A 72,089-nucleotide genomic window follows, 5' to 3' on the forward strand; every position below is an offset into this window, starting at 1 on the left:
CCAAGTTTCGTAATTCTAGGATAAAGCATGGCTTGGGGCTGTTCATTTAAAATACTCTAGGGGTCGCTATAGAGAAATTAGGCCACGCCCACCAAATTTTGTTATGAATTCCTGTCGGTGGGTGGATAAGGATCCATCCTAGTGAGTTTGGAGCAGCTGGGCCCGAAATTGTGGAATTCAGAGCCAAACGTATGGCAACGGCGTTACAGGTCACTTCGCCACGCCGCCACGCCCACCTGCTATGTCAAAGCCGGTCGGGGTTGGAATCCTCAACACACCAACATGTCTTCTGTCTCTGGACACAGTTTCATGTTGATGAGGTCAAAGGGCTAAGATAGCGACCGTTCACAGTAAAACATGACACTTCCTGTTCTCAGGGGGCGTGGCCTAAGTGATGTCATCATTTCACCACAGGGTATTTTAGGACACCCGATGACGATCAATCAGTGAAAGTTTGGTCCCTCTATGTGTTTTTATATAGGAAATATAAGAGTTTCGTGTTTCATGGCGAGTAGGTGAACTTTGACCCCTGCTAACCCCCCTTCAGCATGCTCCAAAACTCACCAATTTGATAACTTTAAATCAAACATGCCTTATGATCAGACTGACCGAGTTTGAAGTCGATCAATCGAAATCCCTAGGAGGAGTTCGATCAAATACGAAGGCTGTAAACGTCAAACTCGAGGTAAAAAATGGACGTTCAATACAAAATGGCCGACTTTCTGTGATAGTTGGCTTATAACATTCAATGTAAGTTCTGAGTCTTTTGGTGAGCTCTACAAGTGTACCAAATTTCATGTCTCTACGATGAAGTACGTTCATACCATTGTGTCAACAGAAAATTGCTAGTTGCCGCCGTTCAGCAATTTTTTTTGCGATTTTTGCGACAACCTTAAAATTCAAAATTTTTAAATTTTCTAGTCGCCACCGCCAAGTTTGGTGAGTTTTTGAATATGATAAAGCCCCCAAAAAGGCACACGAAGAGGTGGGAAGAATCGTAATAATAATAATAAACAGTACAGATACAATAGGCCTTCGCAGCGCTTTGCTGCTCGGGCCTAATTAAAGCTGCAAGCAGCCTCGGGCGGCCCTCGCAGCAAGCGCCGCTCCGGCCTATTGGCCACCGCGGGGGTTCCGGCCACCGCAGAAGCTCTCGCGCGGTTTCCAGAGCCGCAGCCCGCTCCCCACCGCGGAAGCTCCGCCGCAGTTTCCAGCACCGCCGCCCGCTAGCCGCCGCAGGAGCTGTCGCGCATTTTCCCCGCCCGTCCACCGGTCGACACGCGTGAATGCGTTCGGCGGCGCACCCCGACGACTGTCGAAAAATCTGGTGCAGATCGGTCGATGCGTCGAGGACATACGGCCGATGTATTAACTTAGGGGGCGCAGTGGAGCCAAATTACATCTCAACCTCGTTGGGCTCTTTAGAGGTGAACAAAGGTCATACATATCCAGTTTGGCGTCAATCGGATGATCTATGCGTGAGTAAGAGCCAAACGTATGCATATGGCGAGGGACTGATATTGGCCATGTGGCCACGCCCACACGGTTCAGCCAGCAGCGAGCATTGACAGAGCTTATCATCCGAATCATCTTGATTAGGTCAAGAGAGCCATAAACGGAGCTTTCCAAGGAAAAAAACGGCACTTCCGGTTCCGAGGGGGCGGGGCTTAGATGACGTCATAATATGATGACGTAGGATCGACGGGCATCCCACCAGAATCACTCAGGTCAAGTTTGATGCGGCTCGGTCAAAATATGTGGAATGTAGAGGCAAACGTATACGAACGGCGTTGCCGCCATTGAAAACTCTTGGCACTTTAAAGCAAGCGAGATCAACTTCCTATCTGTCATCCAACACAGAATCAACTTGATTAGGTCAAGAGAGCCATAAACAGAGCTTTCCAAGGAAAAAAACGGCACTTCCGGTTCCGAGGGGGCGGGGCTTAGATGACGTCATAATGTGATGACGTAGGATTGATGGGCAAGCCTCCAGGATCACTCAGGCCAAGTTTGGTGCAGCTCGGTCGAAACATGTGGAATCTAGAAGCAAACGTATGGCATCGGCGTTACAGGTCACTTCGCCACGCCGCCACGCCCAGCTGCTATCTCAAAGCCGGTCGGGGTTGGAATCCTCAACACACCAACATGTCTTCTGTGTCTGGACACAGTTTCATGTTGATTAGGTCAAAGGGCTAAGAGAGCGACCGTTCACAGTAAAACATGACACTTCCTGTTCTCAGGGGGCGTGGCCTAAGTGATGTCATCATTTGACCATATGGTATTGTAGGCCACCTGATGATGATCAATCACTGAAAGTTTGGTCCCTCTATTTGTTTTTATATAGGAAATATAAGAGTTTCGTGTTTCATGGCGAGTAGGTGAACTTTGACCCCTGGTAACCCCCCTTCAGCAATCTCAGACAGTCACCAATTTGATAACTTTAAATCAGACACGCCTTATGATCAGACTGACCGAGTTTGAAGCCGATCAATCGAAATCCCTAGGAGGAGTTCGATCAAATGCAAAGGCTGTAAACGTCAAAATCGAGGTCAAATGAACTTCAATCTAAAATGGCCGACTTCCTGTTGGGTTTCGACCATGGCTGTAATAGACTTTTTTGTACGTCCTGACAAGATACACATGTGTACCAAGTTTCGTAATTCTAGGTTAAAGCATGGCTTAGGGCTGTTCATTTAAAATACTCTAGGGGTCGCTATAGAGAAATTAGGCCACGCCCACCACATTTTGTTATGAATTCCTGTCGGTGGGTGGATAATGATCCATCCTAGTGAGTTTGGAGCAGCTGGGCCCGAAATTGTGGAATTCAGAGCCAAACGTATGGCAACGGCGTTACAGGTCACTTCGCCACACCGCCACGCCCACCTGCTATGTCAAAGCCGGTCGGGGTTGGAATCCACAACACACCAACATGTCTTCTGTCTCTGGACACAGTTTCATGTTGATTAGGTCAAAGGGCTAAGATAGCGACCGTTCACAGTAAAACATGACACTTCCTGTTCTCAGGGGGCGTGGCCTAAGTGATGTCATCATTTCACCATAGGGTATTGTAGGGCACCTGATGCCGATCAATCACTGAAAGTTTGGTCCCTCTATGTGTTTTTATATAGGAAATATAAGAGTTTCGTGTTTCATGGCGAGTAGGTGAACTTTGACCCCTGCTAACCCCCCTTCAACATGCTCCAAAACTCACCAATTTGATAACTTTAAATCAAACATGCCTTATGATCAGACTGACCGAGTTTGAAGTCGATCAATCGAAATCCCTAGGAGGAGTTCGATCAAATACGAAGGCTGTAAACGTCAAAATCGAGGTAAAAAATGGACGTTCAATACAAAATGGCCGACTTTCTGTGATAGTTGGCTTATAACATTAAATGTAAGTTCTGAGTCTTTTGGTGAGCTCTACAAGTGTACCAAATTTCATGTCTCTACGATGAAGTACGTTCATACCATTGTGTCAACAGAAAATTGCTAGTTGCCGCCGTTCAGCAATTTTTTTTGCGATTTTTGCGACAACCTTAAAATTCAAAATTTTTAAATTTTCTAGTCGCCACCGCCAAGTTTGGTGAGTTTTTGAATATGATAAAGCCCCCAAAAAGGCGCCTCTTTGGGGGGGCAGAATCGTAATAATAATAATAAGAAACAGTACAGAAACAATAGGCCTTCGCAGCGCTTTGCTGCTCGGGCCTAATTAAAGCTGCAAGCAGCCTCGGGCGGCCCTCGCAGCAAGCGCCGCTCCGGCCTATTGGCCACCGCGGGGGTTCCGGCCACCGCAGAAGGTCTCGCACGATTTCCAGAGCCGCAGCCAACTCCCGACCGCAGAAGCTCCGCCGCAGTTTTCAGCACCGCCGCCCGCTAGCCGCCGCAGTAGCTGTCGCGCATTTTCCCTGCCTATCCACCGGGCGACACGCGTGAATGCGTTCGGCGACGCTCCCCGACGACTGTCAAAAAATCTGGTGCAGATCGGTCGATGCGTCGAGGAGATACGGCCGATGTATTACCTTAGGGGGCGCAGTGGAGTCAAATTACATCTCAAACCCGTCGGGCTCTTTAGAGGTGAACAAAGATCATACATATCCAGTTTGGTGCCAATCGGATGATCCATGCGTGAATTAGAGCCAAACGTATGCATATGGCGAGGGACTGATATTCGCCATTTGGCCACGCCCACACGGTTCAGCCAGCAGCGAGCATTGACAGAGTTTATCATCCGAATCATCTTGATTAGGTCAAGAGAGCCATAAACGGAGCTTTCCAAGGAAAAAAACGGCACTTCCTGTTCCGAGGGGGCGGGGCTTAGATGACGTCATAATATGATGACGTAGGATCGTCCGGCATCCCACCAGGAACACTCAGGCAAATTTTGGTGCAGCTCAGTCAAAAAATGTGGAATCCAGAGGCAAACGTATACGAACGGCGTTGCCGCCATTGAAAACTCTTGGCACTTTAAAGCAAGCGAGACCAACTTCCTATCTGTCATCCAACACAGAATCACCTTGATTAGGTCAAGAGAGCCATAAACAGAGCTTTCCAAGGAAAAAAACGGCACTTCCGGTTCTGAGGGGGCGGGGCTTAGATGACGTCATAATATGATGACATAGGGTCGTCAGGGTCCCGCCAGGGTCACTCGTGCAAAGTTTGGTGCAGAAGCTATCGACCGTTCACAGTAGAATTACACATTTTTAATTTTTTCCTACATTACAAAATTGAACTCTGTCTTTCCGTAGGGCAATGCTGCCCTCTGGTGTCGAATTACTGAAATAATGAAACTATTTCAGTAATTTCAGTAATTCGACACCAGAGGGCAGCATTGCCCTACGGAATGATGAAGGATCCCCTTTGTAATTACATATTACACAGTCGATCACAGGGGAACTTTGAGCCCTGCTAACCCCCCTTCAGCAAGCTCATACAGTCACCAATTTGATAACTTTAAATCAGACATGCCTTATGATCAGACTGACCGAGTTTGAAGCCGATCAATCGAAAACCCTAGGAGGAGTTCGATCAAATGCAAAGGCTGTAAACGTCAAAATCGAGGTCAAATGAACTTCAATCTAAAATGGCCGACTTCCTGTTGGGTTTAGAGCATGGCTCTAAGAGACTTTTTTGTACGTCCCGACAAGATACACATGTGTACCAAGTTTCGTAATTCTAGGTTTAAGCATGGCTTGGGGCTGTTCATTTAAAATACTCTAGGGGTCGCTATAGAAAAATTAGGCCACGCCCACCAAATTTCGCTATGGATTCCTGTTGGCGGGTGGATAAGGATCCATCCTAGTGAGTTTGGAGCAGCTCACCCCGAAACTGTGGAATTCAGAGCCAAACGAAATTCGATGGCGTTCGCAACGCCGCCACGCCCACCTGCTTCATCGCAGCCGGTCGGGGTTGGAATCCACAACACACCAACATGTCTTCTGTCTCTGGACACAGTTTCATGTTGATTAGGTCAAAGGGCTAAGATAGCGACCGTTCACAGTAAAACATTACACTTCCTGCTCTCAGGGGGCGTGGCCTACGTAAAAAAAAAATTTCACTGCAGGGTATTATAGGACACCCGATGCCGATCAATCACTGAAAGTTTGGTCCCTCTATGTGTTTTTGTATAGGAAATATAAGAGGTTTTTGTTTCCTGGCGTGTAGGTGAACTTTGACCCCTGCTAACCCCCCTTCAACATGCTCCAAAACTCACCAATTTGATAACTTTAAATCAGACATGCCTTATGATCAGACTGACCGAGTTTGAAGCCGATCAATCGAAATCCCTAGGAGGAGTTCGATCAAATACGAAGGCTGTAAACGGCCAAAATAGGGTCCGAAATGGACCTTCAATCCAACATGGCCGACTTTCTGTGATAGTTGCACTATGACATTACTTGTAAATTCTGAGCGTCTTAGTGAGCTCTACAACTGTACCGAATTTCAAGTCTCTACGATGAAGTAAGTGAATAGCAATGGGTCTTTTGAAAATTGCTAGTTGCTGCCGTTGAGCAATTTTTTTTGCGATTTTTGCGGCAACCTTAAAATTCAAAATTTTTAAACCGCCTAGTCGCTTCCGCCAAGTTTGGTGAGTTTTTGAATATGATAAAGCCCCCAAAAAGGCGCACGAAGAGGGGGTAAGAATAATAATAATAATAAACAGTACAGATACAATAGGCCTTCGCAGCGCTTTGCTGCTCGGGCCTAATAAACAGTACAGATACAATAGGCCTTCGCAGCGCTTTGCTGCTCGGGCCTAATAATCACCAGTCAAAGAAATGTAAAGTGCGAGATCATGAGCAAGTGAGCTGTGAACAGTTTTGTGCTCATACCGCCAAACCAGCAAACGAAGCTGAACATCGACATCTGCTGGTCAAATCATGTACTGAAATATTCTTGGGTCGGACCCAGCTGATTGTCCCTGTTTACGTCGTTCAGTGATCTCTGTGCACAGGGTGGCAGTTTGAGAAAAACCAAAACTGACATAATTAAGAATACAAGCAGAAATTACTAAATGTCCCAATAAACAAACTGATACGCTTAAAATGCACCAATTAATTTAAAACGGGAGAACTATACATCATGTTTTATAATTTGATTAACATTGTTTTTTTAACTTAATTCCAACAAGTTATATTTTTAAGCACATAATTAAAATTTTACAGAAAGATATATTTCTTTGTTGTTACTTTTACTTTTAGATGGATTTGTGTCTCTTTAATTTTTTATTTATTTAACTTTTATTTACGTCCGTCAGTTTCGGTCATCCTTGTAATAGGAAGAAGCTCTCTTATTAATATGTATTTTTTTTATTTGCTGCTGAAGCTTTGAGAGTTTCAGACATCAACCTTTTTTCCCATCCTGTCAATGATGGAAATAAGTAGAATATTTTAAATTTAATAAAAAGAGACCGCCAGTTAATATTTTTCAGCAAATGTATACTGAGCTCAAACAGGTTTTGTGCCTGAGGTCGTGCTTCGACCACACAAAGTTTGATTCTCGTCAAAGATGTACATTTATTTGTGATGTCTTAAAAACGTATCTTGAAAAAAATAATGCAGTTGATTACAGTTAAAATATTTTCAATCATTGTTTTAATTTGGGCAGCGTGGTGGCAAAGGTTGGTACTGCTGTCATGTAGCAAGAAGGCCATCGGCTTCAATCTCGGCTGGAACTATTTTGTTTGGTAATATTTTCTCCAGGAAATCGTGATTCCTCCCACAGTTCAAAAAATATGCACGCTAGATTAAGTGATCTCTCCAAACTAGAATTGCTGTTTGTCACGTTTGTGCGTCTGTTGCCAGAAAAAAAAAAAAAAAAAAACTATTCTGAGAATTTTACCAGCATACCTAGTGGAAGATGATGGACGGGTTGATTATATGTCCAATTCTGGATGCTTCGTTAATATTCGTATTATTCTTAACAATGAAAGTAGCGCAGATCTCGTCGGGTTCATCCAAGCTGACCTCGCCTGTCAGCCTTAGTTTGGGGCCCACATTCGCCCTCTTTCTCTGTCGTCAGCTGTGCCTGTCAGACTTAACTCAGGGCAAAATCCGTGTTCCTTTTTGTCGTCAGCGCTGACGTCATCTTCTTACTAGTGACTGCTGTTATCAAGATGGCGCTGCGGCCAGGATCTGGGGGAGGCAGCAGGTATTTTAGCCTTTTTGAAGCAGAACTTATCGCACGGAATAGTAACTTTATGAAATACGCACTTCTATATGTCGCCCAGCTTTACATTTAGAGGGCTTCAAAGTGCTTACGACGAAGGCCGGGTTTTTATTGTCGACACAGAGTGATGAGACGAGACGGCTGGCTGTCAGCTGTCACAGCTAACGTTAGCCCTCTGCCTCTGTCTGGTTGTGGTCAAAGATAAAACAGAATGACATCACGAAGCTAACATTTTTACACATTTGATGTTGTCCGTATTGGCTGTTCGCCTTGTTGTGATAGTATCCAGACGTTTGACGCCATATTTCTTAGAGATAAGCTCATTAATCCCCTGTAGCCTCCAGCTACCTGCAGGTATGTTGACAGGCCTGTTTGCATTCATTGTCACATTTCACAAAGCCCTCCATTGAAACAGAGTGTTTTTGCTAATGTAGCATGTAGCATTTGAATTTCGACTGTTTCTCCTCACATTGAACTGGATAAATTGTTATGTGTCAAGGCTTCTCTTTAAGAGTCAAATATATCTGCTTTAAAGTTGACGGATAGCTAGCATGTTCCTCCAAGTAGCTGGAAATATTAAAGTGTATTAGAATGGGTGGTAATTATGATGTTCTGTGGAGGAGATGAAAAAGGGCACTCTCATGATTTATTCATAAGAAGCAGCCTGAATAATAAATACTCTCTGGCTACAAGCATCTCAACTAGCCAGGTGACACTGATCCAACCTGTGAAACCGAAGACTTCAACACTGGGACCAAGGCGGGTCACGAATGACGGAAAAACACGACTACCCTGTGGGTTAAGGCCTTTAAATCTATAAATAATCATTCAATAAGCGCTTATTTGTTTATCTCAGAGAATAGAGAAATTGTATCTTCCCTTTGCATCACCTTACAACAAAAACACCACTGGAAAGCACATGAAAAGCCCCTCAGTGGGGCGCTGGGTGGTAGAGCACGCGCACCGTGGGTAGAGACCACAGTCTTCCACGCGCTTGTCCTGGGATCGATTCCCACTTGCTGCATGTCTTCCCCGCAGCATCTCAGTTGGGAATACGCAATACATCACACATATAAATTGCTTGGTCTTTAATAAAGACTGACGTAAAATATTCTGGTGAAATTCACCAGGATGTTTTAATCTTATTTTTGTTTACAGACTTTTGTTTACACTCTATTTTATTTCACTTATGGTTTCACAAAATTAAAGTTTCTGTCTTTGGGAGGGCGAATTGCACTATTATGCCCTGGAAACGGGCTAAAAACAAACCGTGTTGTTTATCGTGATAATTAAACTTCAGTGTATTCGTTCACACACAATCCAACGAATTCCTTGGTGAACGTACAACACACTGCTCCTCCAGATAACACAGATCGCAACTACAAAGTACAAAATCTTGGTGTGTGAATCAGGTCTCAAGGAAGCTGTTTAAAAGCTTACTGGGGAAGTCTGGAAGCACAAGTTAAATATATTTTTTAATATGCTAATATTAAAATAAAAATGGTAATCGGGGAACCCCTATTAGTTGCACACCTCTCTTTTTGTAGACGCTAATCAATGGAAAATAATCTATTGACTATAATTGGCTGTCATTCTTTATAAAACATTTCTGTTTAAAAAAAAAAAAATATTAACTAAAGCGGAACAAACGTTTTGATTGTTTCAGCCTTAGCTACATCTAAGCCCATTTGCAAAGACTTCCTTATAAATATGTAGTAAAAACTCTGCGTGTTGCATCCTGTCATGTAAGGAGTGATGACAGATTCATGCATAGCGCCTCGCTGTTAACTGTCATCCACCACCTACTCTTCTAAATGCAGCCTCCATTTTCCCTTTATAGATCATAATGTACATCTTGAAAACAATAGAAAGCGTTTGCATACCAAATGCGTTTTATTAAAGCCTTTCTTTAACCACACTTTTTTTTTTTTTTTCTGTGATCCATGAGTCTGCTCAGTGCCACAGCTGCTGTAGCTGCTTATCCTTCACCATGTTAATCTGCTCAGCCGTGGCCTGTTATTTGCTGTTGTGCTCTTAGAAAAAGCCTCCTCAAGCTGCAGCTCTTCCAGGGAACAGGTTGACCCTGAAAACCCGTCAGAGTGAGGCATCCTCTCACTGACATTTTCACCTCCTGCTCTTAGTTTACCTCTAAATGTTTCAGGGCTGAAACGAATAATCGTTGAGTAATTTAGTAATCAATTATTAACTACAGCATACAAACTCATTAAAAAGTGTCACATTTCTGGAAGAACAACATAGTCAGAAGAGCAATTAAGCCAAAAAATATATAAAATTAGCATTTCAGATAATCTTTGCAATCCAATTACTTATCGATTAATGTAAAAAAAAAAAGTCAACAGTGTACTGATGTTAAGTCAAGCTCACGTTGTTAGTGTCGTTTTAGCTGCAGTTGTTGTAATTTGATACAAATGATAAAACGTACACTAAAACAATGCTATATCATATGCATTTTATGTTGCAATAAAATGTTTTGTTTCTTATTTAAAAAAAGAATTGAATTATTTGTTTGCATCTTTTAAAGTATTTCTAATATTTCATAAAAAAGGCTTGCATGGTAAAAAGAAAAATAGGCAGAATGTGCCATTTTTGTAATCCGATTAATTGATTAATCATCAGGATAACTGCTTGAATGGTCTATGACTAAAGTAACATTGGATGGCCTGCATCGTTTCTCATTCTTCGTCAGCTCTAGTTTATGTAAGTGGGGCTGCTTAGCCAGGAAGCCTCCCAGCCTTACTGAATGTAACCTAATTTTTTTGGCCCTTTTGGTAATAAAGTTATGAACACAATCACAGCGAATATCAGTTTCTGATGCAAATTGTTTCTTATTGCTTCGCCTATCAGATGCACATATATATATATATATATATATATATATATATATATATATATATATATATATATATATATATATATATTAAAATGTAGACCCTTTTAATACTCATTTAATGTGATTTGATTCTACTTGATATTGTTTAGCTCTGCTGATCTAAAGTAAATGTTGGTTGGCTCAGGTGGAGCGCCTCCTGGCTGTCTTTTTGTGTTCCTGCCTGGTTGCTTTCAGCCTGAAGAAGAAAAGAGTGGCAAGAAGTTGTTTGACAAATAGCTGAAGGCTTGTTTAGTTTGGCTCTGGTAAAGTGGGAGGCTTAGCCGACTTGGAGAGATTTTCTCCTATTATTTTTTTAAAGGCTTGTTTGTCGGTCCAAAAGCCCAGTGACGGACTCCAAAACGCCCGGGGACGCTAAGCTGACTCCAGGCTGCTGCGTTCCCTCATTGCTTTTGTTACTCTGCTGTATGTTCTGGTGCAGCTATTTACAGTTTCAAAGGCTTCATAATGGAAAACTTAACCCTGAGGTCCGGTGTTAAAAGGATCACTTTGTCATTTTTGTTTTTAGCTGTTTTGGGTTTGTATAACAAGCTAGCAGTTGGTCTTGGAGCACATGGTGGTTCCAGTTCATCCTGTCTGGACCCTTGATGACAAAGATTCTTCTCTAGCTTCATAAACTCAGCATTTCACTTTGAACGACATCTGATTTATTGACCTGTCTCTCAGCGGCTCTCGTCACACCGTTCCCCCTGCAGGGATGCCTGTCTTTGTGACTAAGTTGCGATTAAGTTGACCACATAATTGCGAAAGTTGGAATAATGAAAAAAATTCATTTAAAAACTGCAATAAAAAAACCCAAAACAACAACCCATGTTTTTCAATATAAAGTTTTAGCAACAGGATGAGGGTTTTTTCCGGCAGTATTTAAACGAGTGTGTTTTGCCTAACTGCAATAAAAACACTTTTTTTGTTTTAACAATAACAACTGGATGTTACTACTGGCGGAAATGACGAACAAGACGACAGGAAGTGGTAGGAGGGGGATAGCGGTGATGTTTTTTTTTATTACTTATTGCGAGAGCAACTTATTCACATGTGATTTTAATTGCGTTTTCTATTGAACGGAAACACCTCCAATTACAAAATTGTGTTTTTTCGGCATTAAAAGCATGTCGACAAAGTTTTGCTCACGTTTGTAATGGAGACGCAGCTTGTGATGTTGAGGAAGAGCAGCAGCCAGTCTTTCTTTTACTGTGACAATCCTGGTGGTGTGTGAGAAATACTTAGATTTTAAAAATATTTTTTTGTAGTTTTTTCCAGATCGGATCTGATTTCCAATTTTAATCTATTTTTTTCTCACTTTCTAAACAATAAATCACAAATGTCCGTATTTTTTTATTTTTTTAAAGTGGATTTTATTTTATTCATTCCTTCTGCGAGTTGCATGTCGGAGTATTAAGTTCAGGCTGTGAGAAGTTTTATTTAATTACGAATCATTAGCCATAGTATTAGCAGAATTAAAATCAAAATTTTACCAGAAGAACATTTTAAAATCATGAGAAAAAAGTCTTGATTTGTCAGGATGTGACGTGTTCATCTCAGTTTGTGTGGCTCCTTCTTTGAAATAGACAAAATATAAAATCAGAAACTTGCTACCAGCTTGCTTAAAAATGACCTATGATGCTAACAAATGTATTGGGGAAATAAATGTAGAAATGGACGCCGATTCCAATAATAATAATGTCAACACAAATTTGTAGGAAGCCCATTTCTGTGCTGCTGCAGTCTCTGTGTGCAACATTATTTTTATCTAAGAGATGCTTAAAATCTCCTAATCTCTGTTTTTCTTCTTTGTTTCTCAAGCTTTATGTATCCTGTCGGTGGGGGCCTGGGACCACCGCAAGGTATGTTATTCTAAAGGCATCAATATATGAATGCTTATAACATAATAACTTTCTAAAAGATACACAAGTCTTGCATCCTTTGTTACAAATGACGAAGCATTCACTAAAAGAATACTGTTTTTGCATTTGAGGTGATAAAATGTTTCTTTTCTTATTTAAAAAAGGAATTGAATCATTTCTTTTTAATGTGTATTTATTTGCATCTTTTAAAATTCTTTCTAATATTGCATAAAAAAATCTGCCGGATGCGCCGACGTTTGATCTGATTAATCGTCAGAATAATCGATGGCTGAATTAATGGTCTGTTGTGGGTGTGTTTCTGCTTCGCCGCTTTTCGTTCTTGTCTTTCCTCCTAACAAGAGTTTATTGTCACCACAGAACGTTAATCTTGCCACTTATCTGCGAACAATCAGACGTGCTGTCACCTAACAGCACACACTCGTGTCATTTGGGTTTACGTCAAAATCGACGTAAACCCCCTGATAAGCCGTTGGCGCGCCACCGGGACAGGCGTCCCTCCTGCTCCCTTCATCCATGTCATTTCATCAGACAAATTAGAATGTGAAGGGCCTCTTCAACAACCGTTTATTCGGCCCAGTTGAGTCTTAACATGGTGACTCATCTCTGTGGATTCGGGGGAGAGCTCCTGCTCAGTAATGTTTGTCAGCTTGTACAGCATCTGTGAACTTGAACACACACTTTCCCAAATCCCTCCCTCACTCCCCCACCTCCGTCCAACTCTTCTTGTTTTGCTCCAAGCTGTCGCTGTAGCCTGTAGAAACACTGATTCGGTTGTTCTAGTGTTTCTTTGTGTGTTCTCAGCTGTTCTCAAAAACGTGGTTTTGTTAGCGAGATCAAATCATCTTCGAACATGGCAGACTGTTATTTCTGTGACCCGTTGTGTTCTTTGAACCGGACCCTAGTTGTCTACGTTGACACATCCAGCAGCTTGGAACGTTGTTTGTCTGTCTCCCAAAGGAATGGTCCCGATGCCACAGCAGCAGCCGCAGCCACAGCAGGGCTTCCCCATGGTTCCTGTCATGCAGCCCAACATGCAGGGAATGATGGGGGTGAACTTTGGGGGGCAGATGCCCCCCGGTGCCATTCCAATGCAGGTCAGCCTCCCTTTATTTCGTACTTGAGCTCCTGATTTTTGTTATTCAAAGGGGCAGTATTATGTGTTTTCCAGGTGTAGAGTGTTGTTTTTAAGCACAATGAAGTAACTATGTTACCTTCAGTTGTAATAAAAATGCTACATATATCAAAAACGACTTAAAAGAAATATAACGCCTTCAAGTTGGGCCTCTGTCTCTTTAAGAAGCTCTTGCTCTCTCTGAACCTCTGCCTTCAGGAAGTCATGGCATCACTCTTCTATTACCTATTTAATGTTTTTACCAGCGTTTCACTGAGAAGTAGCTCATAATGAGCTCAGCAGATGTGTAGTTCCAATTAGTTTGCTGATTGATGTTGGCTAGTCTGAAGGAGCTGAGTGTAGTAGGAGTAGCGGGGAAGGGGAAACTCCGAAGCTTGGAAACTGCGCCTCCGATGCGCCACTAAGTTCACCTAGCTGAATGGTTGCCATGGAGATTACAGGGATTTCTCAGACATCCATGAAAGAACCAAAGCAACACTCCAGGTATGTTTTATTGAGGGAATAAAATTATAACATTATGTCATAAAAGTCGGTTTTACATAATACTGCCCCTTTAAGGAAAGGTATTTTTAATAGACTAATATTCTATAAGCAGATTTCTTTTCAATAACATCTTCGGAAGATGTTATTGAGAAGATGTTACATTGGTAAGAATGTATGAATTACATTTTTTCCTTTCCCTTTATGAAACCATTTAATGTCAAGTAAAAAGACCAGGACAGAAGGAAAGCTAATGTAATTTTGTGTGTGTTTTTGTTCAGGGTGGGATTGCAATCGGGATGCAGGCCCCCGGGATGCCATTTTTAGGTCAGCCCCAGTTCATGGGCATGAGACCAGCTGGACCCCAGTACACAGCTGACATGCAGAAACAGATGGCCGAGGAGCATCAGTAAGCTACATGCTAGCATGTTGTTTCGGCTTCCTCATTACTGCGTCGGCTTTCATATGTTCCGTTTTTATTGAATGTATGGGGCTGAAGCAATGATGTCTTAAAATATAATCGAAAAGAAAAATATAACTGCAACTTAAAATGTTAACACTCACTCTGAAATGAATGTGCTGTAAACATTTTTATTAAAAGTGAAACAAAAATGTTAGCGAAAAGGGAGTCATTGAAACTCTGAATATGTACATTAAAACAAATGACTTATTTGCAACTAAACTGTCACGCTGGATGTTCCATGTACAGGCAGACAAAAATGTAAAATCTAAACAATTGTACACAAAAAATTGTTTTAATCACACCTGAATTGTGAGCTTTTATCAAGACTGCAGAGTCCAAATTAAGACATCTAAACTAGGGATGAACAGTATATCAGCATTAGCATCAGTATCAGCTGATTTTTAGTCATTTTGTTTAACAAATTGGTATTGGTCCCATTACATAAACTTGGGCTGAGATGAACAACCAATGTTTATTTCCATCTTGTTGCCGATTGGTTCTGGATGGGGAGGGTAAGAGGTTGTTCATGTGTAGACCTGTCGCCATAACAAATGTTTGGAACCGATACAGATATTAATATCGGATCGGTATATCTCTAAAAGTAACGTCTTATGATGTTCCCCTTTTCAACAGTGTTGTACCTTTAAGGTTCAGCGTTCCAATAAACTTCCTATGTTTTTGTTTCAGAAAACGTCTGGAGCAGCAGCAGAAGATGCTGGAGGAGGACAGAAAGAGAAGACAGTTTGAGGAGCAAAAGCAGAAGCTGAGGCTTCTTAGCAGCGTCAAGCCCAAGGTGATTCCCTCCCAATGTCACCTTTTGTTTTTATACAGTTTCCAGGCCTCAGATTTTCTTTGTGTAACTCTCTGCTTGTTTTGCGCTCAGACAGGGGAGAAGAGTCGGGACGACGCCTTGGAAGCCATCAAAGGCAACTTGGACGGGTTCAGCAGGGACGCTAAAATGCACCCGACTCCTTCGTCACAGACCAAGAAGCCAGGTAGCTTCACCATCAATCTGTTAATGGAGTTCCTGACACTTTACTCCCAATTTACTTCAGAGCTTAAAGAAACTGTGGTTTGTTGGAGTCAGGGATGTTGCTTTCAGTCTGAAAATTGATCCATGATTGCACTGTATTCGACCCATAATATACAACTTATTTTTTCAGAATTTCTGTCACTCTTATTGTCGTCGTGTTTTTAATTCAGACTTCTGTTTTTAGATCTCACTTCCACTCTTCTTAAGTAAATAAATTTTTCATTAACAGTTATGTTACTTTGGGGCATTTAATGATATAATTTAACTTTTGTTTGTGAATTATACATTAACATCCAATTATACTCCAGATACGATTTTAACCATTAGCAAATTGCTCGCGCAATTCTTGCTGTCAGTAAGAATTGAGCCACTTTCTGCTGCGTTTATGGAGCATATTCCATATATTTTCATTTGTGTGACCAGTCGTTGGTGGAAGAATCTTTGAAGTTGTTTTTATTACAAGATGATTTGAAAAAATCATCAAAAGACTATAAATAAATACAAGAGTCAGTGTGAAGCTGAAGTTGTCCAGTCTGTGCGTTTAAAGCTGCGTTATGTCACTTTTATAGAAAAAATATTTTGTTACACATTTGTTGAAACTGTCATTATGTCGTGACAGTATGTTATAAAATGAATAATCTGCGAAAAAAATTTAACTCCTCTGCCTTCTCCCAGTTCTCCCAGTGCTAACTAGAAACAACCAATCATAGCCAGAAGGTGGGTCTAAGCTAAGGCTAATTGGCATGGCCACTCATGATGATGTATAAACAGTTTTCCTGTAACGCTAATGTTTCTCTGTCATTAGCGTATCATGTACATGTACAGTGAGAACATGAGGGTGATTGACGGCACTAAGACCCTCCTCCTTGGTCCACACTGTGTTGTGCGTTGTTTCAGATGAGCAGGCAGCTCAGGAGGAGCTCAACATACTGTCACAACATAGGGACAGTTTTAACAAAAACATATATTTTATGAAAGTTACAGAGTGCAACTTTAAGATGCTGTTAAGGCACACACGTAATATCCTTATATGGTTAAGCAAAATCTAAAAATGTATAATAAAATATTGACTATTTTTTGGTTACATTTTGCTTCTTTTTTTTTTTTCACATAACATTGACTCCCACCTTCACGGCCCCTTTAATTCATTCTCCATCGTTGTGTGTGTGTGTGTTTTTTTTGCCGTCTTCATTATGTCCCCGTTTTGCAGAGTCATCGCCATCACACCCGCCTGTCACCACTCATTCCCTCCCCCCAGCTTTCTCCGAGGACAGTGACGAGTTTAGTGACTTTCAGGGGCCCGTAGACACCCCCGCCTCCTTCCCTCCGTCCTCCTCTTCCTTCTCTTCCACCGCCGCCTTTGGGCTCTCCTCTCAGGTCCACGCCCAGCCTCCGTCCTCTGTCGCCGCTCAGGACGTCGTCGAGGACGACGAGGAGTTTAGTGACTTTGTTCAGGGCCCTGTAAACACTTTCCCTTCCTCCAGTTTGCACTTCACTTCTCAAGCCCCGGTTCAGCCATCATTCACTTCCTCACCACCCCTCCCCGCCTCTGTGTCCATTCCCACTGCCTTCCAGCACTCTGCTGTCAACACCACTTCACAACCTTCATTTCAAGGTAACTCTTCTTTGTCTTGGTTCACACCCTGTTTCCACCACCCTGTAATTCACACTCAATTGTTTCCTCACAACCCTACTAGTTCTGTTGGGTTTTTTTTGTTTATTTTGTTGCTTTTTTGTTTTGTCTTCTTTGGATGCTTTAGGTTTGCAAAAATATTGGAATCCTTTGAGGTTATATCCATTTTGTCATGCTACAAACAAAAGCTGGAATATATTTTAAAGGGGCAGTATTATGTAAAATCAATGTCATTTTATGTCATGTTATAATCATCAAAAACATATCTGGAGTCTTGGCTTGATTCTGCATATTTGAGAAATCCTTTAATCTCCCGTGGCAACCATTCAGGTGTTCAAAACGCCTGAGGGAACCTAGCTACACCTTCGAGACTAAGCTCCTCCTCTGAGCTGCAGTTTACAAGCTTCTAAGCTTCTGCCTCACAGAGCAGCTTTACCCCGCGACCTCCCCACTCAGCTCCTTCAGACTAGCCAGCGGCAATTAGCAAACACCTGGTGGAACTGTACATCTGCCTAGCTCATTATACGAGCTACTTCTCAGTGAAACGCTGATAAGAATGTTGTTAAAGGGTTAATAGAGGAGCCATGCTGTGAGGACTTCCTGAGGGCCGAGTTTCAGAAAGAGCAGGAGTTTTTAAAGGGACAGAGACAAAACAGAGGAAGTCAAATTTCTTTTAGGTCATATTTGATGTCATTTTTATAACCACCAAAGTTAACATAGTTACTTGATTATGCTATGAAATGGCACTATGTGCCAAAAATACATAATACTGCCCCTTTAATGGGACTTTATGTGGTAAACCAGTACAAAATAAAGCTGAATTGGGAAGAGAAAGTATAAAGATGGTCAGTTTTTCAACTTTTTCTTTTCCATAAATAAGTCGTGAGATTATCTAAAATTCTAATTCTAAAATTAGTTTCATACACCAGGTGAGGAGACTGTAACTGTCATTTATCAGTCGTAGTTTCTCTGCTGAGCGGCAGCGGACACTTGGCAACGCTTTGTGCTGTGAATGTCAGGACAGACAGCTGCCCTCCTGTTCAGGGGACTGAAGCGGTCAACTCTCTGTCCAGTCAAATCTCTGGTCCCTGAGTCACTTCTGACTTCAGTTGTTAATCAACACTTGAGATCAGGAAGAGAAACTACTGACAGACGAGCCAGGCGATGAAAATTTTCAGATTTCAGGGCTTTTTTGGTGATTTTTAGTGTAAACTGTAACTAGAATAAAAAAGGTCAAATGAAGCACCTAAGTAGGACTCCTAGAGTCTTAAAACGTCGTAAAATGTGTGAAATTCACTTAAATTATATTTCAGATTTTGGAAAAAAAAAAAAACATTATGTGTGACATTATTAACTCCCAGACTTCCAGAATGAAATTTACATTTCTAAATGTTAAATTATTTTATAGATGATCATGAAAAATTAGATTTTTATTTTTGATATGCAATATATGCACTATTTCACAATTTCTTTAACCTCCTACAAAATCCCCGCACAGTCTGGACGCTACTAAAGGAGCTTCTTCCTCGTTCACCCCTCCAGGCCCCTCGCTGGAAGAGAAGCTCTTCTCCTCCTGCGATCTTACCGCCGATAAATCCGCCCAAGTTAGCTTTAAGTCCAAGCAGAGTTTGGCTCAGATGGCTCCGAGAGCCAGGGTTTCGTCCCAGTTCTCGGCCAGCCCCAAGGCCAGGAACTGGGCCAGCGCCACCGAGGACTTGAGCTCTGTCTTCGTCACGGAGAAGACGCAAGAAGCCGCGGCTTCTCCGCCCGACTCCCAGCTGTCGTCAGCTGCTCAGAGCGGTAGTGAGAGCGGTGAGAGAAGCGCCCGTTTACTGGACTTTACTGCTGCTTCTACTGCACCTTGCTTTGCTTCAGCGTTAACGAATAACAATAAATTCCTTCATTCTAACTGGTCATAGTTTCCAGTCTTTTTTGTTGCTCAATCAGTTTGTATGAAATTCAGGGAGTAATCAAATCAAGCTGACTGATTCTCTGGAATTCTCTAGGACGGCGTATTTGGTCATCGCTTATAGGGGAAAAAAATTAAAAATTACATTTTTGCCAAAAGTTTCATAAATTTTGAAATTAATCTCAGAAATTTTCTAGAAAAAAATGTGGACATTTCCAAGCTCAAAGTAAAAAAAATTGCTAGAAAAAAAACAACATTTTTGAGATACATTTCAGGAATTTTCTTGAAAAAAACAGTGGAAACTTCTTAACTCTGCAAGTTGAAAATTTGCGAGAAAAATATTCACAAATTTAAAGGTCGGTCTCAGAAATGTTCTAGAAAATTTTTTTTAAATTTCTGAGTGTCAAAAGTGGAAATATTTCACCTATAAATTTCCTAGAATCAAAAGTTTTCAACTTTACGAGCTCCAAAAATTTCCAAACTTTTCCAAGATTGATCTCAAATGACCAGAGTACTTATGACGGCAACTTTTCAAAAGTCGAACAATTTTGACTTTGGATGTCCAGAAATTTCCAAGTTTACAAGAGGTCAAATACAAAATTTGAAGTTGTTTTTTTTTCGACTTTTGGAGTTCAGAAAATGTCCACAATTTTTTCTAGAAGATTCCTGAGATTAATCTCAAAATTTCAGAGTTTTTTTGGTGGAAATGTACTCTTTAACTTTTTTTTGATTTTCTATCTACGATGTCCGTCGTACCGTCCTGCTGTCTGTAAATCCTCCGCTACGTTTCTGCTTACTTTCCGCCTTTGTCAGAGGCTCTCTCTCTGCTCCTGGAAATGAACCGTGTCTGTCGGGGTCTCTGGGTGATTCCTGCTGACTAATAAACCGCCATCTGTCTCTCTTTCACCGTGGATTTGAAACCCAGACAACAACCTCTGGCTCATGGCTGCTGCCTCGGTTTTAACAGGGATGCGCATGGATTGGTAGATTCCTCTTGGGAGGCCATCTGATCTGATTGTGCATGCTACTTTGCTATTTCTGGTTGGGTTTTTTTCTGTCCTTATTGAGAGAAATAAAACGCCAGACAATCTTTCTTTAAAGACTTCATCACTGCCAGAAAAAAGTTGGGTTTTTTTTTGTGGTCTTTCTTTGGAAAGAAGTTTTCTGATCACTGTTGGTGTGGGAATTGTATTCTTTAACTTTTATTTTCTCATTGAAGATGGGATTTATGGCCTGATTTAGAGGAACGCTTGTGATTTATCTGCAGCGAGCCCGGCAGACGTCAAGCTCTTTTTTCCCACCTCTGTTGAGTTTAACGCCAGCAGGGCTCAGATGTCGGCAGGCCCAGACAAGACGCTTGTCGTAAAGACTAACTGAGTGTCTCCTGGTCTGCTTGTGAAAGCAGGTGTTGCTGTGTATCCACAACAAGAGCACATTCAGTCCATCCCGCCTGCCTGGGTTTACAACGACAGCCTCGTCCCAGGTAAGCGCTTCCGCTCAAGGACGGGATCAGTGTTTAAGTTTTGGATTATTTATTTTCTGCTGAGTTTACTGGTACCTAATTTTGGTTTTTGTGTTTTTTACAAATATCTGGAAAGTGTGACATGCATTTCTATTCAATTCAATGCCAAAAAGAAATAAGTACATTTCTGCTGGAAAAAAAATATTCTGAAATTTTTAGATTAATCTCCGAGGTTTTCTAGTAACAACGTGAAAATTTCTGACGTCCAAAAGTCAAAAGTTCGCGAGAAAAATATTACAATAATTTTGAGATTAAACTCCGAAATTATCTAGAAAAAAAACAAAAAACTTGGACACTTCTGAGTGTCACAAGTCAAATATTTGAGACTTTTGAAAATTGGAATTTCGATGTATTTTCTAGGTTAATTTTTGCTTCAAAAAAAGTATGGTTAAGATTTAAAATAATGCCATAAGCTTTGAAAATGTTATGTTGCGCTGACCTACCCTTCATATGAAGGTGGAAATATTAGGGAACATCTACAAACCTACCAAGGCGTGGATTTAGTCAGATTTAAATTTTCTTTAAGTGATGAAAACCAATTCTGTATTACTTTGTGTAACTATATAAAATAACTCAGAAAAAATGCATTAAAGGTCGAAGTCAGAAAATGTATATTGTGAAAGATGTTCAATAAACATGAGTCTCTGGTTGTTCTTCCTGGCAGACATGTTTAAGAAGGTTTTGGACCTGACGATGACTCCGGCGGGGATAGACACGGGGAAGCTCTACCCCATTCTGATGTCATCAGGGCTTCCCCGGGAGGCGCTGGGGCAAATCTGGGCATCAGCCAACCGCACAACCCCCGGCATGCTGACCAAGGAGGAGCTCTATACCGTACTGGCACTAATCGGTGTGGCACAGGTAACAACAGCAACAAACAAATAAATAAATAACCCCCCTTCCAATAACTCCAGGAATAATCCTCAACACATTTCTCTGTCAAACTTTAGTTAAACGTAGAAAAAAAAAAGCAGCATTCTTAGTAAGTTCCAGGCTCATGAAGCACGGCGAGCCCAACGTCTCCTGCCGTCATACGAGTTCAGCAGGAGACTTCTTATCAGCCCCAGCCTGTCGCATAACGTGCTTCCCCCTCGGCTGGGGGGTTGCAAATCTGCAGGCGGCTCACGAAACGCGGCATGCCACCGCTTCCATCCCTGGAATAATAAAACACTGCCAGTGATGTAAATCTCCCACGGCCTTAAAAAAACAACGAACCCAAGCAAGGTGCTTACTGCCACAGCAAATTCGCTCTGAAACAGAGAGGAAAGCAGCAGTTTACTCCCAGAGGGCCCCATAAGTCTCACAGAGTCTGTTAAAGACGCTTTTTTCACCACTTTAATCAGTAAATGTACATTAAAATTGTGTAAAATTGACTCTTTTGAGCTTTACATCATGTTGTAATGGTACTCCCTCATCAAAAACATACATGGAATGTTGCTTTGATTCTTTCATGCATATTTGAGAAATCTTTTAATCTCCATGGCAACCATTGAGCTTTGCAAAAACGTCTGGGTGGACCTAGCGCCGCATTTCAGATGAAACTCCTCCTCGGAGCTGCAGTTTTCAAGCTTCCCCTCCCTCCCGTCTCCTCCAGTCGGGAGGGAGGGGCAAATCGGGAGGCGCTGGGGCAAATCTGGGCATCAGCCAACCGCACAACTTCAGACTAGCCAGCAGAAATGACCAAGCACCTGGTAGAAGCGAGTTAAATTACAAAGTCAATTTTCTTTTAAGTCATATTTGATGTACATAGATTTTTTTTACCGAATGTAGGATATTTACTTGATTATGCTATATAATGGCACTATGTGCCTGGAAAACACATAATACTGCTCCTTTAAATAAGTATTTAGCATTTTTTGGACCTAATAAAGTATTTTTAACTTGAATTTAGTGAAAACTGTCTTTCTACATTCTAGACTGGCCTCCCAGTGTTGAACGTGGAAATACTGAGTCAGTTTCCGTCCCCGCCCCTGCCCAACCTGCCGGGCCTGGCCATGGCCCTGGCCCCCGTCATCCCTCCGCACCAGCAGCCCATGATGACCCACCCGCCCGTCTCCATGTCCATGGCAACACCAGCAGCGCCGGTACCAGTCATGGCTATGGCACCCACCGTGCACGCTCCACCGCCCACGAACCCAGGTTTCATCGCCACTTTCCCACCCGGACCAGCAGCACAGGTACAGACCCTGGTTAAAGTGTCGGAGCTTCTCATATTGTCACATTATAGACCAAAATTTTAATGTCATTTTATGACAATGTCATGTTGGTGCCAAACGAAGTAGAGCTTCAATGTGAAATGGAAGGAAAATTATACAAGGTGCGCTCTATAGTCTGGAAAATACGGTATAAAGTCTTAAAAAGTTAAACAATAAAAATTGTAAAATCAGTAAACGGTGGGTTTAACAGCCTGGTGGGCCGGCAGGCTTATAATATACTGCGGGAAACCGTGAGCAACTGTTCACTTTGTAGCTATATTTTCGGACTTTTCAGACAAAAAAAAAATGGAAATCAGGCAGAATTGGATTAGTAAAGTCAGGGTTTTTAAAGATTGTGATTGACCAGAAAACTGCAATCGGTGATATTCTGTAACTGCAGAAAAAGGTGGTTCTTCAACGTATTCACTCATTTGGGTTGAATACAAATGCACACCACATTTATTTTTATTAAACATTTATTAAACCATGTCTCAATTACCTACTACTCTACAAATATGCACTTTTTTATGCTGGTCTGTTATAAAATCCTCCGCACGCGTTCTCATAGGGGAGCAAAGCCGACGACGATGACTTCCAGGAGTTCCAGGGTGCGCCGAAGGCCGGAGCCGGAGACCAGGCCTTCGCTGACTTCCAGGGCGAATCCGGAGGAAGTTTTCCCACCGCTGCTGCTGCTCCTGCTGCCACACACCAACATCCAAACAGGTGAGGATGAGACTCCACCAAGGAAAATATTTTCCATGAGTTGAAATGTTCCAATTTTAAGTGTTTTAAAAAAGTCACATGAATAAAGCGGAGTTTACCTCTATAATGCCGATATACTTCATAGTTGGCATTCCTTCTGCATGCAGACTACCTTCTCTGAAGAAGAGCTGTGATTATATGCAGAGACAAGTGTCAAATATTCAGCTGCCGTTGGTTATTTATAGCCCAGTTATTTAGCATAATAATTGTGCAGCTCATTGTCTGTCTTACACCGACCGCCTTAATGTCTTGCAATAACCTCCTCTGAATAGCAATGAGCTCGGGTCATGTCTTAATGAATTGATTCCAGTGGACAGTAGAGCCTCATTTCTCTATATTACTTTCTAGGCTCCTTTCCCACAGACTGCTCTTTCAGTGAGACGGATCTGCAAGGCAATTATCTACACAGAGATAAAGAGAGTAGCAGGAAAGAAAAAACATCTAAGTCAAAGGAGTCTTTATAGTTCTAGCTTTTTAGGTTTTGAAAGAAATCCTCGCAGTTAGCGATAGCTGTTCAGATAAATCATATGCGAGAGTCGAACCGGTAGCCATAACTACACTTACGTCCTGAATATGGGAGATAATTTACCAATAGTCTAGTTAGTTATTTTAAATGTCGTTTTTTGTGGTGTTTGGTTGAGATTTAATTATTAATTAGTAATTATTAAATTTCGTTTTAGCATTAATAAAGTATTTTTGAATTGAATTTAATTCAAATTTGCAAATTTGAAGCTGGTAAAGCTTGGATTAGAACGTGACAATGGAGCAAATCTTGGCTGCTATTTTTTTTTATTGATTCATGATATATTGGCACTAACATCAGTATCAGCTTATATCAGTCATTTTTTACCATATCAGTAAAAATTCTTTGGAAGGGTTTTAAATATTTTTCACTTCCGATCTGATACCAATATCGCAGCGTTGGGTTCGCTGATATCGATACTGACTTGATAGAATATAAGCAGGAATAATGTATACTTTTATTATTTATTTTGTTGTGTGGAATGTTAGAGAAAGACTTGGTCAGGTGATATTTCTCCGAGAACAATAATCAGTAATAATTGGTATGAAAACAACTGACCCATTTGTTAACCAGTGGGTCTGCGTGTGGGATACAATCACTGGTGGATAGAAATTATAAATGCTGCAGCAGATTCTTCTGTTGGGGATTTTTAGGTGCAGGCTGATATAATCCGATACTTGGTTTTTGGTTGAAAAATATACTGTATATATAGTATTTATAATGTTGGTTAATGCCAGTTATGCGCAATAGCAGCAATGTTAATAAAGAATATCGGCACAAATTTTCCCATCAGTTCATCACTGGTTAGTTTGTGGCTTTACGCAGCTTTTCGATAATTGTTCAGAATGGTCAAATGCATTTTAAATTCATAGCTTGGTAAGGCTGAGCAACATATCAAATTATTTTTGTCATTTCTACATCAATGTGCAAAATATTGAAATTCCGCATGCAAGATTTAGTAAGATTTCATTCAATGCCATAAATGCAAATTCTGTATGCCAAAATATATTTATTTGACATTTAAATGGCAATATCTGCTAGACCAGGATACACAATATTTGAAAATCTTTCCAATTTTCTTATTTTCTCTCTTCATAACATGTGGAATATACTAACCACCAATTATTACACCCCAAACATCCTTTTGTGATATCGATATTGCACAGACTGATATTACGTTGACGACATATTCACAAGATATCCTGTCTTTTATACCACTTATTGCGATGTAAGATGTATTTCTTTTGCAGCCTTTTTTTCTAAACAAAGAAAGAAAGAAAATCTCTTAAACCTAACCAAAAAAAGATGCAAAGTTTTGTTGTTGGTGTTCACACTTCATGGTATCTGAACGAAGCTCGTGCGTCCCTGCAGCACGGCCGCCATGCTGACTCCGGTGTCTGGCTCGTCCTCTTCCTCTGGCACGTCCTCCGATAAGTACGCCGTGTTCAAGCAGCTGTCTGCGGATCAGCCCGCAGAGCCTGCTCCCCCCGTCTCAGGTAGCGCAACATGCTGGCTCTGATGTTTACAGCACCGTCTGTCCTCGCTGACATATTACCGACAAGTACAGCCACGTAGAAAAACAAAGACCGTTCATGCTTAGAAAATATTATCCTGAAGTTAAACACGGCAGTCATTTTGTTTGTTAAAGTATTTTTATATTTTAAATAGGAGTGAGCATGAATCTAGGCCTGTCGCAATAACCAATTAATCAATTAATAGCATGATAAATTAAAATGAGCTAGATAATTTCTATTCTGATTATTTTTTTAAGGGCATTTATGCTTGTGTTTTTTTATCTCCATTTTATTTATTGTTTTTATTTTTTATGTTTTATTTGCATATTTATAGTATCTTCCAGTTTCAGTGTTTTTTTACGCTGTGAACGTATATTAGACTTTAAGAGGTCAAAATTGCATTATTTTCCCATTATCAATGTATTACTTGAAAATGGTCTCAAAATAGCAATATTATCATTTATCGCAATAATTTCTGAAACAATTTATTGTCCAGCAAAATTTGTCACTGTGGCAGGCCTACATATATTGCATTGTTTATCATTTATTGTGAAAAAATTTTACATTAAAAGAAATTTGATTTATTGTGATAAATTTTAGTTAATAAATTAGTTGGTAAATTTGAAAAAAACACCAACACTGACATTGTGATTGCAAACATTATTTTTGCTTTTTTTTTCTCCACTGTTTGTTCCACAAGAGCATCAGTGAATATCAGTAAATTCAAAAATAGGATTAAATGCCGTCACTGTGCTGATGAGTCACTCTTTTCTAAAGAAGAAGAATTTTTCAAATGGAAATGCTTTTCAAGAGCAATATTTGTGTTTGTAGTGCTTTGAAGAATGTTGTGTTATGCAGTCACAGTCATATGTTCATGCAGGTTGGCAACCCCTAATGTTAAATGGTTTGCATTATTAGACAGCAGTGTCCATCACTTGTCCTTAGCGATGCGATGGAAACTGCTTACCTTACTGACCTATTTCCAACTCCAGCACGTTCCAAAGCAATTAAAGCCGACAGCAGAGCAACTTTGTTGAGTTCCATTCACCCTTACTGTTATCTTTTGAAATTCTTCAGCTCTTACAGTCTTAATAAATCATAGATATGATTTGTTGTCCTAAAATATACTCTATTTCCTCTTTCTTGTTTTAAACACCTCAGTGACACAGAAAATGGCTAACGTTGGGTATTTTTCCTTCAGTAACAACATCCACACTGAAGAGTGTGGTCAGTGCCCCCTGGTAGAGCTCAAAAGGAATCGCTCATCTGGTTTTGACTCATTTTTCTGTTTCATTGTTTAGATGCTGGGGACAAATACAGTGTATTCAGACAGCTAGAGCAACCTGCTGACAAGAAAACAGTCGGTAAGAAACTCAACTTCTCTTTGTTTCAAGTCTAATTTCTGTTTTTCCTGCTGTTTAAAGAGGACTTGTTTCACATCTTCCATGAGAAAGAAAAACATATCCATACATGAAAATGGGTGAGGGATTTGGGGTCAGAGCCAGATTATTTCTAGTAAAACATGTAGTTGCAAATTGGGAAAAGCCGTCACGCGCCATGACAGCATTGTTCCGTGTTTACGCTGTCCCATGTTGATCCCAGTGTGTTTCCCACCCGTGCTTCATTAGAACAGCTTCTGATGGGGGCTCCTCTTCCGACTCCAGTAAGTCATGCTTTGCTGTGACCTTTCTTTGGCATTGTCGGGCTCCATCTTCTCTAATGAGCCCATTAGTTTTCCCTGTACCACCATGCAGCTGCCGTGTGGACAGATTCTCTCTTTCAGTCCCTGCATATATTACTACTACAGTGTGTCAAGATATTTTGAACTTAATGTAATCTGAGTTTTGGTTTGTGCCATAATCAACATCTTGTTGTATGATATTTTTTTGCAACACAAAACACAATTTTTATAGTGTTTAGTATTTTTTTATATCAGTGCAGAAAATGCTCATCTTGACTATTATTTCTTGTTCATTTGGTAAAAGTAATAAAGATTGTAAGTTTTGCAATTTGAATTTCCCAGTGGCATGATCATGTGGGCGTAGGATGTTTGTCTAAAGTTTACATACGCTCATCATCATCAGAGTCGCATTAATTTGGGGTTTTTAAATGGGGCATGACGATATGACTGAAAAAGTATCACGATATAATCGTTTCATATCAGTCAATATCAATGATTGTTGATTAGGTTTTTGGTTAAAATATCTTAAATACAGTCAAACTGGTGACTGCGCTTGTTTCATCCAGTTTTCCCTCCACCTCTTTGTGTTTTACTTTTAAACAGTTATGAGACACGGTGGGCAAACCTGAAAGTGCTGCTGCGCAATTTACTCAACGGGTTGTTGCTAGGTAACTAAAGAGTTAACCTGCAGCCAGCTTTAAGGTTTTGTAACCATGTCTCATAACTGCTTAAAAAAAATAAATTGGCGGAACAGAGTCAAAGGAGAAAGTGAGTACAACAGCTCGAGAGGAAATTGAGGATAAAAGAGGAATGGTCACGCAACCATTTTGGCTATATTTCAGATATCTAAAACAAAAGTGATCAATAGTTTTTGTTATAAAATGTTTACATTGTGATAGGTTTTCCATTCCGTTCAGCCCTCGGCATGTTGTGATATGGCAGGCTTTAGGATGGATAGAACAAATTCTGCTGTAAACGACCAAACTGTGTTTACAGGTCTAGCCTGTACTAAAATACAATATAAATTCATTTTACATTCTCTACTAAGAAGAGTGGTCCAAAAATATGAAGCCAAAGTGCATTAAACCTTTTTAATGTTAAAAAAAAGTATGTAACCCTTATCAATGTTCAAAAATCAGTGGAACTGAATTTGAGTCTATTACTTTTATCTTGTAGAGATCAGAGCAAATACATTTCTTTGGATTGTCTAACCGACTCTTGTTTATTAAACTTGTTTGTTGTAAATAGCATTCCAGCCTGGACAAAAAATATTACAGATGTGTCATTTAAAAGCCCCAAAATTAATGACATTCATTAATTTTGAGTGGATGTAAACTTGTGACTGGTTGAGCGTTGTTTGATGTGTGCTCTTTCTTTGGACATGTTGCCCACAGTTCATCACAAGAACTGGAAGTTTACCATTCTCAGCGGACTGTAGGCGTCCTGCAGCAAATTCACTCTTCCTCTTACAGGATTTTAAATTGAATTGTTGGCTGTTACAGTGAGGATTATGATTTTTTTTCTTTTTTGTTGCTGATCTTTCCCTCTGTTCTCTTTTTCAAGGGGAAGGATTCGCAGATTTCAAGTCTGTCAATGCCGACGACAGCTTCACAGACTTTAAAACCGCCGACAGCGTCTCTCCACTAGACCCTTCTGATCAGGCCAAGATCTTTCCGCCCGCTTTCCCCTCTGCTTTTCCCAACTCTCAGACTTTACAGCAGCAGCCAGCAGTGTCTCTCTCCCAGCCCAAAAATCCTCTCAACATGGCCGACCTGGACCTCTTCTCCTCCGTTCCCGCATCCACCGAAAAACCCCCCAGCACTTTCCCACCTGTATCGTTAGGCCTCCTCCCCGGCGGAGCCAAACCTCCCTCGGATGACTTTGGTGACTTTGCCCTCTTCGGCTCCTCCTCAGAATCCGCCCCGGCGGCGGCGGTGGCAGCAGGAGGGGCAGCGGCGGCCACTCAGGATGACTTTGCCGACTTCATGGCGTTCGGAAGTTCTGGCGGCGAGCCAAGAGGCGAGGGCGGTGCGGCGAAGAAGCCTCAGCAGGGCTCAGACAAATACGACGTGTTGAAGCAGCTGTCTCTGGAGGGGGCCGTCTCCTACGACGAAGCCAAAGAGAGCGGCGTAGGCGGCGGCGGCTCCTTCTCCTCCCTCAGGAGCGACGCGGACGACTTCGCTGACTTCCAGTCGTCGAAGTTCTGCACGGCGCTTGGTGCCTCTGAGAAGACTCTGGTGGACAAGGTGGCCGCCTTCAAGCATGGCAAGGAGGACTCGGCATCCATCAAGTCGCTGGACCTGCCATCCATCGGCGGCAGCAGCGCGGGGAAGGACGACTCGGAGGACGCGCTGTCCGTGCAGCTGGACATGAAGCTGTCGGACATGGGCGGGGACCTGAAGCACGTGATGTCAGACAGCTCCCTGGATCTGCCGGGCCTCTCGGCCCACCAGCCCCCCGCCACAGGTGAGGAACTAGTGCGTTTGCTCTGGTGAGGCTCCGCCCAGCCGCACCGCCGTGTTGTTTCAGAGGCCAGCCAGTATCTCCGCTCTCACTCTAGCCACTTACAAAAAAACGCAATCACCAAACATATGGTCAAAAAGCAACTAAATGAGGTCTGTGTTGAAGAGAATACGCTCAGATGCTCCTGCATACGGTGGCCCTGAAGCACAAAACACATCGACAAGTCACTAAACACAAATACGTCTTTGAAAACACAACATATTCAAAAACACGACGTCAACAAAGCACAACTACAAATTAAGTAAACAGAAGAGGTTGGTCCTAGGGGGAACCTGCAGACTGATTGGACGCCGCCGCTTTAGAACCGGAAGTGACTCTGGCGTTGGCACGTTTATGCCAACGCCACATCATTCTAATAATTCTGGTATCATTCATATTAGAATGATACCAGAATTATTAGAATGATGTGGCGTTGGCATAAACGTATCATTCATATTAGAATGATACCAGTGATTACGGCTGGACGATGTGGCTGAAAAATTTATCATGATATAAGTTTTTCATATCAGTTTATCGATAATTGCCGATATTGTCAATTATTTATTAGTTGTGATTTTTATTTTTTTTTTTCAAATCAAATGCTTTCAAACTTGTGGCGTGACATTTACTGGCTTATCGACAGCTTTCAGTCAACGCTGTTGTTTGTTTTTAAGCAGTTAGGAAACTACTTAAAAACTCAACTTGCTGCACAAGTTAGTCAACTGGTTATTGCCAGGTAAACAAAGAGGGAGTTAGTTGATGCTGCCAGCCTACCAATTCTGGTTCTAATGTCAAAATGCCGTTTTCCAATCAGCGATGTCTCCCACTGGGACCTGCCTCTTTCATTTTTATTTATTTATTTATTTTTTTGTAGTTGTGCTTAGTTAGTGTTGTGCTTTTGAATTTGTTGTCATGTATTTAAATTTGCAGTCGTGTTTAGTGATCCGTTGAAGCAGTTTGCACTTACGGGCCACCGTACCTATAACATAACAGCATAGATGCATCATTTCCTCCATTTGACATTTCATCATACATCTTTCTTTATTTATTCTCTATTTATTTATTTATTTCATTTATTTATACCTCTCCTCTTTTCACATCCCCGTTCTTCCTTCTCCTTTGCCCCGTATAAGCCGGTATAAAAGCCCCCGCCTCCTCCTCATACCTTATTTAATTTAAACACGAGTGCCTGGGTTCTGATGCGTTCGCAGCCGCAGCTCATAGTGAAGGTCCCCGGTCACAGCCTGCCCGACTCCGATAAGCTTCCTGTTGTGTCCCCACCGAGGCGGCGGCACACTCTCGGCGTGCCATTCGTGCGTTGCTGCTGTGTCGAGCGGCGGCGACTGGCGGTCCGGTTGAATACAGATGAGTACAGGAGACGGTGGGGGCAATCATCTGAATTATTCAGCTCACAGGTTTTTCTTTTCTTTTCTCTTTTTTTTGCACAATAGACTGGAAAAAAAATCCCAAATCGTTACCTGAAGGGTATCGTTTTCAGCTGCTGTGTGCCGATGGCGTACGAGAAAATCTAGTTTGGATTAAGTGGAAACAGAAAATCTCCCCCCCTTTAATAGGAGATTTTGCATGCAGCAACTGGGAGAGAATCTATTTTATTAAAGCGACGTTGTTGCTGGATGCAATATAAACTTCAGATTTGAGTGCTTGAATGTGAGTGCATGCGGTCCTCTATTTATGTCTGATCAAATATCGTATTACTCTGCAGTATTTTTTTTGTTTTTTTATTTATTTTTTTGATGATCCTCTGGCTTTGAGGCGTTTTTCAGTCCCCACCTCATGTCGACGAAGGCAAAGTCCAACTCCACCCCGGTGCTTGTTGTTGTGGTTCATGTATTAAATGGAAATTAACCCAGTTTCCTTAATATTCAGGTTAGGCTACAGGTCAGCACTTCCTGTTCTTCACCCCCCACCACCACCACAGCTTATCATTTATTCATCCAGCGTCTCACTTCCACCTCACGGCTCGTGTTTCACTGCGCCTCACCCGATTCAGCTGGGTAATCTGAGATTTTAAGTAATTGTGGTTGGTTGAATGCTCCACAGTGCTCTGCTCAGTCTTTATCTAACATTAGTCATCCATATATATATATATATATATATATATATATATATATATATATATATATATATATATTCGTTTGAACAACCCCAAGCTTCGCTGGATTTAAATGTAAATTGTTTGATAGACGAACATAAAGCACCACATAATTGGGAAGTGGAAGGAAATGTTCTTTTTTTAATTTTTTACTTCTGAAAATCAGAAAAGTGTTTTACATTAGGGGTGCACTAATTGCAGTTTTCTGTCGATCTTTATAAAGCCTGACCTGCCGATTCTGATTTTGGCCGAAACTGATTTTGTTTTCATTTGAAAAGTTGCTAAAAACATTTGGGGTGACTGTTGTTAACCTTTGTCACTGTAGAGAGAAAGACTTTTACAGATTTTTGTGGAGGTGCATAATCTTAACCAAGCATTTGCCGATTGCCAATCTCCCAAAATTGAGGAAATCAAGTTTAGTTTATCGGCACACCCCATGTTTTACCCGTTGTTGCAGTGCAGGTTCAAGTCTTTTAGCGTTGATTCAGCACCTCTTGGTTTTGCCGATTCTTCTTTGTAAAATAGTTGCAGTTCTGTCGTTTTGGCTGGGAAATGTTTGAATATGAATCTCGAAACTCTGCCGTAGGTTCTCTGTTGGATTCAGGTTTGGATTCTGGCTGAATTAACTCATAAAGATGCTTTGATCTAAACCACAGTTGGTCGACTGCATTGACCAAAAAGTAATAATAATCATACGATAAATTTAAATAAACTCAATCATTTCCACTCTAATGATTCATATATTTTGAATGGCAATTTTGAGTACAGACTTCATAATCCGTTTTATGTACAGTTTCAGTTGCATGTGGTTTATATTTTTGTTTTATTTATTGTTTTTGGTTGTTTTTATTTTGGATGTTTAAGATATCTTCCATTTCCAGTGTTGACTTTACGAAGTTAAAGTTTATTGGTCTTTCAGAGGGAAAACTTGCATTTAGATGCCGTTATCGATATGTTGACTGACAATATTCTCAAAAATATTGTTTATCGCAATAATTCCTGGCACAATTTATCATCCAGCTAAATTTACCTGTGTCCTGCTGCAGCAATGTCTGATCTAAAGGAAACTATCCCCACAGCATAACCCCTCCACCACCATGCTTCATGTGCCGTTCAGGTTTAGTTTTTCCTCACGCTTTGTGTTTTGCACATAGATTTGACCCTCATCTGACCAGAGCAGCTTCTTCTTCCATCAGAACTAAACATTTCCTTCCACTAAACAATTATGTGCCGATCCGTCACGTAAAATCCCGATAAACACCGTGACGTTTGTGGTTGTACTGCGACAAAATGTGGAATAGTTCAAGGGTTGCAAATACATTTGCACAGCAAATCATTTCATCCAGGATGTTTCACTGGAGAAAATAACAAACAGAAATGTAAACATGCTCTAACATATTCCTTAAAGGTCTTCTCAGCTAACTTAAACAAGCTCAAATATTGCAAAAAAAGAAAAAAACTGGTCCATGGAAACATCGATACATTCCTAAGAAATAAAATTCTGTAAAATCTTCTTTCTCTACTGTTCTTGGAGAGCAACTAACCTGTTGTTAATGTAGCAGGCCGAGCTGTTTGAGCCCCTCTCTATACGCTTTGCACTGTGTTTTAGCAACTGTTTGTATTCTTAAAGAGACAGTATTTCTTTTGTGAGTTACCAAATGGACTCAGATCCTCGTTTTATTCTCTTTTTTTTCTTTTTTCGTCCCTTTTTGTTTTACTTCAATGAACGCCGCATGGATTTCTCAGCCGTGGCTCTGCGGTTCTGGCTCTCTGAGAACGTAGTGAAGTTAGCATTGCCCTTCCTGCCTTGCTTTTTTGCTGCAGTGTGCCTGCTTTTTTTCAATTTGTGAAATTGACAAGAACATAAAAGATAGTGAGCATTTTATGCATAAAAAACAACAACGAAAAAACGTATTGCAAGCTGTTTTTATCCAAGAAGAAATGTATACATAAAGATTTTAGTAGTGTATTTTTATTACAGGAATATTAACTGTCTTATTTCGAGGCTAGAGAGAGACTCCTTGGTCTTGCTGTGATGCAAACTGTTAATGTTCAATGTGTCCTGCAGTATTTAGTGATGAATTTTAGTGTTTTCAAACCCAAGAGGGTTATTTCTGACAAACAATCACTGTAGCAAGAGAAAAAAGGATACTGTCTCTTTAAACCTGTCTGATTGGATGTATTTAAGGCCCGTTCTGGGAAGTCAGGTGTAAGATGGCCCGCTTTGTTTTCTGTAACCCTTTGAGTGCTTTAACTTCCTCTCATTTCCATCAAATTAAGGCAGATGTGAAATTATTCTCCTTTCTGTTTTTACTATCTCGGCTCACATTTGACTAAATGTAAAGATCTTGCTGCTTTTCTCTTTGCTCTCTAAATTCGACTTGTTCTGCCCGTGTTTCTATTTTTCCTCCTTCAGGGCCTCAAAGGGTTACTTCCTCCTTGCCTTGTTCTTTGGGTTATCTTCTCAACCAGGCTTTCCAAATGTTCTGTACTCAAATCCTTTTTCCAAAACCACCTGTTGCTTAACTAACAGTCAAGAGTTTGTCAACTCCCTAAAAACTGCTGATTCTAGTCTGTGAATGTGCCTTCTCTTTCTGGTTTCTGCTTCTTTACCTCCGGATTTTTGTTTGTCCGTTTTCACCTTCTTGTTTGTTCTTTTTCTGCCTCCACTGCTGACTCTGCATGCTTCTTGTAATCAAAAATGACTTGAGTTTTAATTTTTACAAGTGTTAGTTTCACGAAAACCTCTTGTAACAGTAGGCTTCTTTCACACAGTACTTTGTGACCTTTTCTCTCTTTCTCTCTACTGATGTTGTCGTAATAAACTTTGCTGTTGGTATTGCTCAAATGCGTACCGTCTTATTTTTTCCGTCTTCTTTCCTTCTTTGAGAAGAGTAACCCGGGTCAGTAACAAATAATTAGCCTCCTTGTCAATTTCACAAATTGCTTGGCACATTTCTGGCCCTGTTATGCAAAAATAGGAAGGGTTCAACAAGGTGGAAGTAGGTTTTTGTTCAAATGAGAGGAAAAAGCATGCTGTGCGGGCGTCAGATAATATTAATTTTAAAGGAACGCAGGACAAACAGACAATGTTTTGATTGATGCCCTTTAAATAGAAATCCTTCTGGTGGAAGAAAACACCAGTGATATTAGTTTATTGTAATTTCCCTGCATAGCTGATATACATATACAACAAAAGGAGATTGTGTTTAATAACAGGGAAAATACGTAAGTAATTAACACAATGTCTTTCTCAATAAATGTATTTCTCAGTGGGATTTTAACATGATGTCGACAATCTAAGGTAGCTACATGCAAAAATAATGCAACTGATAAGTCCATAAATCATAACGGAGAAAAGAAGCAAGGGAAAGAAAGCCAAGGAACCAGCTGAAATCTGTCAGTATTTAGAAAGCAGTCTCAGTTTGTTAATTTACACAGTGTTACTGCTTTATACTTCACTGATGAAAGGTTTTTCAGAAGAAGTATATCATGATATCATGAAAGATAAAAACTTTTTGAAGATCATTGAAACCTTAGTAGCTGCGTTTCCATTAATCATAAAATTGCGCAAATCCTTATGAAAATAACTTTTTTGCTAAAAAGTTTGTGTGCATGACATGGTTTTTCAGCCGTATCTGAATTATTTTTGCATCTTACGAGTCACATGATCAAGAGCTGGATGCTACTACTGCCGAAAACGCAGAAGAAGACAACAGGACGTGGTAGGAGGATGATGGTTTGTTTTTGCTGTTTTTCGGACAGTGTGAAGCTGGCTCCACCAGAGCTCTCACAGCCTCACAGTTCATAAAAAGTTGTGTCTCATTCAAACGTATTGAATCCATAGCTTTTCTGTAAAATCACCGACTGCAATTTCTCCCAAACATTGCACGCGTAGCCGCGTGCAAGCATAAGAGGTTTGTTGCTCCAACGCCTGAATAAGACGCCAATCTGAAGGCTGATAGATGATGAATGCTAGTGTGATTTTAATTTCATTTCTTATTTAATGGGAACATCGCCATTGCGAAATTGTTTTTTTTACATTAGCGGAACATAGACAAAGATTTGCTTACATTTGTAATGGAAACACAGCTATTGTTAGAAATGCTAATTGCATTGGTTAGGGACATTTTTCAAACGTCTTGGTGATCCAGTGAGAACCATTTGAGCAATAATATCCAACAGAGTTTTCACCATCCATGACCATGAGCTCTTCGCTTCCTTTGCTAGTAATCAAAAATAATTGCCACAATAGTTTACCAGAAACCAAAGACTACTAGCAAAGAGCTTCAGAAAGCCTTGGAATAAATGTTTATATACTGTGTATATATATATATATATATATGTGTGTGTGTATATATATATGTGTATATATATGTGTATATATATATATATATATATATATATATATATATATGTGTGTGTATATATATATATATATAGCACTCCACTGAAGTGGCTACAACTTACTGCATAGAACTCCTCTGCTGAAGAAAAATCATGCTAAAGCTCATTTAATCTTTACCACTAAAACCATATAAGAATTTCCTGGTAAGATGAGACCAAACTTGAACTATTCAGAAGCCACACCACTTTCGAGGTAGAAATGCTCCTACACGTCACCACAAAAAACACAATGTAAACAGAGAAATATGGAGATAAGATTTCTAGAACAGAGGCCGTGTTGCGTTATGACCAAGGGAAAATGAAATGGAAAAAATAAACATGGATGAATACGGTGGTAGCTACACACACTGTCATCCTGGTAATGATGGATAAAAAGTCAAACAGAGGCTCGTTTCTGTTTGCCACTGGTTTGTGGGCATCATGAGGGCCTGTGCATATTTTGCCACCACACACAGTAAGTTCTGCAGTAAGAGAGGTAGAACGGGAAACCTCACAGTTAGAAATTGCAGGAAGGAGTCGAGTCTTAGGGTCAACAAGTCTCCTTGACGACCATTGGATGCTATTTACATGGTAATGGGTTGTTTGAGTGTGATGCCAGAAATGAGCCTTTTCTGCTACCATGAAAAAGAAACACAGAGTTAATTAGGGTTTTACCTGGAACCCTGTGCTTTTAAGTTTAAGGTTTGCCTTTTTTATTTTTGAGAATAAGTATGTGATAAAGCAAAATTTTATATTTTTATTCATTCTTACCAGGAGTGGCAATAAATGTGCCTGTTACTGTTCAGTTCAGGCATTTAAATGATCAAAATAACATATTGTGTTAAGAATAATCCACTGTGTGGGAGGGAGCATGTCTTTCCCAAATAAAGTGTTATGTCCTGAAATCTAAATTATGCCATTGCCATATTGAGAGTGCCAAATGTTTTAGGATTTTATTGTTACACTCTCAGCTGAAAAGATGTTAAAGCCAAATGTGTCGACAATTTGATTCCGATTTTCACAGTTTGTCTTCTCATCCGGATTTTTGCATGTAAAGGGAAACTGTCAGATCAAATTTTTCCCTCATTTTTGCTCGGTTTTCAACACCCTAACAGTAGGTGAGGTTTGTTGACAAGCAATGTGGTTTTACCAGTTCCATGGGTAAAACTGAATCAAAATGGAAAAACTCTGCGTTTGGGACTAAAGATGGTAAGTAGCATACAGCTGCTGCTGATCAAATGCAATTGATCACCTCATCAATTGTGTGACAACTTTGACAGTTTGCTACTATGGAGCATTGAGGTACGTGTCAACACTATGCCAAGAGGGTAAGACATTAATCCAATGCCACTTCATTTACCCAGAAAGTGTGGTTTTTATATTTGGGTAGGTGTGAATGTACAATCAAACTCTGATCCAGACCAAGAAAGCAAACTTTGCTCCGTCTAAACATGTAGGTCTCATCTCGGTTGAAGTAAAATCTGGTTTGGTTCGAATGCATATGCGGACTATAGTGCAGGGAATTCTGGGTAAATGCAACCAAAACAAAATCCCGAGTCTAGCGATAGCTGGAGAAATGGCTCGTCTTCTCCTGCTAAAGACAAATCCTATAGTCACTAAAACCTGATGCCACTCCATTTTAGTTAACATTCAGTGAAGAAGGAATTTGGATTCAATATCTTCTTCAATGTCGTTTCCTTCAGTGGCTCTTGATGCAGCACCACCACAGGTGAGGTGGTGAACAAGTTTTTCAAAGGGTTTGGATTGTTTGAGACTGTGCCATGTGAAAGCGAACCACACCGGCTGAAAATTTAACAAATGTTGCTATTTGGTTCCCTGATTAAACCGAGTCTACCAGAATATCAGCTGTGAAAACGTCCTTAGTGTTCCTGGAGTCTTCACCGCACCAGAGTGTTGACCCTCTACATGCACATTAGGTTTTAGGTTATTTTTCAGCCATAACACCAGGATGCCTTGCTGGTCATTAAGTTGACCGTGAACGCCTCTGTTTTTTATTGTAGACCCATTGTCCCCTATCTGTCCCCCATCTGAAGTTTAATAGCAGTCAGTTAATTTCTTTATTGAAGCACCATTTCGTGAAAGAATAGGCCAAAATTATTGGTGCTTAAGGTGTTTTTATGTACTTCTGAAGCATGTGGTGGGCATAATTTTTCATCGCATAGCTTTTAAAATTTACTTGGATCTTTATTTCTTAAAGATCGTTGACAGAGGAAAATCTGTTGTTTGGGCACTTGAGATTTTATTAAAAAACATCACAGAATACATGCAAGCCAAAAAGAGAATTAGATCACTAATTTTATCATCTGCTCACCTCACCAGAAAATGTTTTGCCAACTGTTCAGCAGTGTGGCGTCTCACCTCTGATCTCCAAGACATAAAAGGGACGGTGAAAGGAATGACAGCTGGCTTGTAATGGAGACAGTTATACATCCATTTTAACATCACGCTACAGTAAAATACCCTAATTAAATAAATTGCAAAAATTCTTATTTTAGGAGTAAATTTTTCCCATTATTTTGAAATTGAGGTGGACTAACATGTTTTATTTCGAAATGTTTATATATGCATTTTTCAATCTTGAGAGCATCATGGAAACAGCCTTTTGAAAGACGTTACAACTACAGTAGGTAACTTTTATGAACTATGTTTTTTAATATATTTAAAACTCTTGCCATGTTGTCGCTGTTATTACAGGAAAAGACGAGACAGATAATCTGTGAAAAAATTTACCTAAATTTTTTCACCTTGCTTAATGTTCTAATGGTGGAGAAACAACTCACTGTTTATCCAATGTCATTGGTTGCGATGCTAACTAGCCTGAGCATTCATGGCAGGCTCTGCTGTGGGGAACTAGCTGTAGCGTAGCAGCGAACAAGGGGGAGGATGTGCATACAGGAGTGTGATTCACATTGCTAAGACTTTCCAAAAGCAGAAAGCACAATACGATGCAGCAATACAACCAACACTAGCAGGAAAAATGGCTTGTAGTATTTTATGAATGACTAAAGAGAAATCCGACATCCACTAAGATCTGACGCCTCTCCATTTTTATTCACATTTCGTGAAGGACGTTTTGCTTAGTGTCTTCTTCTTCTTCAGAGGTTTTTGTGTCATTTCCCTTAATGATTCTTGGTGCAGCATCACCACAGGCAAGAGAGGGGGATTAGGTTTTTAGAAGGGTTTGGTTTGTTGGACACAATGTACCGTGAAAGCGAACCGCACCAGCTGAAGATATAACGCATGTTGCAACTTCAGCTGTGAAAGCAACCTAAAAGTCACTGAAATAATTTGAGCATCATTCAAAGACAATAATTAATGAAATTCATATCCATGATCAGTGTATGTATACTTCCTAAATTCTTACTGTATGAATAATGCAACAGCTTGTTTTTCATCCTTGTGTCTTCGTGCTATTCCCACGAACCACCCAGTATGTCTGTGTTGTCGTTATAGAAAGAGACGACATGAAGTTTGACCCGTTTGGGACGTCGGCCCTCAGCACACTATCCAGCTACGACTGGTCAGATCGAGATGAAAATCTGGCCAGCGATCTGAAAAAACCCCAGGGCATGGAAGGGGCTTCTCTATCATCTTTAGTACCGTCACAGAGGAACGAACTCAGCTTTGGCAGCACTGAAAACATGTCCAACGGCTCCCCGGCAAAGGTCATGACCTCTTTAGCCTCAGAGAACGGATCTTCGGGAGGCGACAAGTTCGAGGCCTTTGCCGACTTCGGTTCCTCGGAGCAGCCCGGCGACGACAATGACTTTGGAGATTTTGCCAGTACTGTTTCTGAAAAGTCGGACTCGCCCGCTGTCACTACGGAGGCGGGTTCGGAGGGAAACCTTGGCGAGTTTCTGGACGAGTTTGGCACGTTCCAAGGGGACAAGCCCAAATTCGACAAGTTTGACTTCCTGAAAGCCAGCGCTCAAACCAAAGTCAAATCCAGCGAGGAGATGATCAAGAACGAGCTCGCAACCTTTGACCTGTCTGTTCAAGGTGAGTCTTCATGACCTTTCAACCGCATCTGTACATATGTAATGTAAACATGTTTATGCAGTTTACGTACACCAAATAAAAACACGTTTTTTCTCACTGTCTAAAGTTAAATCTGACTAAAACTTCTCTTGTTTTAGGTAAGTTAGATTTACCAAATCTTAACTTGTGGCTAAATGCCACAATAATGAGAGAATACATCCAAAGATTTGTTACATAATTTTGCTATTATATATTGAATGTAAACAATAGACCATGTGTTATTTTTTTAAATCTGTATCTCAAATCGTAATGAAACTCTGCAGTGCCCTCTGGAGGGAAGGAGAGATTTTTTTTCCATTGCATTACTTAGCTAAACTATTGAATTCTCTCACAATAAATTTACAGATACACCCCCGTTTTAGTAAACAGTCACAGTGATAATAAATGTCTATTTAAAATTGTACATATTTACACATCTAAAGAGCCTCGTCACTGAAACCGTGTTTATACATTTGTACCTATTTGGGGCAGAATATGGTGAAGATTGGACTGCGCATGAAAATCAGCCCCTTTATTAACCATTTAGACTACAAACACTAAAAACACACAAGCAAAAGTGTTGGATAAAAAACAACTTTACAATACTCTAAATAGTTTGGAAGTGTTTTTCTTTGTTTTCTTCTTACAGAAAGTTTCTGTCTTAGAGCAGGTGTAGAAAACCCAAGATTGACCTGTTTTGCCTCTGGCATTTTGCACATACGTTTGTGCTGCGTTTGCATCCTAAAGAAAAAGATATAAAACTTCAGATAACTCACACATAAGATATCAACATACATGGAGACGCCTTACAAAACATTCTATAGTAGCAGTAAGACTTTCAGTGTTCAAGATGCCGCATGAACAGATTAGAAATACATGCAAAGCAAAAAAGTTCCCACAATATCCATAGGGGGCTTTGTACAATGGAACCTACTAACAGTCCTTCTAAAATTGCACCTCTACATTGTAAAGTTCAGTTAAACTTAGCCGGAAGAATAGTCATCCTTTAAACTATCGATTTTCACAGAGATTTTGTGAAAACTCTATGTTCAGACAAAAAGAGCTGACATTTTCTACAGTAAAACACAAAGTACCATCAAATCTACATCCTCTGCTCTCTCAACTGATCTCTTAGTGGACATGTGTTTGTCCATGTGGGAGTGACAGAGAGAAACATATGAAATGAACAGGAACGTGGACTTTAAATTATTTCAGTTTGCTGAAATAACTAAAAATTTATCACATTTCCGCAAGACCAAACTGGTGAGTTCTGTCCATCAGTAAAATCTAATCTGAGTGATGTTGAAGTGAAACAAAATCAAACAGCAGCAAAGTTTTCAGATTTCCAAGGGGAGCAGCTGAATGTAATCTCCAATCTTTCGGCTCTTCGCCGCTCTACCTCCACCTGATCTGTAATGGAGCCGTCAGACATTAGATGGTGGTGTTGCCATGACAGTCCTGCTCTAATGGCACTGACCGCCGAGATGGATTATCGGAGGCCCGAAAAATCCATGAGCCGAAATTAACCGGAACCGCTTTAAGGCCGTTTGTTCCTTCAACTGCTGTTACGTTCCACAAATAATTAATTACACAGAGATAAAAGCCCCCATGAGACTCCTCCCTCCCCGGGCCGGGTTTAAATCGTCTGAAGTAGAAGGGCCTCACTATAGTTTCTTTGCCCCGTGTAGCAGTCATCTGATTGCAGTGGGGTTTTGTGGCGGGGTGAGTGGTTGTGGGGCAAGATGACACGTCCCTCTGTTGGGGTTGTGGAGGAGCTGGGGATGGATTACCCGACTCTGGATGAGCTTCAGGTCCTGTTAGAACACCGAGGGCTTCAGTTTGTGGCCGTGTTTGGTGTGGTACATTGCCAGGATTTGTTTGCCTGCGAATTATTCCTGTTTGCATATCCCTGGCTTTGTTTAATAACTAATTATTATTTGTCAAAAATGAAGCATTAACTCACCCCATAAAAGTGTTTAGGGAATTGAGAGAGAGAGAGAGAGAGAGAGGGAATTAATGCAAGTGTACCATCACTGCAAGCTGCTAAAAATAAGTATTCACACCTAATGAAACTTTCCTCATTTTGTGAAGTTACAACCACAAGCTTTTGTGTATATAAATGGGATTTTGTACAAAGTAAATCATAATTATGAAATTTACGTTTCTGCTGATTAAATACCATAATATGAGCCTTCAACATGTATCTGAAACATTGCGCTTGAAGGGCAAGCTATATCAATTAACTATGTTACTGTCATTCAAATGCAACATTTGAATTAAGGCCATTTTCACAAGCTAGAACTAAAAATGCATTGAACTTAACCTTCCTTCAGCACCTTTCTTTCACCTTTTCTCTCCCTCTACTTCAAACTGTTTGTTGTCTTCACTCCTGAAAGCTGAGCAGCGCACAGTAGCCAGCTACACCGCCCAGGAGGCAGAATCTGGCGGTGTTAGTAATTCGAGTTCATTTCAATCTCTAATCATATTTAATATAACAAAAAACTTCAGTCTGAAGGTATGGCATTGCGCTGCAATCAAATTACATGTAGAGGAGGATATATTTGGATATATTTTGGAAGTGGTTCAACCGTTTTGACCAATTGTTTGTTGTTCCTTCTCTGGCCTTTTCCTCTCCCGTCCCGGCCTCAGGCTCTCACAAACGCAGTCACAGTTTGGGCGAGAAGGAGATCGGGCGTTCGCCTCCGTCTCCCGCTCCGGAGCAGCCTTTCAGAGACCGCTCCAACACGCTGAACGAGAAGCCCACCCTGCCCGTCATCAGGGACAAGTACAAAGACCTGACCGGGGAGGTGGAGGTGAGCGAGTCCCTCAGTGTGCTGCAGCTGTTTTGTTTTGGTTTCGTCTTTGTGTGAGCTAACTGCAGCTCCTGGTTGCTGCAGGAAAGCGAGCGGTACGCATACGAGTGGCAGAGGTGTCTGGAAAGCGCTCTGGAGGTTTGTGTCCGACTTTGTCACCATTCAGCATTTTGTTAGCGTTTCTGTCCCAGGTCTTCCCTCATGTACGACGGAATATTGGGACCATAGTAAGAAAAAACATACAAAATAAAGTCAAACTATGAGAATAAAAATATATAATATAACAAGAATAAAGTCATAATATTTGAATAAAAAAGTCAGCATTATGAGAATAAAGTTGTAGTATTTCAAGAATAAATCCGTCTTTAATCAAGATCAAAGTCATATTTTGAGAATTAAGGGCAAATATGAGAAAAGTATAAAGTCATATTTTGTCAATAGTCATAGTATTATGATTATTATTTATGAAAATGTCCATTATTTTTGTAATTCTATTACTTTATCATAATTTTATTACCTTATTCTTGTCATTAAAATTTATTTTATTTTCTTGGCTTGGCCCTAACCCTCCGTTGTACTTCTGCAGATATGAAGGCAAACTATTTCTCTCCAACACAAAAGGGATTGAAAGATGTTTTGGATTTTTATTTTAAGGGAACAAAACGCTTCGTTGATATGTTTCAACATTTCTGAGGAAACCAGATTCCTAAAAATACTCACCACCCCCCAAAAAAAGAATCAGTTTGCTGAGATTTTCTACTAGAGTGACTAACTAAAGCAAACTACGCCTTGTGCACTTGTGTCGTGGTACCAAACATTTCTATCTTTCACCTGTACATATTGAAACACAATGTTCACTCAGCAGCAGAGCTTATGCTCACTAATGTTGATGATGATGATGAACAGAAATAGCATGTGTGACACAACGCTGGCTTCTGTCGCTCCTCGTTAAGGTCATCACCAAGGCCAACAACACCCTGAACGGCATCAGCAGCTCGTCTGTCTGCACCGAGGTCATCCAGTCTGCCCAGGGCATGGAGTACCTGCTGGGTGAGGAACCACACACACACACACCTGCACGCCTACACACACACGCACACACGCACACACACACACACACACACACACGCACACACACACACACACACACTACAAACACCAGGCACCTCAAATTTAAATCACTTCCCTAACATCACTTTGTTGGACTGAGTTTTAAAAGGCGAAGAAGAAACGATTAATCGGATTAATCACAATGAATTGATTTTTGAAATAATCGTCAATTAATGACGTGATTGATTAATCATCAACTTAGGCCTGTAACAAGTTTAGCTAGAGTTAAACAACTTATTGCAATAAACAATAATATTGTTGTTTGGGGACCATTTTCAAGTAATATAATGGAAATGGCCTAATAATGTAAGAACCCATTATAAAGATCAATAAACTTTAAATTCTAACGAACATTTAACACTGGAACAACAGAAACGACAAATAAAGTGAATTATAAACACAATTGCTATTCAAAAAAGGGGCTAGTTTAGACCAAAGCACCAGACTGAAGACTTTTATCATCCAGTTTTTGGTAGAAAGAAAAAAAAAACAATAAATCGCTTAAATGGAAATGATTGATTTTGTTTTAATTTATCATGTGAATAATTGATTTCCTGATTTTTGTGACAGGCCTACATTAACATGTACAGACTCCAACAAAGGCAATTTGCTGAAAGAACAAAAGCTGGGAGTAGTGATTAAGCCAAAACTGTACAAAAAATAATAAACATTTTACAATTAAGATAAAAACAAAAAACAACCCTTGTCTGAAAATAAGTTTTACCCACAATGCTTCATTTTTTATTTTTATTTTTTTGCAATGAAGCATGAGAATATGGTGGTGTTGGGTTTTTTTTCATATGTCTGTGTGTTTTGTAACCAGGTGTGGTGGAGGTGTACCGGGTCACCAGGCGAGTGGAGCTGGGCATCAAGGCGACGGCGGTGTGTTCAGAGAAGCTGCAGCAGCTGCTGAAGGACATCAGCCGGGTCTGGAACAACCTCATCGGCTTCATGTCGCTGGCCAAACTCGTAGTGAGTCGCTGCGAAACGTTCACGCTCCCACAAACACTTCACCGATGAAGTGTTAGGTGATGTCGCTCCAACGAAGTAAAATCAATAATTTATTGTTTATTTTTGTTTGTTTCTTGTTTTCCCTGGTAGATTTACACTCAGATCAACGGAAATAATTGGCAGCTTGGATTTATTTCTCAAGCTTTTCAGAGACCAGACGTTTGATTTTTTTATCACACATTTTTCTTCAGCTAAGCCAGTGAATTTTAAGAATCAGTTAAGGTTTTCAAATTTAGGTAAAAAAAACAACAACAAAAAAACTTTACTAATCTGAAAAAAAAGAAAAGATTTTTTCATAACTTCTCCGGTTGTCTGAACGCTCTATCCATCCATTATACTTTTTCTCCATCCATCTGTTCATCATTTCATTGTTTCCTCTATACAGTTAATAACTTCTTTTATTAATCTTTCCATTCACTGTTTCTTCCTCCTCTAGAAACACAGATAAGATGGAAATAAATATAATTTTTTCATATCAGCCCAGTTTTATTTATCAGACCGATACATTAAAAATGACTAAAATCAACTGATGTTATTTCCAATATATTGTGCATCTTTGATTATCTCTTTCTATCCATCCAGTATGCAGTCTAATTAGACTCCATATTTAAATCCAGACCACTATAGGCACATCTGTCAAGTTGAATCTTGATTTTTTTGGTGCGCTGGAAAAGTTTGTAACTTAAACATAAAAACTGTTCAGGAGCCAAAAAGGTTTAGACAAAATAAAACCGATGACACATGAAGAGATTTAATGCAACCAGACCCAACGTACATGAAACAGACATGATTGCATGCCGCCCTGCGGCAGGAGGTAAACCACGTTGTGTGTTTTGTGTGTGTGTGTGTGTGCGTGTGTGTGTGTGTGTGTGTGTGCAGCCAGATGAAAGCTCCCTGGATTTCTCCTCCTGCATCCTGCGGCCCGGCATCAAGAACGCCAAGGAGCTGGCGTGTGGAGTGTGTCTGCTGAACGTCGACGCTCGCAGCAAGGTTTGTGCCCGCGGACACACGCCGGCGGTCGAAACGTGTTTCCGTGAATGCTGCTGTTTCTCCGCCGCCCGCACGTAGCCACTGATGTCTGACTTTGAAACATTTTTGCAGAACAAAGAGGGAAGCGCTATTGGACGTCTGTTAAAACGAGTATGAACCAGTCAAACTGTCATCTGAATCTCATCCTTCTTTTTTTTTTTCTTTTCTTCTTGGGAACTCTGGGGGCCTATTTTCCTCTAACATTCGGGCACTGCAGGGGGCCAAAGTGACAGGATCTACCTATCCTCTATTACAGTCCAGCAGCTTCCTTGACACATTTGCATAGAAGTTATTTCACTGTGCAGAACTTTAAGAAGTACAAAAGGTTTTTGTTTTTTTTTATCACATTCACTGGAGCAGCAGCTTTTCTTCCTGGGTTTGATTATTGTGTCTTGTGTTCAGCAGCGATTTTCTCTTCCATCCATTTTGCTTGGAAATTGTAAACACACATTTATTACCCTTTGCTAATGTAAACAGATGGGCTCGCTTTTCCTCTGCATCGCCGCCGCCTGCACTGCTGGAGCCTGACTGCATGCTTGTCATTGTGCGTGCGAACTAATTTCTTCAGTCATTTTTAGTTTGCTTTAGTTTTTTAATGTGGCAGTGTCACATTACGTTTAGATTTAGTTAAATTACAGAAAAAATAACTTTATGGGGATTTTTGCATATGGAGAGCAAAAGGAGAGAAACGCATGTTGATTGTTGGTCAATTAAGAATACCGTTTCATTCAAGTTCTTTATGTCCCTGTAAATATTGTTCATTGGGTTTAAGTCTTTACAATATTTTATCCTTTTCATCTTTTATTTTTCTATTCAGCAACCTAATATGTTTCTGTTTTGGTATATCTTAATAATATGTCTTAAGTTTAATAATGTAAGAAAATCTCACGTTTCTGTTAACTCAGTCATTATTTAGCAGAGGTGACACAAATAATTTGTTAAAATGTAATTAAGTCCTTCATTTTTTAATTTAGTTTATTGTGAAAAATGAAGCCCTTCAAGTTAAGTAAAGCAGTCGATACGTCTGATAAAAGAGAAAACTCAGATTTTTTTTTAAAATGGTCGCTTATCTGTCAACAGTCGATTCATAAGATCAATTAACTTTAGATTAACCCATTAATTGATAACTTGCATCCTTGATTGTCATGTAGTTGAACTACTCAGCTGCACAGAGATGTGCCGGGGAATGAGAATGTTTAGGAAAAAAAAAATCAGTGAAACTCTGAAAGGTGTGGCATGGATGTTTATTTAAACGTCTTTTATAACACAGTGGACCCTGAGCGTCGTCCACCAATAGCTCAAGTTTAAATCTTGTTGAGACGCCCTCCAAAGACACAAAAAGAAATGGTGCCGAAACGATAAATGAGATTAACAATGATCGAGAGTTTATTGAAATAGTTAACAAATTTAGTATTCGATTAATTGTTAACTAAAGTGTACAGATTGAAAATAAGGCCATTTACTCAAAGTTCAACACACCTAGAGCATTAATTAATTCAAAATTATACATATATACATTTTTGCATGTAAAATTGCATGTATGTTCAAGCCAGAAGTTCTCAGTTGATGTCTGAAGTATTTAGTTTTTTAGATGATCAGCATCATTTGCTACAAATTGATCAAGCGTACACTAAAGGAATGCTGTGGTATTGCATTTTAGATGATAAAATTTTTATTTTTCTTATTTACAGAAAGAATTCGAATTATTTGTTTATTTGCATCTTTAATGTATTTCCAATGTATAAAAAAGGATTAATGTTAAATGAAAAAGATTTTTACTCAATTGATCGACAGAGTATTTGATCGATTGTCAGAAAAGTAGATTAATCGGCAGAGTAATCGTTAGTTGCAGCCCTAAAAGAAGCCAAAAGTTGAAAGAAACTGGAAAACTATTGATCAGGGCCACTTAGTGATATGGTGTTAAACACCAATACACAGATCAGGGGTAGATCAACATGTTGCATGAACGGTACTCCTTTTTAAAGAAAAAGAAATAATTAATGATTGTAGTTTGACGGAATGAGCTGAATTGTAAAGTCACATTCGTCTAGTTGAGAAAGCAGCAGAGGCTTGTAGCATCAAGACTTACATCATCGTCGAGTTGATTTTGTTCCCCGATTATTTTTATTGAGCCGTAAACCGGTCAGTGTAGTTGCTCGTGAATATGTAAAATCTTTAGCTCTCTGTGTCTCTATACAGGCCCTTTAAATGCCAGGTGTGTGTCACATGACTGCCCAGTGTGTGCTCTAATTGAAAGCCTGTCTGGCTGCTGCTGCTTCCATCTATTGGCACAGACACGCGGTTGTCTCCAAAGCTTCTGTACCACAGCATGTCAAAATAACTATCAAAAGATAACAACACACTCTGGAATAAGTGGAGCTCTGTCACTTTGGCACCTCAGGCTGGAGTTTTTTTTTTTTGTTTGTTTTTTTTTGCACTTTGGGATTGGTTCCTTCAAGGTAACAGGGTTCGTTTCCATTTTTTTCCCCTCTCTCACCTCCACCTCGAGGTAGCTGCTCACCTCCCTCCCTTTCAGCTAACAACCGTTGCTGTTTCTAATAACCGTTCTCCGAATGGGGGATGGAAGGGGTTGCTGCATGGCTGGGTCCACCGTGGTGATTTTTATCGGAGCGGGGCAGCTAATGGTGTTCGCAGAGCCTGCGGTTTAACACTAGGATGATACAGTTTTCGAGTCCTTCCCATATCGGCTCAGCAGGGCCAATAGGCCGGAGTCCACCCTGACGACTCTGATGGCTCAAATTAGCATCCCTTCTTCAATTGTAAATGTGGTCGTTGACCGTCAGGCCAGAAGGTAGGAATGTGAATAGTCCATGTTGGGGGTGGGTATCTATGATACCTGCAGGAGATCAGGTCTCCTGTAGGTAGTGCTCTTCAGTTTAGTTTTGAAGCATACATGAAGTGTTTTTGGAGAGATGTGACCTTTTGCAGCTGATCCATGATGTTGTGCTGCATTATCCAGGTCATTTTGCCAAATGTACATAGAGTTTGCAAAACATAGAATCTGTTTCAAAAAATATGCAAAGGTTTTTCTAAAAGAAATTAGTAATGTTTCTCTTTGAAATAAAGCTAAGAGGGTATAACATGACAGTTTAGAAATAAACTAACCAAATTAATTGTGTTGATCCACCTCAAAAAAATCATGCAAAAAGTGTAAGCAAAAGAAATCTGGGAGACTTTGCACATGCAAATTTGCATGCAGCCTTTTGTGCTGTGGAGGATAAATAGGTGACTGCTTCACCTATTTAGTTCACAAGAACTAATGGCATTTATTTCAGTCATAATCTTGCGGGGGGTGACCAAGGTTCCATCACTATGTGACAGCTGGTCAGCAAACCTGGCAAACATGATTGACATGGCAGCACTGAATGCACATGTGCTTTATCAGGCATGCATTGGGGTGCAGGAGAGACGGGTGGACTTCCTGGTTGAGCTTGCAAAAGAGTTCGGTAACTCTCATGTGAGTGAGAAGAAGGCACACAAGGAGAAACTGCTTCGGCAACAACCTTCCACACCCAGCTCAGGCAAAAGGGCGAAGTGTCAGGTCAACCATCGATGCAGGATGCGTGTCCTGAGGCCGAAACATCATCAGTGACCCCTCACACCCCCACCATGGACTGTTCTCCCTGCTGCCCTCTGGAAAGAGGTTCTGCAGCATCCGGTGCAGGCCCACCTGGTTCCGAAACAGCTTTTTCCTACTTGCCATCAGACTTTTATTTTACTCACAACATTGGAACTTCAAACATTATCCTGAGCCGTATGCAACGAAATTTCGTTCTTTATACACCCTGTGCATTGAAAATGACAACAAAGTCAGTCTAAGTCGAAGTCGAAGTCTAAGTCTATTGTGCAACTGTGAGATGCGTTGAGGCCATTACCAGGGTACTGATAAGGTAATGGCCCTATTTACTGAACAAAAGCACCTGCTAGATAAAATCCTTCAGGCCAGTTGGACTATCGAAGCCGATATAGGTATACGTCAAAGTGGACTAACTCTAGCCATTCTAGTGAGGGCAGCGCGCCGCTCATCGTCTCTGGTCGTCCCTCCACCGCTCGGCCGCAGCCAGATGGATGATGCGAGCGAGACGCGGATGACTGCGAGGCATCTCGGCAGATGTGGCTTAAGCATTAGTCAGGAGAGAGGCAGATAATAGACCTGCACACACACACACACACACACACACACACACACACACACACACACACCCCTCACTCCTCTGTGACCAGACTTAAACCGACATTTATACCAATTTGTTTTGCCTGTGTGCCACTAGCTTGAGATTAATAATGCGTCTTTTAATTACGATTTTGGCAGAGCCGCAGTGGTGAGAAGGCATTAGAGGTCAGACTCCCCCTTTGACCGGCAGAAGGCACTGATTGGTGGCTTGTCCTGTGGTGAAGGAAAGCTGATTTGTTTGTTCCAGAAAAAGTACAAAGAAGGGAAAGTAGAGGTGTAGAGATGCTGTTAAGGAACAGATGAACCCAGGCTGCTTAGTTTGAGCCTCGTTCTCCTGAAGAGTTTTATTTTTTCAAACTATTAGCCGATCTAATCCTTTGTTTGTTTACCGTTGAACAGGCTGGGAGCCGAAATGCTGTACTGTTAACACCAGTTTAGATACACTGAATGAAATTATGCATACTCCTTTTTTCTCACTTTCCAAAGTTAAATCAGACTTCTACGAGCAACTTTTCTCAGAATTTTGTGACGGCCACAACAAAACACCGACTTTGTTGTCCTTCAACACTTTGGCTGTATTCTGAGGGTTCTTGTCCGTTTGGAAGAACAATCCGAGTCCAAGCTTTGACTTCCTGGCTTTAGGTGTCACTTTAGGATTTCCACATAATGTTCTTTCCTCATGATGGCATCTGTCTTGTGAAGTGCACCAGTTCCTCCTGCAGCAAAGCAGCTCCGCAATATGATACTGCCACCGCCATGCTTTACAGGGAGTCCATGCATCCTTAGAAAGTCTTACGTTCATGTGCCTAAAATTAAGGCCTTAAATTCATGAGAGAATGCGTCATGTAATTTTTAATATCAAAGTTATGAAACGTAAACAACAACTGCACATGTGTTTGTGTGGGTAATTTTTGGTAAAAAAAAAAAAACCCAACTTGTTCTTCATTCAGTACTCAAGCAAAGCGATACCTCTTGATAAAATTAGTAAAGTAAAAGTACATGTGCAGCATAATAAAATACTCCTAAACATATATTTTCTCTCCAAAATGTTACTCCAGAAAACGTAACTAGTTACTCCCCAATTCTGCTAAAGAGAGAGTAATCATCATCAGATGTTAATAAATAAATATTCCTTCTCTCATTATTGCGACAAAACATAGAAGCTGAATAACAGAATAAAACAGGAGATGTTTGCTCTGATTCAGGCTTACGCGCCTTTTTATTCAGTGCATGTAAACTTCCGGGTTCAGCTGTGTGTTCCGGCCTCAAGACAGTGAAGCGATGACAAAAGGCAGCTGCGTTTGGAGCCTCATGAAATTATCATTAACTTTAAAAAAAAAAAAAAAAAGAAGCCATTTTTAGCAAAAGTTAAAAAACAATCTTTGCAATTAAGCTAGATTAGCCAAAACGGGAGATCTGCTCGCCTGAATATGAAGCTTGAATCATCTGATGAAAAGGTCAGGCAAACAATTATACTCCATTTGATCCGACTGATTACAAAAGTAGCCATTGTTGGTTCAGAGCGGCGGTTCTAAATGTTTCTAGTCTTAAAAAAAAACAGGATGTTTCCGATCAGCTTCCGTTGACGTCAGAGCCTTCGCAGGTTTGAGCAGAATGAGGCGGATTCGTTATAGATGACCGCTCTGTTTTTATTTTTTTCATTCCTACACGCCGTCCTCCTTCCTTCACTCCCGACCCCGGCGGCCCGGAGCACAGCTTCGCAGGAACCAGTAGGCCGGGGCCACAAAGGGCCGCTCTGAACTGGAAATCACTCCGCTAAGGGAAATGTGAGCAGAGTGCAAAACGTGTCATTCAGTCTGCATTAGGGAGGCAGCGGAGCGTCTGAGCCGCACTCTGCATTCAGACAGGTGGAGACGTATTTCGCTTAATGGTGTGTTATAGCGCTGAGATGAATTTATTTATTTATTTATTTTCTGCTGTTTGCGTCTCCTACGATTCACTGCACATGAGTCATTCCTCGCTCCGGCTTCGCCTCAATTATTCCACCGGGGGAGAACGACTCCTTGGCTGCACATCACACACATTAGCTCCCGCCGGTTGCACACACACACAAACGCGCGTGGCTACAGCTGCGGCCAGTGGAAACGCGGACTCAACGCGGGGGGGTCATATCGCCACGTTTAGACCAAATCAGATCACACTGAGAAGCAGAGGGCTTTCACTGTTTTATATCACAATACGTAAATGGAGTCGGGTCGCTTTTAGCCGCCTCACGCTGCTTCCTGTTTCATGTAAATTAACTGGATATATCACTAAAAAGATATGTTTTCCTCACTATTTTAGGTATAAAAGGGAAACGTATGTATTATGTTGTTTCATGAGACAGAGTTATGTATGTAAAGAGATTATTTTTGTTTCATAGTTTCATTTTACACCTAAGGAAAACCTAAAATTCAACAAACCTAGGTCTCTGTTTGGTCGGTGTGTTTCAAATGACTGGATGCAAGCGGCCTGGAGACCCTCCAATAGCAGGAAGTGAACCTTAGCGCAGGGCATTCTGGGTAAATACGGGCAAACTAAACGCACAAGTCTAGTGCTACTGGGAGAAATGGCTTGTAGTCGTTTACCAAAAGAGAAATCCAATTACCACTAGAATTTGATGCTCCTCCATCTTTGTTTACATTTCTTGAAGAAGGAAGTTGCGCTCAGTGACTTTTTCAGAGGTTTTTATGTTGTTTCTTTCAGTGGTTCTTGGCGCAGCGCCACTGCAGGCGAGGAGGGGAACAGGTGTTTCCCCTCCTCGCCTGAACAAAGACATAGAAGGGCTCTGATTATGGCCATAAAACTTCTTCATTAAAAACAGTTTTTACACTCTTACATTATTCAGATTTTCTGATAAACATTTTTTCGTGGAGTGAATGACAGAAGTGAACAGTTCGATTGTGCACTAAATAATAAAGACGCAACCAAATTCAGAGCGACACGAGATCAGGAAGTGAGCGGATTTTATTATTTCCGTCTTGGACTTCTCTGAAGTGGAGCCTGTTCAAAGCAGACGGCAAATTCTTTGAGGAAAATAATGTTGCTGAAAAGCGCGTCTACAAAAATTGCTGCCAAAAATCTCTTAATCGTCTTCGACATGCAGCCTCAGAGCGGATCTTGTATCCGTCCCTTTTTTTTTTCCTGCCTCGACGGAGATAATTCACCACAGATGAGTTTTTTCAGCTTCTAAAGAGACATCACTCAAGATGTTTCCTCCTTTGTTCCCTCACATGAGGCTTCAGAGGGAAATTTAACACAAAGTGTTTTCTGTTTGCAGCAGCACACAGCTGAGAGCTGAATTCATGTTTACCGTATCATGAACCATTTTGTTTCTCTGAATTTCACACGCCGTACATATATTCGCTCAAGTGGAAGAAATATCTCAGCGTGTTGTTGGTGTAAACACACGTCTGAACGTGTGACGGCACGACGAATCATTCTTATTCTTTTTAAAATGACGGTTTCTAGGTTTGCGTCACACTCAGACTATACAGACGGATCGATACAGGTCAGATGTTTACGACACATTCAAACCGTTCACTTGGTGTCACAGAAAAAACCCAGAAACGCTTCCATGAGAAATATTATCCGTTAACGTAGTATTTTAAATTTTTCTAATTATTACCATTATTGACTTCAGTCCAAACCTCTTCTATCTGAGTAATTAAAAATGAAAACATTTTAATCCAACCTTTTTTTTGTTTTTTCATGTTGTAGCAAAGTTGCTTGTAACTATGGAAACAAAGGGCTCTACCTTTGTCACCTGGACACACAAATGATGTTTTAGAAATATTGCATACCAGCATATTTAATCCTCACCATATTAAACAAATGTACGTTTTTTGAACAGTTAAACCCTTAATTATCAATTAGCGTCCTTTAGAAAAGAAATACATTCAATATTTTATGCTAATAAGAATTCAGATTTTGTTTTGGGGGGTTGGCGGCCATTATGTGAGAGTCAAAAATTGTCAGCAGGGTAGGGGGGCACAAAATAGACTATTATTATAATGTCAATCTCATATACATATAAAAACTGGGATTTTTAAGTATATTTGAGCCTGGGTGTGTCAAAAACAAAAAAAAAATGTCAGAAACATTTCTTGTGTAAGTTGGTCAAGAGGTTGGTTATTTTTCATACCTTATATTAAAATTATATTTACTGTACGTTAAATTACATTGTCCTAGTAGATTGGTCCACCACAGATTGGACTTTGACTAGGCTATTCTTTCACATTAATGAGTTTTGATCTAAAGGATCCATTTGTTGCATTATTTTCAGTTGTCTCATATCTGAACAAACACATGGAATATTGTATTTGTAAAGTGATGAATTTCAATTGAAGCGGTGCAAAAACATTCAAAATCACTCTGATCCGCTTCATCAGACGGTTTACTGGTTGGGTTCTGTCCTACGCCAAGGCTCTTGCTTCCATTCTGAACAAAATTAACCCCAAATGATGTTGGTCTCTTTGGTTTCTGGTTGGCTTTCACACCTTTCTGCTGACAAACCAACATGAAGACCCACCTTCATGTTGCCGGGTTTCCTTCATGTTGCCTGGTTGCTTTATGTGTGAAATGAAATCCCCTTACCTTTCAGAGTCGTTCGAGGGTGTAGCGGTAAAACAGAACCCACCCTCCGCCCTGTGGATCTGGGTCTCTAAGCGCCTCACCCTTTCTGCCTAACAGGCTTTCAACTCCGAGACGGACAACTTCAAGCTGCTGTACGGGGGCCACCAGTACCACGCCAGCTGCGCCAATTTCTGGATCAACTGCGTGGAGCCGAAACCTCCGGGGCTCATCCTGCCTGACCTGCTCTGAGCTGCCATGGAAACAGAGCAGGAAATAATTAAGTTGAAACGGGCGAAGCGGCCGGTCGCGTCACGCCGACAGCGAGAGGAGGACGTTCAGTCACTGGATTCTGCTGCATTCTTCTTTTTTAGTTCTGTTTATTTCCGATGTTTATCTTTTTTTTTCTCTTTCTTTTTTTCTAACCTTTATCTCATCCATACGAATCACATGGGTCAGTCGGGGGGGGGAGGTTGTATTGAAATCTGTAACTGATGCTGCTTTATTTCACCTGATTATCACTGCACATTAAGGTGATATGAAAAAAATAAGAGTCGTATTTTATTGATTAGCAGTGCAATATGATTAAAAAAAACACTGGCAAAATGGATATGTGTAAACATCTAGAGCTTTTAAAGTCCCTTTTTTTCCCTTCCTTGTGTTTGGTTTTAAGCCTGGCTCTTCATCGTAAGTCGACTTTTACTTGAATTTGTGCAGCAGGCTCGTTTGATGGCGCTTTTTTGAAACAAAATCATTCCGACTCGCCGCTGTACTACAAGGCATTCATCTCTCTATGCGTCCTGTTGAATGTCTTTGTTGAATGAAACCTTCAGCACCTTTCGGGTATTTAAATTGTATTTTATAAATATTTAATGGCATGGCAGAGAGGGGCGTTGAAGGAAATTGTGTTTTGTTTCTGTTCTTCTGTTTGGTGTGGATATTTGAAAGTTATGAAGGAACTAATTGTGTGAAGTTTGACTGCAGCTGATTTTCCCCCCCACCTTTTTTTTTTCTGTATATTACGACGTCATGTTGTAGCATTGTATTTATCTCTGAGTATAATGTGAATAAATAAGAGTGCTTAAAGATTTGCGTCAATGTTAATCATTCTGTTAAGAATTTGAAGAGTAGCTAGAGCATTTTTCAAGCTTTGGGTATTAATATAAACTCATGAGGCTGATATAACACTGATTTTCTTCACGATGTCTGCGCATCCTTAAAAACTCTTACGTTTATCTATCTGAAATTAAAACCTCAAATTCAATAAAATAGTGTAAGTTGGTCTTAAATACATTAATCACAGGCTTTAAATCTGATCATGGCAGGACTTTAAATCTTGTATGTGGCTTTATTTCTCGCAGGACTTTTCTGTCAGGTAAAGTTTGAGTTGTGCGCCGACATCTTTATTGCGTTTTGTTTGGAGGTGGCCAAAGCAACCACTAGTTGACGGGTAAAAAAATATCCTCGCTCGCAGGCTGCAGGGAAAAACCACACCCAGTGAAACCCAACACACAGGAGGCAATGACGTCGACGAAAGAGTAACGTTTTTCCACTTGTGTCGCATTGCTAACCCAAGTGCACCAGAAACGGTTGATGAAGAGATAAAAAACAGTTACAGGAAAAACCAAATACTCTTGATTTGAGTTGACTTGAAATTTGACCCACTTTGCTAATCGCTCTGCTCTTCCTGTTTGCTCCGTTCCTAGTTTCCTTTATTTACTCTTTTTTTTTCATTTTTATTACACTTTTCAGCACATCAAACTAATTCTAATACTTGTCGAAACCCAACCCAAGTTAATAGAGAATGCAGTTTTTAAAATTAAATGTTCATTATTGAACGAGCAAGAAACAAACACAACATGTCCTTGTGTGGGAAATAATGTCTTTGTTATGTCAGTGTTGATAATCTTGGGAATTTTTTTCAATAACTTGATTTTACAAACACAAATCTGTTGAGGTTTGGTTTAGTCTACACTCAGACTATAAACAAAGCCAGTTATTGTTTGAGTACTTTACTCAGCCACATGGTTAGCATGTGGCTAACAACGTTAGCCACATGCTAACATGTACTGTGACACCATGTTTTTCATAGAAAATGAGCTTATAGATTAATCAGTGAAACTGTACAGCCGTCCTCTTAAAGGAAAGCCAAAAATGCAGAAAAGAACAAATATATTTTTTTCTAACTTTCAGCGAGCCGAGAACCTTTCAGCCAGAACTAATGTTAGCTAATCCTGAAGCTAGTCTGGCGTGGATCTCATAAACAAAAAAATACCTCAGTGCTGAATAAAATTTAATCTAAAACGTTATATGCAGTATTTATTATATTAATAAAATATTAGAATTTTTAGAAAAACTATTCGTATTTTACGAATAGTTTTTTCTGAGAATAGTCAGTTCTGAGTGGATTTTAGTTTTAGATTAGATTTTGATCCTTTATTTTTTAATGGCCCCTACCAGCAGCTACTGAGTTTTCTTTGCCTTGATATCTCAGTCTTCAGAGGTTTAACATCAAACTATTATATAGTTTTAACCCCTTTGAGCTTTTTGGATCTATACATCAGTCTGCAGCCAAGTTGTTCTAGAGGTTAAATAGATATTATTAGGGCTTCATTAGTAAAATAGCAGCAAATTAGCTTATTTCATAACTTCATAACCTTTGACCTTCTCTCCTCTGGTCTGTTGAACAGCTACAGTCTCAGATCAGCTCAGACCTCCAGGACTGTCAGCAGCAGAAACAGAAACTTTAAACCTGTTGGGGAAAATATAGACTAGATTTGCTTTGCATTGTCCCCACATGATGGCAATGATACAGTAGGATCCAATTAGATTCCTGAATACAGGTGAGTCTATAGATGAGAGAAAATGCCCCAAACGTTGGATATTAGCTATTAACTAGCGATATTAAAGCCATTTTGTTCACGGTAACATCATCAGCTCTCACTGAAATAAACCGAGTCCCGTTTTCATTAAAAAAAAATAAATGGCGCAATTTATATTTAGCGGGCAAAGAGCAAATAAAATCATTTCTCCCCATTCTGGTCACAACCAGAGGAAAATGAAGCTGTAGCTTCCTCCATCACGGCATTTGACAAACTAAGCCTTCAGAAATAATAATACTTTTTTAAAAAGCAGCGGGTTGAGGCGGTGTGAGCTTCACACGATGTGCTAAAAATAAAATCTGACGGCTGCGGACGCCGCAAAGCTGCGGGAGTCGCGCCGGGCGAAGAGAGGCGATCTGCGGCGGCTGCCGCTCCTAAATTATTGAATTATCCCGACTATCATTTAAATAGTTAAACAGATAGTCTGACATGCGCAGTAAAGTGGCTCCTGAGGCAACGTGACTTCGTACGTGACGACATGACGCTGCTGTGTGGGCGGTTTGATGCCTATGACGTTGGACGGACGTCATAAGTCAGGGTCTTTATTTGCTCGTTCTTTTTCCCTGAACGTCACTTCGCAGTTGTTCCTCAGAGCCTCTTGATCTCACACAAAACCTTAATCTCACCTTCACACCTTACAACAATCATGTCCAGTAAACTGAGTTCACCAACCGCAGAGACCCAGACCGTTTCGGAGAGATCGGATTTCAAGGAACCAGCCAACGGTTCAACTTGTGAGCAGAAGAAGAGTGGAGGGTTGATGGGAAAAATCAGGACATTTTTCAGAAATGTCACTGGAAAACGTTCCTCAAAGGTGGCTCCACTGATAGTCCAGGAACTACAGGAAACTTCTCTGAATGAAAAGATGGAGATCCAGGTGGAAGATGTTGACGACCTTTCAGACGCTACAGGATGTGTAGCTGAGGCTCAGCTGGCCAAAGATGAGATCAAACCTTCGACCACGGCAGCTGTTGTTCCTCTCGATGACCAGGGAACCACAGATCCACACAGGGAGGAACCTGAGGTGGATCTAATCTCACCCGCTGAGCCGATCGATCCTCTCGATGATGCAGACGTGGAGAACTCTGTACCAGAGATTCAGTCAACTGAAGATCCACAGGAACAAGAAGGGCGGTCAGAGATGGATGAAGTATCATCCACTGACGCCTTGTCTGATCCAGAGATTTTGTTGACGGAAAATCTGCTGCAAAACAACTTGGAACCGGAGTCCACTTCTGATGATGGCTCTGACGATTCCTCATCTGCCTTCACTCCTTCTGTGATGGAGTGGGACAGTCGGACGTTGCCATCTTTAGTGCTGGACGATGACGGTAATGAGGAGTTCACAGGTTCCCACGTTTGCTACGAAGAGGAAAGAAGGGAAATGAACTCACATCTCCCTGGATTCACAGCTCAACATTTTATCTGTGAGGGAATGATTCCTGGTGAGCTGGACCAGCATGAACCAGAAACGGAGACCACCAGCGAGTCAGAGGAAGACCAGGACTCTGAAGACGAGAGGAGAAAAACAGCCCTGCGGAGCCTGGTCAGAGAGGTGATCACCATGATTATTGATAAGTCTGGACAGGTGGACTACCCTCCAGAGAAACACAAGGCCATCTGCAAGAGACTCTTCGATAAACTCTGGGCTGAATCCCAACACACGGACCAAAACATGAGCCCAGACACGATTAGACGCCAGGGGAAGCCGATTTTTAAGGACCTGCTGAAGGGCTGCAGCAAGCCAGAGATGATCCTCCTTCTCCTGCAGGCAGGGACGCCGATACTGGAGAGGAACGTCCTGACGACCATGATAAACCGACTGCAGCCTCGGTGGAAGATGATCAGCGCCATTAAAAATGCTTTCATCGAAGCGGTAGAGAACCTCCGAGAGAACCAACACAGGCTTTACATGTGGCTGTAAATGAATTACAGCCACATGTAAAGCCAGAAACGGACCGGTGATTTACAGTGGCGGATTCTTCACGGCGCCATCGCCACCAACTCGTTTTTATCGATCATCAGTCCTGGGGTTTTAAACGAGTGTCCATTTTGTAGTTTGTCCGAGAGTGTTTTTCATGTTTTTATGGATTGTGTACGGTTAACTGGATTTTTAAATTTTTTAACGAGCATTTTTAGCCAAGGGATCCAGAAGAAGATAACAGTGACACATCTGAAGTCGTATTTGTCTTGGAAAGCAGTAGCAGTGAAAATAATCCATTGCAGGTGGTGGAAGTGAGGAGTAATTCTGTTGAAGTCCAACATAGTTCAGAACTTTTTGATGATTCAGAAATTACTTTTGGTCCCATTCTTGATACCGAGGAAGACACAGACGACACATTAATCTATGAGGGTTCTTTTGATCCCCCCAGTCCAGCAAATCCAGAAGATGCAACAATGATCACTTTACATGACCTTATTACTGCTTTCTCTGATGAAGAGATTATGAAAAAAACACTGAATGTAAAGCGCATACTTCCAGACAACACAGAAGACTCTGCCACTGGCTCAGGAATACCGAGAGATGTACTCACTTGCTTCTGGAATGAACTCTATGAGCGATGGTATCCTTGGTACAACAGTGAAAGTGCCATTCATCCGCCATGACTTTCCAGCTGAGAAATGGGAGGCAGTTGGACGAATCCTTTTGAAAGGTTACCAAGACTGTCAGTATTTTCCAAATAAAATTGCAATCCCTTTTCTTGAACAAGTGCTTTTCAATAGTGTTTACAGCGATCTTAAAGCACATTTTCTACAGTTTGTGAGCAGCCAAGAATGCGAAGTTTTGAGGGAGGCAGTTAAGGATTTTTCCGCTGTTGACCTTGACGATCTTGTGGAAGTTCTTGACAATTATGGCTGTAGAAAAAGAATCGCAGACAGCTATGAAAACTTCCCAGATTTTCGCTCTGAATTCAATGCAGTTCTTGAAAGCAGTGTCTGGGTAATGGACATTGTTTGAGTCATAGTGCAATGCACTACTTTTGAAATGTTCAGAGTAAAGCAGAACTGCAAAGAGACATAAAGAATATGTATTTTGAACTGAGAGAAATTATAGTTGTTTAAAAACAATTGATGGAAGTTAGCCGTTTCTGTTGGTAGCTCAGCTTTAGCTGAAAATGTTCAAGTTTCTTTTATTCTCCCTAGTTTCACATTATGAAGTTGCCACAAAACAAATGAAAAAAAAAAAACAACTGTTTATTACTACATCCAAGGGCATCTTGACCAAATCTAACATCTCCAACTGCTGGATAGAAACCTTCTGTAGTAACAAGAAAAATATTGCTAGAGACATAAAGTTATAACAAAATTGGCTTTTAAGCTTTCTTTAATGGAACACATATTAAGTGACAGTTTAGTTAAATCACATACTCTTTTGGTAAGGAGTAAGACTTATAAATTCATTTGTTATTTAGTAATTGGGTCTTGAATACATGTGGAATAAAACAAGAAACAAATTTATATTGAAAATGTTATACAATGTGTCAACACTTGCACATGGCGAAGATGGATCAGTTCATTAAGAATTGTTCATGTCTGAAAACTGAAAATGTTTTTCCTCTTCACACCATACATCGGTTAAGGTGTTAGTCTTTTGTATTTGAATATAAATGAGTATTTTGAATATAAATGTACAATTGAAAGTTATAAAAAAAAAAACATTTTTCAACATTTTCCTTTATTTTATAAATGTCACTGATTCTAAGCATATGTGCTGTTCATCTATCAATCAAGCTATGTAATTATTTCAGTGTGTGTTTGAAGAAATCTACTTGTTCCTGGTGTTATAACTAGAAACTATACAATGCAGTGCAAAAGCTGAGGTTATTTGATCATCCTCAAGCAAAATTGTCATGTTCTAAACTGAGGTATTGACCCAACACATGTACAAATCTCCTTGTTGTCGACAAGTTATGGATTTTTTTGTATGTGTATTTTATCAACAATTAGCATTTGTTCTATCTCTGCATGTTATTTTTGATTCCACAAGAGCAACAGTGTTCATGATCTTTTGTACTTAGTTACTGATTTATAACAGAAGGTTATATTCAATCTGAAAGTTTGTATTAAAAGTTGGGTCACTGTCATGGCCATATTATTGGGATTAGCAAAAAACCTTTTTGCTAATAAAATGTTACTTTACCCAATACTTTCCTGGTATGGTTTTCAATATGTTGATTAAGCTCATTTTCCATTTGAGCAGGTCTAAAAGCTATAGTCTAAATGCATTAAAAGACAGTTATCCCTGATAATTACTACAAAATATATAAACTGTTGCATTTGAAGGAAGTCACAAAAACTCTCTAAAAATGTTCTCATGTTTTTTGGAATTTAGCAAATGCAATTTAGCTCATTCTAACTAACTTAAAACAAGAAACGTTGGGGTGGTGCGGTGGAAAAGCACAACCCATGTATGGAGGCCTCAGTCCTGAATGTGGACATCACAGGTTCAAGCCCCGGACTGATGACCTGTGCTGTGTAGCTTCATTACTGGCTTTCCTGTCTGATCACTCTCAAAGGAAGAGCAAACAAAACCTTAAAAAGTAGGAAAGTTTTGTCTTATAACGTCAGACAGTGAGAAAAAAATTGCACATGACTTTTTTAATTATTTATTTTTTTATTACATATATATTTTTTTACATTAATCAACTGCTCATAAATATCTGGTATCAACTCTACTATGCAAACTCTTGGTAAACAAAACAATGAAGTTCGTTTGTATTTCACAAAGAACTGGTTTTCATGTGTTCAATTTATGACGTAATTTTTGCTGTACTGCCATTTTGTTCACATCTCAACCATACATTGTCAATATCTTTAGTTTAACAGAACAGCATTGTGTTTGAAAAAAAAATATATTTTTCATTAATCATAATGCATACCCATTTAAAAGGATTGATATTTGGTACATAACTGATTATCATAGAACAATAATTAACTTTGCATCAGTGTTGTTCCTTCAAATGACAGTGTGAAAGCAAAACAAACTATGGATTGGGAAATGAAAACATGTCAACAAAACTGTATGTTTTACTTTTATCAGCACAGTAACAGCTTGAAGATTAATGTCAGGTCAAATCAGAACTCTACAATAAAATTATGACAGTAATAAACTTTCATGTTCTGGCAGAATGATGTCGAAAATGTTATGTTTGCTTGCACACAATATGTCTTTAATTAAATGCAGTGCAGGAAGTCCTGTTTAGAGGGCACCTATCAGACATTGCAAAAACTATCAAATGGCATGATCGAGATAAACAGCAACACTTTTTAAATTATCTTTATGCGCACTGAAGGTGGCTAAATACTTTGAAGTATTTCTTTTCTTAACCTTATATACAAATCAGCGGCAATAAGTGAATCTCTTGGGGCCTCCCAGTTGTTTTCTACCATAAGCAGACAACAAAGTTCAAAGACTGTTTCATCACAGGGATATTGGCCTTTTGGTGTACACTCTTCCATACACACAGTGACCTCATCCATAGAAACAGGTCTGAGTCTATCCTCAGCCCTGTGCAGCTCTGGAAATGAGTGCATCACCACTGGTCGACCCGATACTGCACCTCCACTTGCCCGGATTTTGTGCGAGTTCCATGTGTTCACAACATCATCAAGGTCGTCCTGCATAAAAACGACACAGTATAAATGTATGAAACTAAATATCTAATAGTTGCTTTTGCTAAAGATAAGGCATATATTAATCAGCAGATATAGAAAGTGACCTCTAATTAAAGCCAAGCAACAAGAACAAAATAGCAATTCCAAAACATTTTTATTCTGCATGTGAAATGATTCCCCGATATATTGTAAAATTATTAATTAATGGGACAAAACTAATTTCTGAAACTATACCCAAGGAAGTGTAGGGGAACAGATTCCCAAGTAATTTCAACCATTTTACATAAACGCTTATGTGCTTGATGCTTATGTGCTGAGAAGGTGCTGTTATGTACATTGATAAAATCATATATAAAAGAAGAGCTTTTATTATTTCTAGTAAACATACCAGCAGATTTGCTTTTAATACTTTTTAAAACAAAAACATTACAGTGAACCAGTGAACACTTCTACCTGAATAAGGTTAAGAAAGCAGAATTGGATGAGGCTTTTATCCAAAAAGTCTCCTGTAAAGTGACCATCATCCAGAAAGGTTTGAAATAAGTTCATCCAAAACTGTGCACTCTGTTTGCCGAGGGTCGACCACCAGCCTTCTATGCGCTGGTTGGATGTATTTCTTCCGTAAAGGAAACTTTTGTCCCCTGCAAAACTGTCTGTGGTTTTGCCGCAGAAATATCTGCATTTGTTCAACACAAATGTTTTCTGTGCCTCTGTCGGCACGTATCCTCTCTGGACACCCGCTGACGCATGAAACTGTTTTCAAAGAGTAACTTGCAATCAATTTGGGGTCATTGTTCGCGGTATAAGCCTCCATCCATAAAACATGTCGGCTAAAACCATCTATACAGCCACTGATAGCAATGCCATAAGGTTTTAGTTTATCGTAGCCAGAGTGCATTTGGTCCTCTGCAATTGTACTGACGTCTTCTCAACCGTCGTGCTCGTCTCAGTTCCACACCTTCTGGGTCAAACAATTTGATCAAATGTCTCACAGTGTCTTGTGACACCACAATTCATGTTGAACCGCACGAACATGTAGCCACCCATAACCTTGCATTTGTCCATTAGTCATTATTTGTTGTTGGATAAAGGCCAGCACTTCTTCAAGGTCGGACTGATTCTTTCTTCTAAACAGCCCAAGTCTTCTGCAAATTCTTTTTAGAGTTCGATTACTTAATATATAATATGATGACTGTGCGCTAAAATATGAAGGATTTCTTTGTTACTTAAAGACAGTCTGAAGTAAAGCCTAATGATATCATCCAAATCTGACATTTTCTAGCTTCTTTCACTTTAAGAAGGGAACAGTCTTTAGCAGAAGGCCTGTTTTCCTTTTTTGGACAGTTTTTTACTTTAGCAGAAGTTGAAAACAGCAATTCCGTCTCCATAACTTTCCAGCGTTGCTGCGACGTCCCAGTCAATCTGCACACAAACAGATGAGAAAGGACAATTATTTACTCTGCACATCAACATTAAAGTTACCTTTTAGATTGAACCCTTAGGTCCCTGCTTAAAACGATTTACTGTTTTGGGGAGAATTACAATAACAGCAGCAGTAAATGTTCAATCCTCTATTTTACTGAAAAAGGAAGAACTGGATTGGTTAGCATGTAAGTATAAAAACACAGATTCATAAATATACAGTCTGTTTAAGGTAAAAGGTATCATGCATCAAAACACACAAGGAAATATTGTTAACAGTTCCATTTTTATTACAAAAATTAAACATCACATTAACTTTGATTTAGTTAAACAAAGCCTACCATTTCCACACCTGTGTGATAAATGTGCTGATAGTTTAGTTCAGGGATTGAGATGTAATTTCAGTCCTGAACTGACACATCACATTGCAGGAAAATGATTTTGTGATTCTCATAATGTAACTTTTTCCAACGCAGTAACACAAACATATGATATACATAGATAAAATATCACAGATATGCACATTAGTTGGTGTTGGTGAAGAGATCCTACGATCAGATCTACAGCCAGCCGCAAGTCATACATTTTCCTTTTAAATATTTGCATATATAAACGTTTATGTCACTTTATACTATAGTTTCTGTCCTCCACTGAACTAAAAGTTACACTATTTAACACAGCGGGCATCTTATTTAGAAGGTGGCTGACATTCAGCTAACCTTAGTTTCATTGTAAAACATTCAAACAGAACAATAAAATAAAGGCACCAAACATTTACGGGACAATTCCAGCAATGAACAACTGTTACATCCTTTATTCATCCGTGTGATTTAACATTGTAAATCAGCTTATTGCTACAACCGCGTGAGCTAACAAACATGCTAACTACTAGCCGTAACCGTTGGGCTATAGACACCAAACTATCTCATTTGATTTACTCACCTTTTGTTCTTCCATTAGTGCAATAGAAGCTTCAGGGACTCTGGCACGTAAAAAGTGACTTAAATCAGACATCTTTCTCCAAAACGTCAGCTGTCCGCCACAACTCGCCTCTGTCTGTGGTTCTGAAGCTGGTTGGTTGCTGACGCCCATCAGTCAGAATTGTGGTTTCTGATTTTTTTTTTTTTTTTCTGGAACACTGAATTTATTATTATTTTTTTTTCCCTGAGACACTGAATGTATTTTGTTTTTGGGACACAGAATTTTTTTTTATTTTTTTTTTCATACATGAGAATTCTGCGATTTTTTTTTTCTGGGCCATAATTTTTTTTTTTTCAGTGGCCCTAATCCTCTTCCGTAAAATGGAAATTATTGAGCTCCTTTTAATTATCGTGCAATTAATTGATTTGTTTATTGTGACAGGCCTAATCCATCCCTAAATATGTAAAATAAATCAGTTTGTTGCTATGTTACAAATAAACCAACGTTGTCATAAAAAAAAGTGGAAGAGTAATGATAGAAATAAGTAAAAAATATATATTAATAATTATAATAAAATCAAGTAATGAAGTTATCTACACAAACTTCCATTTGTACATCAAAATAAAAAAAGTCACTAAATAAACTCAGATAATCAAATACCTTTCTTCTTCTTCGTCGTCTCATTCGGCCTGACTGAGCTCTGATAAAGATCTGTGTAGCTCTTATGCAGTCTTTCTATTTTCTCTGATAGTTCGCTTCGGAGCATTTTAATATCGTCAATATTTGGCTTCGTCTGGTAATGATTAGATATCTGCGTATTTCCTGATGCTAATTTGATTTAATATTAATCCTTAAATCTTCACGATACGCACGTAACCCGTTCCTACCGGAAGAGGGATTTCTTCCTCCATGTTTCCATCCTGAGTAGACCCCGTAGCATCGTTGTTCGGGACGGTGATGCGGGGAGATTTACTAGCTTTAGCCTCGTTAGCCATGGCGGTTGACGGTTTGCTAGCCGGAGCGGAGCTAGCCGGTGTTCTAGTTGGGATTCGGTCTATAAAGATTTTTGAGAGGATTTCCGACGGTCTTTCATAATCTATATTGTTCATAGTCGCTTTATATGCCAAAAAAACAACATTTGTTGACTCATGCCAAATGTTTATGACAAATGTACGGATATAAAATGAATTAACTACTAAACATGAGCAGATATAAAATGACTTAACTACTAAACATGAGCAGATATAAAATGACTTAACTATTTTATATCTGACTTAACTACTAAAAATGAACAAGTATAAAATGATCTAACTACTAAAAATGAACACAACAATAGGCTCTATGCTGCCATATAAAAGCGTCATAATAGACACCAGCAGAATTTAAAGAACATAAAAATCGATGGGAAATATAAAATATAATAATTTTTCCTGAGTTTCAGGCTTTACATTTGGCTGTAACTCATTCAGAGCCAAATGTAAAGCCTGTGTCGGTTCTCTCGCAGGTTTTTTACCGCTTCCCTGAAAGCCTTTCTAATTGAACTGAAGGTCTTCCAGCGCGGCTGAAGTCGGCTTCCCATTGTTACCAGGACATTTCTCTCTAGTATCGGGGTTCCTGCCTCCAGGAGGAGGAGGATGTTCTCTACCTTCTTGCACTCCTTCGTCAGGTCTTTGAAGATGGTGTTCCCCTAGAGTATAATCGTCTCTGGGCTCATTTTGAGAACTCTGGTTTCGGTTTCCGCCCAGAGTTTCTCAAAGAGTCGATCACAAATAGAATTATATTGTATTAGAGGGTAATGTCTCTTTCCTGATTTGTCAATAATCTGCTGGATAACTTCCCTGACCAGACTTCTTACAGCAGTTCTTCTCATGTTTACCTCTTCGGACTGGTCTACCTCTGGATCTCTGAGGGACTTGTCTTCCTCTGGCTCGCCGAGGGACTGGTCTTCCTCTGGTTCACTGAGGGACTGGTCTACCTCTGGATCTCTGAGGGACTTGTCTTCCTCTGGCTCGCCGAGGGACTGGTCTACCTCTGGATCTCTGAGGGACTGGTCTTCCTCTGGCTCGCCAAGGGACTGGTCTTCCTCTGGCTCGCCGAGGGACTTGTCTTCCTCTGGCTCGCCGAGGGACTGGTCTACCTCTGGATCTCTGAGGGACTGGTCTATATATAGTATCTATTTAGAATCCTTAAAAATCAGCTCAAATGCTAAAGCCATTCAAATCATAACTGCCCTTAAAGAACTGCAACCCTCGAGCACCGATTTGATTTTGACATTGTAAAATAATTGTTCTATGTTCTGTAAAGCCCATTTATGTTGTATCTGTTTGTAATTATTACTGTTCTATGTTGTTCACATATGTTCTTTGTTTGCAATAAAAAAAATGTATGGAAAAAAAAAAAGCTAGGACGAGATAGAAGCTCAAGTAGACAAAGAACCTTTAACAGCTTTTATTCATAACTCGCTCAGCAGTACAGTAACATCAAGTATTCCTTCCCTCCATCTTCTCTCTTCTTCTTCTTCTCTCTACTCTCTATCCTATTCTCGTACACCACCTAGTGGTAGACACAACAAAAGGCATTTTCCAGAAAGCCATCACTCTTATCTTTTCAGGAAGTCTTAATTTTTCCTGCCCTGCTCTTAACAACATATTTTTCCAGTCAGAAAATATTAACCTGTAATAAAGTCGCTGAGGATCCAGAAATGAGAAGCAGTCGGTTCTATGGGTGGCGGGGCGTCCTGGATTCTGATTGGAAAGCGCCTGGAGGGAGTGGGCGGGGCTTATCTGTCTGCTTTAACGCCTGGATGATGTGATGAAGCTGCAGCAGGAGGAGATTCTTGATTTTTAACAAAACATTTATTATACAATAATTTAACAATACATTACATAATCAGGTCAAGGATAATAAAAACACAATAAACAGTTACAATAACAACTTGTTATATTTTAGTTCTCCTTGATTAGAAATGGTGCACAACACATTGTTAAAACCCCACAGTTCTAAAAAACCCTTCAGATTCCCGGCGGCTCTGTGGAAACAAAACTCCAATCTCAACCTGGCCTTGATGTTAATGTGGCACCCGAGTGGTGTACCAAATAAATAACTGCAAGGATTGTGAACAGAGTTTCTAAACAGACCAATAAAATTTACAATAATTTATTTAAAAGGTGAATAATTAAAAAGGAGGCACAAGCAGTCCTTGAAGGCAAAGTCAATAAACAAGTCCGTAACAGACTCTTAGCTGGCCCAAGGTGGGGCGCGGTCCTCGGTCCCTGGCGAACCTCAGCCACGATCCAGTCACTCCCGCTCCTACAGCCCGGCCGGCCGCCCGCTCCTTGACGGCGACCAGTCAGGCGACTCGCTGCCCTCAACAGCGATCAGACGGGTGGTACTCCTTGGTGACCAGTCCGCCCGTCTCTAGTCCTCCGGTCCGCCTGCGCAGTCCCCCAACACCAACAACCAGCCCGGCTCCGTCTGCTTCTCCTCCTGGCTGTCTCACCGTCGATGGCTCATCATCCTTCCTGGTCTGCACGCTGCTTAATTAGATGCAGAACACCTGTGCCGCTGCGGTGGGGCGTCTCCCGGTGTACATCAGAAACATGCAACACAACACCCCAAAAATATAACTCAACTAAATCTAAGAAAGTAAATATAACAAGCAATCCAAAACAGCAATATAAGAAACATAAATTTAAACCAAAAAGGAAAACCAAGGCCACATTACCACATTAACCTTCCACAGAGCCACCACGTGGAGTTGAGGTCCAGCCTGCATTTTGTCCCGTCCAGTCAAGTAAATAGCCATCTTGGCTTCGGCTATTAAAAAATTTAAAAACCGGGATTAGTGGATCGACTGTAATGTACACCATTGATAAAAACGGAATTGGTCAAAACCACGCTAAAAAGGCTAAAAATGCTCGTTAAAAAAATTTAAAAATCCAGTTAACCGTACACAATCCATAAAAACATGAAAAACACTCTTGGACAAACTACAAAATGGACACTCGTTTAAAACCCCAGGACTGATGATCGATAAAAACGAATTGGTGGCGATGGCGCCGTGAAGAATCCGCCACTGTAAATCACCGGTCCGTTTACAGCCACAGGCTTTACATGTGGCTGTAATTCATTTACAGCCACATGTAAAGCCTGTGTTGGTTCTCTCGGAGGTTCTCTACCGCTTCGATGAAAGCATTTTTAATGGCGCTGATCATCTTCCACCGAGGCTGCAGTCGGTTTATCATGGTCGTCAGGACGTTCCTCTCCAGTATCGGCGTCCCTGCCTGCAGGAGAAGGAGGATCATCTCTGGCTTGCTGCAGCCCTTCAGCAGGTCCTTAAAGATCGGCTTCCCCTGGCGTCTAATCGTGTCTGGGCTCATGTTTTGGTCCGTGTGTTGGGATTCAGCCCAGAGTTTATCGAAGAGTCTCTTGCAGATGGCCTTGTGTTTCTCTGGAGGGTAGTCCACCTGTCCAGACTTATCAATAATCATGGTGATCACGTCTCTGACCAGGCTCCGCAGGGCTGTTTTTGTCCTCTCCACGTCTTCAGAGTCCTGGTCTTCCTCTGACTCGCTGGTGGTCTCCGTTTCTGGTTCATGCTGGTCCAGCTCACCAGGAATCATTCCCTCACAGATAAAATGTTGAGCTGTGAATCCAGGGAGATGTGAGTTCATTTCCCTTCTTTCCTCTTCATAGCAAACGTGGGAACCTGTGAACTCCTCATTACCGTCATCGTCCAGCACTAAAGATGGCAACGTCCGACTGTCCCACTCCATCACAGAAGGAGTGAAGGCAGATGAGGAATCGTCAGAGCCATCATCAGAAGTGGACTCCGGTTCCAAGTTGTTTTGCAGCAGATTTTCCGTCAACAAAATCTCTGGATCAGACAAGGCGTCAGTGGATGATACTTCATCCATCTCTGACCGCCCTTCTTGTTCCTGTGGATCTTCAGTTGACTGAATCTCTGGTACAGAGTTCTCCACGTCTGCATAATCGAGAGGATCAATCGGCTCAGCGGGTGAGATTAGATCCACCTCAGGCTCCTCCCTGTGTGGATCTGTGGTTCCCTGGTCATCGAGAGGAACAACAGCTGCCGTGGTCGTAGTTTTGATCTCGTCTTTTGCCGGCTGAGCCTCAGCTACACATCCTGTAGCGTCTGAAAGGTCGTCAACATCTTCCACCTGGATCTCCATCTTTTCATTCAAAGAGGTTTCCTGTAGTTCCTGGACTATCAGTGGAGCCACCTTTGAGGAACGTTTTCCAGTGACATTTCTGAAAAATGTCCTGATTTTTCCCATCAACCCTCCAGTCTTCTTCTGCTCACAAGTTGAACCGTCGGCTGGTTCCTTGACATCCGATCTCTCCGAAACGGTCTGGGTCTCTGCGGTTGGTGAACTCAGTTTACTGGACATGATTGTTGTAAGGTGTGAAGGTGAGATTAAGGTTTTGTGTGAGATCAAGAGGCTCTGAGGAACAACTGCGAAGTGACGTTCAGGGAAAAAGAACGAGCAAATAAAGACCCTGACCTATGACGTCCGTCCAACGTCATAGGCATCAAACCGCCCACACAGCAGCGTCATGTCGTCACGTAGAAGTCACGTTGCCTCAGGAGCCACTTTACTGCGCATGTCAGACTATCTGTTTAACTGTTTAAATGATAGTCGGGATAATTCAATAATTTAGGAGCGGCAGCCGCCGCAGATCGCCTCTCTTCGCCCAGCGCGACTCCCGCAGCTTTGCGGCGTCCGCAGCCGTCAGGTTTTATTTTTAGCACATCGTGTGAAGCTCACACCGCCTCAACCCGCTGCTTTTTAAAAATTATTATTATTTCTGAAGGCTTAGTTTGGCCGTGATGGAGGAAGCTACAGCTTCATTTTCCTCTGGTTGTGACCAGAATGGGGTGAAATGATTTTATTTGTTCTTTGCCCGCTAAATATAAATTGCGCCATTTATTTTTTAATGAAAACGGGACTCGGTTTATTTCAGTGAGAGCTGATGATGTTACCGTGAACAAAATGGCTTTAATATCGCTAGTTAATAGCTAATATCCAACGTTTGGGGCATTTTCTCTCATCTATAGACTCACCTGCATTCAGGGCCGTGCAGAGACCTTTGGAGGGGCCGGGGCCCAAATCTAAAAAATGGCACATTGAACAAAAACACCGTACAACAACATAGCAACAACCTTAATA

General features: G+C 40.5%; 1 protein-coding gene across 6 annotated transcripts; it reads left to right on the forward strand.

Moving 5' to 3' along the window:
- The first annotated feature begins 7,581 nt into the window (after window positions 1-7,581).
- Window positions 7,582-56,143, forward strand: synrg (synergin gamma). Of its 6 annotated transcripts, XM_023350790.1 has the most exons (23): window positions 7,582-7,650; window positions 12,380-12,420; window positions 13,399-13,535; window positions 14,335-14,462; window positions 15,204-15,309; window positions 15,400-15,511; window positions 16,760-17,164; window positions 18,725-18,994; window positions 20,497-20,574; window positions 21,278-21,474; window positions 22,530-22,790; window positions 23,377-23,531; window positions 25,465-25,589; window positions 26,909-26,971; window positions 28,852-29,754; window positions 39,764-40,309; window positions 42,977-43,140; window positions 43,225-43,278; window positions 44,094-44,190; window positions 45,074-45,222; window positions 46,141-46,251; window positions 46,363-46,401; window positions 55,178-56,143. In XM_023350790.1, the coding sequence occupies exons 1-23, from the start codon at window positions 7,616-7,618 to the stop codon at window positions 55,307-55,309; spliced, it is 4,308 nt and encodes a 1,435-aa protein (XP_023206558.1). In that variant the 5' UTR covers window positions 7,582-7,615; the 3' UTR covers window positions 55,310-56,143. The 6 variants fall into 6 exon arrangements, with proteins under 6 accessions (XP_023206558.1, XP_023206559.1, XP_023206560.1 ...); XM_023350791.1 differs by lacking the exon at window positions 46,363-46,401; XM_023350792.1 differs by lacking the exon at window positions 18,725-18,994.
- The last annotated feature ends 15,946 nt before the right edge of the window (window positions 56,144-72,089 follow it).

Source organism: Xiphophorus maculatus, chromosome 18 (genome assembly GCF_002775205.1).
Source record: "Xiphophorus maculatus strain JP 163 A chromosome 18, X_maculatus-5.0-male, whole genome shotgun sequence".
NCBI classification, from domain to species: Eukaryota; Metazoa; Chordata; class Actinopteri; order Cyprinodontiformes; family Poeciliidae; genus Xiphophorus; species Xiphophorus maculatus.

Coding starts and splice junctions, on each gene's coding strand:
- synrg (XM_023350790.1), top strand. CDS start 7,616: ATGGCGCTGCGGCCAGGATCTGGGGGAGGCAGCAG. Junction 14,463..15,203: donor CAGATGGCCGAGGAGCATCA/GTAAGCTACATG, acceptor TTTTTGTTTCAG/AAAACGTCTGGAGCAGCAGC. Junction 17,165..18,724: donor TTCACAACCTTCATTTCAAG/GTAACTCTTCTT, acceptor TCACCCCTCCAG/GCCCCTCGCTGGAAGAGAAG.